The sequence below is a fragment of the Trichoplusia ni genome, chromosome 3 (genome assembly GCF_003590095.1).
Source record: "Trichoplusia ni isolate ovarian cell line Hi5 chromosome 3, tn1, whole genome shotgun sequence".
Taxonomy (NCBI): Eukaryota; Metazoa; Arthropoda; class Insecta; order Lepidoptera; family Noctuidae; genus Trichoplusia; species Trichoplusia ni.
The window spans coordinates 9,534,238-9,601,783 of record NC_039480.1 but is presented as its reverse complement, the minus strand read 5'-3'; the positions used below and the strand labels follow the sequence as shown (position 1 = coordinate 9,601,783).

Below are 67,546 nucleotides of genomic sequence, written 5' to 3'. Positions count from 1 at the left end.
TTCTATTAGTACACAATGTCTTTCAATGCGAACCATGAACAAAGTACGAACTGAATGAGAACGACCGCCCGGCCGGTCCGGTCCCTGAAGGTGACCGACCGAAAACGGGAATGCGAGAGCGAGACGATATAATAGTACCGACCCGATAGTAGGAGTGAACAGCGAATGCCGCGAATGCTAACTTTTGAATAATGGCCGCGCAACAGAGCCAGCTTATCGGCTGATCGTTTGACTTGTTTCGGTGCGTTCCGTTGTCGGAAAATTACGATATTTAACTAATGGAATTTAAATTTTAATGTCGAATTATTTATGATAACATAAATTAATCTATTTATAATTATTAATAAGTAATTTAGTAAAATATTTATGTCACATAATATTTAAATATATTATTATAGCCTAATAGTAACAAATCTAGAATATTACGTTTAGATTTTTTATGTTCAATATAATAAAAATACCTGGTCTGAATTGTTTACCTGCAATTTTTTTTATATAATATTGTTTTAGGCTTGAATTAAATTCACTTCTGGTTGAATTCTTTGGAACGTTTTAATAGATATGAGTAAGTGCAGAGTCTTTAATTAATGCATTTTGAAAAACTTTTCGGGCGTGGAGTGATTTTTTTTATTTAATAATTAATTAGTGATATTATCTTTTTTTTTGATTTGACGCTTATTTGCTTTTTTTTTGGTTTGGTTTTTATTTGGTGTTCAAAAACAATTTTATACATATATACAGTAGAACTCCAATTATCCGAACTCCGACTATCCAAATCACAAAACTTGTCTTAACTTGCCGTTGTGCGTGTACAATACTGTATTATATTTATACCATGGCTTCGAAAAGAAAACGTGTTGTACTATCGTTAGCGGACAAACTGAAAATTATAGAGCAACTCGGTAAAGGTGTAACGGGTAAGAAGCTGTCTGAGATTTATGGTGCTGGACAAGCAACAATTTCTGACATTAAAAACAGTAAGTCAACACTTAAACTTTGTTTCGGTGCTTGAAAATGAAGATGGAAGTTCCTCCAGGAAAACAATGAAGACAGCAACCAACAAAAATTTGGAAGATGCCGTGTTTAAATGGTTTTTGCAGAAACGTTCTATGGGAAATCCGATTTCAGGTCCAATCCTTTGTGAAAAAGCCAAAATCTTAGCAGAAAAGCTTGGTTATTCATCTTTTAAGACTAGTAACGGCTGGCTAAAGAATTTTAAATTCAGGCATGGTGTACGCGAGTTAGATTTGGCTGGTGAGAAGCTTTCAGCAGACTCTGCAACTGCTGAAAATTTTATTGAAAAATTTAAAACTGCATCAGAATCCTATGATCCGGAGTTTGTTTATAATGCCGATGAAACTGGCCTTATTTGGAAAGCCTTACCAAAAACCACTTTGGCTTCTAAAAGGGAATCTAGTGCCCCTGGACATAAGGTCAGTAAAGAACGTGTTACAGTGCTTAACTGTGCCAACTCCACTGGAAATCATAAACTGCCACTTCTTTTGATAGGAAAATCAAGAAATCCAAGAGCATTTAAAAACGTAAAAAACTTCCACTCTTCTACAAAAGTCAACCCAAGGCCTGGATGACTGCAGCTTTGTTTACCGAATGGTATGATGAAGTGTTTATTCCTGAAGTGAAAAATCACCAAAAATCGGTGGGAAAAGAAGGCAGTAAGGTGCTTTTAATTGTTGATAACGCACCCACTCATCCTACAGCAGAACTGTTGGAAAGAGAGAATGGGCAGTTTAAAACGACGTTTTTGCCTCCCAATGTTACAAGTTTGCTGCAACCCATGGACCAGTTATTGAAACAATGAAGCGCCATTACAGAAGGCAACTGCTGAGAAAACTGCTGATCGAAGGTGCTGAAGATGAAGAATTGGTTTTGGCAAATCATAGCAAAATAAATTTAAAGGACTGCTGTTACATGGTAGCGGAAGCTTGGAGTTTGGTAACGGCAGTGACGCTAAGACGTGCGTGGAATAAACTGAAAGGCCTACCGTCTGAGAAGAAGAAAAAAAAAGAATCTGAAGAAAATGAGAAACAAGAATATGGAGAGGATGATGATGATGAAGATGCGTTGTCACTAGAGGAAATGAGAAAAATGATTGTAAAAATTCCTGGTTGTACAGAAGTAAGTGCTGAAGATGTAGGAGAGTGGATGGCTTGTGACACGTCTGACCCTGGTTTTCAAATTCTCAATGACGATGAAATTGTTGAAAGTGTGAGAGAAGATGTTGAAGTGGAAGTGGAAGAAGAACTATCTTCTGATGTTGAAGTAGACGCTGGACCATCAGCTAGTGAAGCATTTGCCGGCCTCGAGACTGCTTTGAAGTGGATGGAGCGTCCCGAGTGTGACCACTTGCAACGCTCACCGTCAAGCGAATGCGTGACCTGGCTGCCCGAAAACGGTTGAAGACCGCAAAACAGCTTACATTGACGGAGATGTTTAAAAAACAATGATTTTTATTTCTAAACTTGTTTTAATTTCATGTTTCTTTCATTTAATTCAATAAAAAATAGTGCAATATCAAAACGTAGCTTTTATTCTCACCAATGGCAATTTTTTTTTTTAAAAATCGATTATCCTAATATTTGATTATCCGAATGGGTCCCGGTCCCCATTAATTCGGATAATTGGAGTTCTACTGTATAAACATTTCTTGTGTGTGTACAGACTATACTTAAACTAAAAACACTTTATTGCTTTTTTATTTATTGGTGAAGGTTCAAAAGCTGCTTCAATTTTTATTGTGTGTGTGAGTGTGTGTAAAAGAAAATAAAAATGGCTTCTAAAAGACCAAAAAGAAGTAATATTTGGTTTCACTATAAGGAAGGAGACAATGAAGCACAATGTAATTACTGCTCACAAAAACTTAGTACTAAAAGCGGTTCTTTAGGAAACTTAAAAAGACACCTTACTAACAAGCACTCTACAGTATCACTCATCGTACAAAGACAGCCAGTAACTAAAATTCCATCAGGTACTCTAACAGCAATGCCAAGTTTGCCAACGGTTTCAACACTTACGACTTATTCCGTTTTCGTTCCACTTCCTTTTTCTGCAGCATCGTCTTCGCAAACGACCATAACAAATTTTATACGAAGACCACCACCCACACGAAAGGTTGAACAAATCGACCAACAAGTGGTTGCAATGGTGACTAAAGGCCACCATTCCTTAAGAATGGTAGAGGAGCCAGAGTTCAGACCATACCAGCAGACCCCATACAGAAGAAAAAGCTTTGTGCTTGTTAAGTTCGAGAAAAAGTCTGTGATGTATTATGTTGGACAGGTTCTGCTGAAATATAGTTCCTCTGAATACAAAGTTTCTTTTTTGAGAAAGAAGCCTAATGCTTGGAGATTTGTTTTTCCCACTACGAAGGACGAACGAACAGTTTACATATCAGGTGTGGTATGTATATTGCCTCCGCCAAAGTCTGCTCTGACAGCAAGAACAGCCGACATATTTAGCTTTAAGTAATAATACCAGTAGAAGTCTGAGTTTTATTTCTTACGTTTTTTTAGTGTCTACTCATTGTAAGTGTAACTTTAACTACAGTATTAATTTAATAAGACTACTTGATATTATATAATTAAAAATTATGAATAGCAAATGCATATTATATATGATACCTAAACAATATATCTTGGTTCTTAATACAAAAATGCTGATTCTGTGTTAAATTGATCTCAATAAATGATTAAATTTAATTTGATTTTTTTTTAATTTTTGGAAAATTGTTCATAATTCTGTCTGCGTGATTTGTGACGGAGCTGTACCATACCATAATTACAGGCAGATATAAGGCTATAAACTTATTCGAATATATTATATGGTTTAGTTTTAATATGGCATCAAGTAAAAAATGTACGAATCCTACCTGCTCTCCCCTAAATAGTTAATTATTATGTTAATTAGTTACCTAAATTATTTGATTAACGAGACTGAGTTAGTCTATGGTCCGTATTACAGAAGGCTACCCAAGTCCAGTTTGATGTTAAATCACCTGATCATAGTTTAAATATTGAATCTGCACTTGAGGGTCATTCTTATTTCAGAACATTATTTAAACTTCACTCAGCTGAATCGAGATTCAAATCGCGTCTCAAGCAGAGAATATGTCTTGTCTATGAATCAGACTGTCTTCTTTTACAAATTTATCTTACCCGAAGTTCTGGTTCAACATACGCAAAATAAGAATTTAGTTTCAAACCGAATTTTAATGCTTTGGAACGAAATTTATTTATAGAAACTCTCAATGTGTTCAAAGATATTATAGAAAATAAAAAAAAACAGATAGCGTAAGTGCAGCGAAGCGCATATTGCGGAAAAATTTAATCTCTCAGCTAAGATAAATGAGTCTGTAAGTATATTCTTATATTTTAATCCATTACTTCCTAACCGTCACTTACCGTTATGATTTAATTTCAGTTTTAAAAGTATCTAAATTACGGATTAAAAAAGTTCTAAGCAGTCAATATTATAAGCTACTATCGGTCATTTTCTTTTTCTCAATGTTAAAGGCATCAGGAGAACAATAAAGGCGTCTTTGGCAAAATTTTCACAAGAGAGCATCAACATAGAATGGCCACTGGCGGTGGTGGTCCCTGCCCTGATGCTGACATCAACCCAAACATAGCCGAGATATCTCCTGCTCTTTTTGTGGAAATACAAGATTCTTTGGACTCGAACCATATTGGTATGTGATCAGTGTTATTACTAGTACTATCTTGATTTACTATTCATTACCATCATTAAAAAAAGCCTAGAATATATACAGTGAGTATAATCTCATCCTCTAAGGCCCACTTGCGCCAGGTTGGGTTACATTAATTAACTTAGAGTTAGCGTCCACGCTAGAGTTAAATCATAATTTCGTCTTGCGCCACTCAGAGTTAGTAGGTAACTCAAAGTTATTTTTTTAAATTATTAACCCAGCAATGTTGGAGGGTTACGTCACTAATTCCGGGTTAGTAACGTCAAAATTATTTCTTTGAGTTTATGTTCGTTTGTTGGAAGTTTTATTAAAACAAGATTACAATTATGATAAATGAAATGTTTTCTGATGATGAACATTTGCAGAACGGTCTGATTATTTTAACATACAAAGAGACAGAGCTTTTCATAGAAGATTTCGACTAGAGAAAGAAAGCGTCTTCTTTTTATTAAATAAAATTAAAAGTAGATTGCAGTACGCAAATGAAAATAAGAAGTAAGTACCTATCTATATTTATTACGTTTTGACTTGTGGATTTCATTGTTAAGTAATACATTGTATTATTTACATTAATTTGATTTTATTTTTACAGCCAAGCTGTCTCGCCTATGAATCAGTTATTGTGCACATTACGGTTTTACGCCACTCGAAGTCAATTACTAACTAGTGGAGATGTAATTGGAGTGCATGAGTCAACTGCATGCAGAATAATACATAAGGTCACTGATGCTATAGCACGGTTATATCCACAATTTATATCCATGCCCATCACTGAAGATGAACAAAGGCAGGCTGCATTAAAATTTTATGACATTGCCCGATTTCCACGAATTATTGGGGCAATAGATTGCACTCATGTGCGAATGAAGTCACCAGGTATGTAAATCCATCTCTATTTTATTCATACAAGTATTCTGCAAGTAAATAAAATAATATGTCTGCCTGAGTGTTCTGTGTAAGCTTCAGAAGCGCTGGATGGATTTTGATTAAGTTTTGTATAAGTATGGGGGGACAGAGTAGTTTAGATCTGCTAGTTGATTACTAAAGTACTGTCAGTAGGTTTCTTTACATGGGTATGTTTGTTTCAGGAGGAGAAACTGCAGAGATATACAGAAATAGAAAGGGATATTTTTCTATTAATATGCAAGCAATATGTTCTGCTGATTTAATGTTCAATGATGTCGTTGCACGATGGCATGGATCTGCCCATGATTCCCACATCTGGGACAATTGTAATCAACGGCGACATTTTCTACAGGGTACTTATCGAAATTACTGTTTACTTGGTGACAGTGGATATGCTCAAACCACATTTATGATGACTCCATTTGCAACAGTGAGTTCTGCAAATCAGTCTTTATATAATGAGTCACAAATACGGACCAGAAATACTATTGAACGTACTTTTGGAATATGGAAAAGAAGGTTCCCTATTATGTCAAGAGGTATTCAAGTACATTTAAGCAGGATACCTGGGATTATAATTGCTACTTGTGTGCTTCATAATATTGCACGACTTCAAAATGACCCAGAACCACCCACTGATCCAGAATACTCGCCCATATTTGATATTGATGATGGACTTGAACTATCAATGAGTGGCAGCTCTGTCAGAAGTACATTGGGACACCAGGCTCGCCAAGTTTTGGTAGAAGAATATTTTGGTAGATTATAAATCTATTGTTTTAAAATATTTTACATAAGTTTAATGTGTACATATTCAGATTTAATAAAAAACTATATATTTTAAAGAAGTATTTATTGAACCCGGTGTATTCTAAATAATATTTTTTTTAATACATACTCAGTTAGAAAAACGCACCTTAATATTTTCTAATTCAAATTTTCTAATTAATTCATTATGTTCATTTTTTTTTTGCATCTTCCTTTTCCATATCACGGAGTAAACGACCATGCTCTGACTTTTCTGTTTCCTCTTTTATTTGAATTTGGAGTAATTCTTTTTGCAAAGCCACCAACTCTAGCTTTTCACTTGCCAAACTTATAAATTTTGTTGAAACAGATTGTTTCTGCGGCATTTCTGAGTGATTCTTTTTTTTATCTGAAATAAAAAGATTCATTATTTCCTGTTATGATCATTGTATTACTTTTCAGTTTGTTAATAATTTATAAATATTTAAACTAAACACATTATCTCAATTATTAAATAAAATAGAAAAGTACATAATAATGACAAAATTTGTTTGCAAGAAAAGATTTATTTATTGAAGAAATAAATTCAATATTGCACTCACTTTCCTATTTACTATTCTCTGTATTCTCATTATGTTTGCAAAAAAAGTGTATAAAACTCACTTTTAATGTTCTAAACTAATAAAGAGTGGGGCTTCTTTTTTAAGTTTGCCCTGTCATTTGTAAAATATTCCATGTTGTGTGACGTTAGTAAGTTGCAATGTGGTATTTTTTTCCCCGTGCTGATTGTCTTCTTGTGTATCTAAAAAAATAATTTTATTTATAGAGGTTTAAGGACTTAAAAACTGACTTGGGTGAAGTTGGAACTTCACCAATTTATAGCACAAATCTAAGTCTATCCTAAAGCAACTTTTAGAAACAATTCATCATTGGTGATAAAAGAAACAATCAAATTGGTAACCACTTTTTTTGAAGTTTGTTACTACAAGCTTAACCGTTACTGCTGTACCGCGCCTTAGGCCTACACGTTGAGGTGGGGAGTGGGAAGCACCGAGCGAAGAGGAAAGAAGTAAGGCATAGGAGCAGGTGTTTGACCCCCTTGCCTCACTGCCAGTACGCCTAAGGCACAGAACAGTGGTAGCGGTCAAGCTATAAGAAAGTAATGTTATTAAAGTTTAATTTTTCAAGATTCAAATAGATAGAGTATGAGATCTATCAATACCTGTTTGCATATTAATGGCTTCAACAGGCTCAGCTGCTGGTTGGGATGCCATTAAACAACTGTCACCATCATATATTGTATACAGGCCATCGATAGCAGGACCAACTAAAACTTTAACTTTTCCCAACAATGGGTCTGGATCATAATTTGGTGCTGGTCCTCCACCTGGTAGAGAAAAATAGATATTTGATTATGTATAAGCATACTTATTGAAGTTTTGAATAGATAATGGTCGATGGGTCATGTTCAACATCACAAGATGTGGTTAAATGGGCTACACACCTGTACCCATAACATTCTTTTTTAAAATTGCATCTTTTCGATCTGCCTCTTTCTTCAGATTGGCCAAAACTTCTTGGCACGTTTCTGTTGATACCCCCATGTTATGAGAAATTTTTTCCCAGCCATCAGAGGAGGTGCCAAACTCTTCAACACTGTGGACCAATTCCAGAACTGAAAAAAAAAAGAATTATAGTGACCATAACGTACATTGGTATGAGTACTTCGAATAATAAAATCATGCCTATTATTACATACCTGGTATATTCATTTTAGCATCAGAAGCAGATTTTTTAATTTTTTTCTTTAAGTTTTTATAATTCTGTTGTAAACTTTCTAAAGTTCGTTGCGAACCGGTGGTCGACGAATTGTATATTTTTACCACTTCCTGCCAGGCTTTATGTTTTTCCATAAGATTGACTCCGTCGGTCTTTTTACATTCTATGATATGTTTAAAGTTATTTATTACGTCGCACAGCAATATACTGTCACTCTTTGTGAAATTAGGCCCTCGTAAACGGTTTTTCTTTTCCATGCTCGCGATTTACGCACAAACACAAATATTACAATTAAATCACTCTCCAAAACACGGACTATTAAAATATGTAATACTATATATGTAACACACGTTTACTACACGGCGTCAAATCCGTGCTCTGAAGGAAGAAAATAAACAGTTTTAATAAAAGAATTCGTTTAGGTTATCTTTCTAACGCGCAAAGTGAAATTGACGTCTTGACGATGATTAATTTCAAACAACAAACGATCAAAATGAAAAGTCGGTGTCAAGTTCAAGTAAGGAGATAATGGTATACAAAATACAGTAGTGCAAAAGAGACAAGTATACATATTTCGGTCATCATTCGCTCATTCATATTTTGCCGGATATTAAAACAGAATGAATACCTTGTATTGTTACCAGCGTAAAATAAAAAACCAGAAGGTTGGAAGGAAGGAAAAACCAAAGGTTAATTTCCCCTGGCGCAATACAATGTTAGAGTTAAAATTTTAACACTTTAACCCAGAGTTACTAAACTCGGAGTTACCCAATTTAACTCAACTTTTGGCGCAAGCGGCCCTAAGAATATTAAAGACGTTTTAATTTAACTTCAGAGGTAGAAACTGTTCAGGAAACTACTAGCATGGAAACGAATGTAACCCCCACTGTTTCTGATCCTCCAGGACAAAATCCAATTATCTCACATAGCGAAATTCAATCTGATGCAATTAGCCCTGAATTGTCATCAAATGGAAAAAAAAACAGCGTGTGCAAATTTTTTAAAGCAGAACATATCAGCAGAGAAAAAAGAGCAGAAGAATAACACAAGCTCCAAGTGAAATTTCTGCAAGAAAAACACAATATAGAAATACAAATTATGACTGAAAAATTAAAAGAAGCGAAAGCTAAAACCGAGTCAGCACAACGTCACAAGTGATATTAGTAATTTGAATGTACATATTTTTTACAGCAGAGAGATCTCCGCAGATGAGCCTATAGCACGTTTTTATTTTTTGTGTTTATTTTATAGTTGTTGACTTTGTGTTGTGATTAATGATAATAGTTTACCATTGTTAAATTATTTGTATTAAGAACATTGTGAGAGCAAAAGAGATCTCCGCAGATGACCCTAAAGTTCTTTTTATTTATTGTGTTTATTTTATTGATTTTGTGTTATATATAAATAAAAAGATGATTATTTTTAAATAGTTGTTTATTGATAGAAAAACTAATATAAAATCAAGAGTAATTATTAATAAGTGTGTTTCTAAAAGCAAACCCATCGGTAGTCCCATCACTGTTGGTGGCATTATATGTATATGACTTCTTCATTGATATCACTATCTTCTTCGTATGAAGTCATCATCTCATTTGTAGACAATGACATATTAAAAAGTGCAGCATATGCTACAATTATATTTGACATTGTGGTCAATTTGTTGCCCAATCCCCTAAACCGCCGTTTCCATTTCTAAAAGGTTCTTTCCACCTAATTTCTGTTTTTACATGCACTCTATTGTATGTTTATTCCGCATGGGTTGTTGGAGTACCGACAGGTGTTAGCAGGAACCTTAAACAAGGATTATATCCACTGTCTCCAAAGAGATAACCAGTATGTTGTTAATGTATGTATTTGTTGCACAACAAACACATCTGAAATATTCTGCTGTCCTCTGTACTGCCAGCCCATCGAGCCATAATGTCCATGAAATTGCCAAATGGTCCGACAACTGCTTGATATAAAAAAAAATGTTATTGGATGACATGTCCATTTCAAAGAAGAATAATAATGTAACCCTTACTTTGCTGACCTGGACATTTATAGAAAAGTAAGATTCCTGTTTCTGTAGGCTTCATGATGTTCCACACTTATAGTATAATAGACTTGTGGCCATCTTTAAAGTCTGTCCACAGTTGCTCCAAATTGTCCAATCTGGGTTCTTTGGGTGTCTTTTTATAGTTTTTCCTCTTATTTCTTATCTCGGGTCTGGGTGTTTGTGGTACCTTCCTTGTATCTAGTCTTGTGTAGTTCGTGAACGATGAACGAATAGGAGCCGTATCTTCGCACTGTACTAGAAGAAACGTTTCCGAACGCTGGCTTGTAACCGGTCTAATAGGTCAAATAGCTCTTTCCGAACTCGTACATCGCCCGAACGAGAAATGAAACAGTCGTTCTGATTGTTTGACAGAAACGATATACGTTTTCATTCGATGTGTCTGTGAATGAATGAGAACGAGAGAGAATAGCCGACGAATGACGATTCTATCCGAACCCGATCGACGGAATTCGCAAGAATGAGATGAGATGCGCGTTATTTCAATGCCTTAATGTCTATTTTAGCTTATCGCCCAAACACAGAGCTGTGTTCGCAAATTGGAAGTTTATACCTATAGTATGTGCGACTGCGGAGTACAAACAAAACAACCGATCTTTCGGCGCGCATTTTTGATCGTGCAAGTTATAAATTATTGTAAAGTGTTTTGTTTGCTGTTTATAAGTATTTGCGATCTTGGACGCTTTTTATTTTGGAATGTTACCTAGCCTAACTAACTTTCGTGCCTGTTAATTGTTTTAAAATAAACATTTTATTAATTGTTCGCCATTTGCTTGCTGATAAATTAAAAAAAAATAACTATTAAGTGTGTGTGTGTGTTACAAGTGACTTTTAGCAGATTAAGTTACAGTAAAAGTACAATTTAATTATGGCTCAAAGACGACCAAAAAGAAGCAACTTATGGTTCCATTTTAAGGAAGGGCTAAACGAAGCCATTTGTAATTATTGTTCGACCAAACTAATCACAAAAAGTGGATCTCTTGGTAATTTAAAAAGACATTTAACCACAAAACGACCGTATCGTTGAATATTGAACGACAATCTGCATCACCAGTATCACCACCAACACCACGCGACGGCACTGAAACCACCAAATCAACATTTAGACTTGCCAACCACATTTAGACAACCGCTTAATGTGCCATCAATTACCAACTTTATTCGACGACCACCATCGTCGCGAAAGACGGAACAAGTTGATAAGCAAGTGGTGGCCATGGTGACCAAGGGTCACCATTCATTAAGAATAGTAGACGAACCAGAGTTTAAAACACTCATTGAATTAGTTTCTCATTGTCCGGGGTACCAACTCCCAACAAGAAAAACCCTTTCAAAGACACTCATCCCCAAAACGTACACAGAAGTTTTTGAATCTTGTTTTCGTAATTTAAAAGAAGCATACGCGGTGTGCCTTTGTACTGACGGATGGACATCAAGTGCTAACCAAAGCTATAGCAGTTACTGCGCACTATATTAATAAAAACACTATTCTATTTTATTAGGCTGTATCGACTATAATGACAGGCATACCAGTGTCAATTTGGTTGCATTTTTAAGACAAATTATCCAAGACTGGCAGATAACGAACAAAATTAGTTGCATAGTGAGTGATAACGCCCCAAACATTTTATCAGCTGTGAGATTAGGGGAGTGGCGATTTGTAGGCTGCTTCGCCCATTTATTAAATTTAATTGTACAGGACGGCATAAAAACCATTGCAGAGGTAGTTTCTAAAGTGAAATGTATAGTGGAATTTTTCAAAAGAAGCTCTCTGGCACAATCAAAATTAGAAGTCGCCCAAAAGCAAATGAATTTAACAATTTTAAAGTTAAAGCAGGAATGTCCTACGCGTTGGAACTCTTGTTATGGCATGTTAGAACGCCTCTTAAAAATTAAAGATGCTGTTATCAGCACTATAGCTCTGATAAGAAGCGACCTCAGCCTCCAGAGATCTGATTGGGAGCTAATTTAAAGTATCGTACCAATTCTTAGGCCATTCTACGATGTCACCCAGGAAGTCAGCTCAGAAAAACATGTGAGCCTGTCAAAAGTATTGATATTTTCCAAGCTTTTATCGAAGCATGTTGTAAATTGCCTAGCCCAAAACAACTATCAACTTCCTCAAATCCCCGTTATGCTAAATAAATTAAAAAACAATCTTCTTGCTCGTTTCCATGACTTAGAGTCCAACACATTGTATGCTGACACAGCAATTCTAGATCCACGGTTTAAACAAAAAGCCTTCCGCACTTCAGAAGCGTACCAGCGAGCCATAGAGAATTTCAGACGTAGAGTTGCAGAAGTGCGAGTCCAGGTAAACGACTCGAATATGGCAGAAGATCGGCCTAAACAGGAACAACCCGCAGTAGCTACTGACGTTACGGTAACAAGCATTTGGGAAGTCTTTGATGTTGAGATGAGTCATGCAACTCGACCGGAAAGCACTGTGGCTGCAGGGATAAGGGAGTTAGACAAATATTTGCATGAAGAACCCTTGAACAGAAAAGAGGATCCTCTAAAATGGTGGCACAGCCGGAAACATATATATCCTCATTTATATGAGTTAGTTCTGAAAAGGCTTTGTATCCAAGCTACATCGGTTTCGTGCGAAAGGGTGTTTTCAAATGCAGGGCAAGTGATTACTGATAGGAGAAAACTGCTAAAGCCATCTAAAGTTACACAGATGCTTTTTCTGCACAGCAACATGCGTAAAAAATAAAAAAATACCGTTAAAAAATTTAAAAAACAATAAAAAATAAAACAAAAAAGGTATCCGTACCAAAAAAAAAACAAAATAAAAATTAACAAAGAAAAAAAAACGATCATTGTACATATTTGATTTTTAAATACGCCATTCTAACCTACTGCCAAATTAGGTTTTCTATTTATTACACAGTTGCCAAAAAATTAAGTAGATACCTACTGTGCAGATAAAAACAAATCTTTTGGATGTCTTACTACTTATTTCAATAATGGTAAAACGTTATTTTCTAAGTGATTGATCAGAATGACAGTCCTAAGCCTGTTCAAGTATGAAGGAAAATCAAATATGTTAAATGAATACAATAGTGTGGGAATAGGTCGCAAAGGAGAATGCATCTCTTCGCTTAAATGTTATGATAAAATATGTTTGTGCCGCTACAATAGTGACTATTATATTATAATTTGGTCACCGTTACAGATTGACATTTGAATGGTACAAAATAATTCAGTTTAAATTCTCCTATTATGTCAGCAATTATAGATGTTGCATTTATTTTTTTTTATTTATACGTAGCGGTATAAGTATAATAATGTCTTTGGTAATACCTTGAGTGCGTATTTACTCTATGAGTGATCCGCGCTTTGCTCTATGGAAATGCTTACCGAGAGCGAAGACCGAATAGAGCTATTAGAATTAATAGAATGAACTAGTTCACTGTCCGAAATGAACTAGTACGGAGCGATCTTAAAAATGACCGAGCAGGCACAAGACTACTTGTATCTGAATTCCATAACACAAGTGCTTTAGCAACTTACTTTGGATTCAGAACAATGTATGTGATGTCCACATTTATTTATTATTTATTTATTTATCTCTGCCTTCTTCAGGTTTACAGTACTTCCTTTTGATATGCCAGAAGCGCTTCCATGTTGTGAAAATGTGTATAAGACGTTGAAACTCAAAAATCCAAAAAAACAATAAAAAGATCTGAATGATTATTTTGCTAATGATTTATTGGTTACTGGCACGATGTTAGCAAATAAAATCCACTATGTAATGCTATGATTCTCGCGGTGCCGACAATGCACGCGGTCTTTGGAATCGACTTGATAAAATCCGGCTCGGTTTGGACCATATGGTTACGATGAGGTCTAAATAGGCTTGTTTGGTGAAATAAAACTTTTAAAATACGTCTTTACTTAACGAACATTTATTTGAAACTGACACTTTACCTTCAATGCCTAGATGGGTGAACTGTATGAATGTAATTTAAATGTACTGAACTATATGTCTGTGTACGTGAAAGATTGCAACTGATTTGAAATATGAACTATGAACTTAATCTATTTAGTTTTGTCGTTAACTGAGAGGACACAGTATTATTATGTTTTTAAAAGTTTATTTGATTTATGTGTACTTTTGACTGAGAATGTATAGTAGTTTTGCTTATATGGATATAAGAGTCCAATAATTGTGTTATAATAAAAATTAACAAAAATATATTAAAAATATGACCATTTTTTAGCACTACTCCGAGGACTACTTATCAGTCGATTTTAGGGTGAACTCCGTTTTAACGGACCCGGACAGCCTGAAATACCTATTTTCAGTACATTTGTACAGTCTAAAACACCATAAATGATAAAAAGCTCCATCTAGTAAATTTTATTCCAAGGCAATATGGATCCTAACGAGAACCCCATGCATGGAACTTCTCATTCCTGAGAAGATCGCAATTGCAACACGCTCCACATAGAAGAGACACTCATGGTGATGGATTCATTCAATGAAAAACCAAAACATTTTTAGAACACCAGAACAAATTTATATATACATTCACCTGAATATCCAATTACAGATTCCGATTTTTTGGAATATTGACGGAAAACGTTATAGATGAATTAGAGACCGGTAATGATGGTGACCCTGATTTCGAATTTGTCAGAAACCCACAAAACTCCCAACGAATCCCATTCGTGAAGTCCCACGGACTGAAAGAAGGTGGTGATGAGCCCATTTACTATTTCGACGCATTATGCACATCCCAGCTGTTGGAATTGCTTACAGACTGTTCCAATGAATATGGAACAAATGAGAAATCGTCGGCAGCGGGTACAATCAGCAGAAAAATATCTTAGAAGCCTGTAACAAGTCAAGAAATGAAACTTTTTTTTTGTCTCATATTTCATATGGAATTTTTGAAACTAAATCGCCTCTATGATTACTGAAAATACGATGAGTATTTTAATCAAACGATATTAAAAAGGCAATGTCAAGGAATCGATTGATATTAATTTTAAGAATGCTATGAGTGTATGTGGTACCTACAAGTGACGTGTAGCGTTAGTTTTGATATAGTAAAAAATATTATCGACTTCTTTAATGAAAAAATTATGTCTCTATATTACCCAACACAAAAAATAACAATTGACGAATCAATGGTGTTATAGAGAGGGCGATTAGCGTTTAGACCGTAGATATATGAAGAGGAAGCGTCATAAATACAGTTTAAAGTCCTACGCACTGGCTGACTAGCTCGGGGTCATTATAAAATTACATTTATATGGCGACATGCATCTGATTATCGTGTAGGTGGCAAAAATCACGTTAAAAATGTACTTGACTATCTGTGTTGGAGTTGATGAAAGGGCCCGCCCGGCGAAATAATCTTAAACAGAAAAAAATATTAAACAGTTTGAGTCTATATTTTTTGTCATACTTTGGAACATTTTTGCAGTTTTAATTCCACACCTTATTACTTTTGCCCATCTGGTTCATTAACTCCAATATTTATTAATTACATGTTCCAGGATTCAGACTCCTCTGCAACCAGTGAGGGTGGTAGTGCTAATACTACAATCGATCTGGAAACCCTGCAATATTTAAAGGATGAGAGCACAAGTCTGGAGATGCTAAATGCTTATCCTACAATAAAAAAAGTATTTTTTAAATACAACACATCCTTACCAAGTTCAGCACCAGTAGAAAGACTTTTTTCGTATGGTGGGATGATTATGAGACCTCACAGAAGAAAAATGAATGATGATGTATTCGAACAACTGGTATTGTTAAAAAGCGTAATCAATAAAAAATGATATTTATTTTTATCACTTTTTAACAATACCAGTCCAGTTCCAGTTGTTATTAATTTTAATAAGAAAAGTGTAATCGTATGTAATGTGTTATTAGACGTTTGTTTTTCGGCTCGGCATTGCGTGTCTCTCTCTATTGCTCATGTATGTATAAATAAATATGTACCTATAATAAATAAAAATAACTGTCATTTGGTCAGGGGGTATTTTATTTTGAAAAAGTATTTTGAAAATACCTATTTTGCATTTAGCATTTGAAATACAAAACGCAAAACTATTTGGTATTTTGCATTTTGTATTTAAGTGTTTTTTTAATACCATTTTGTACATCTCTGGATTTTTAAAACTCCTTGTAAATAATAACTGTAACTTTCTGTACTTAATAATTATAAATAAATCAATAAAATGAATAATTAAGCTAATTTCAAACAAAATTTATTTTGTAATAATGATTCAAGCACATGTTTTCTTGAATGCCTATAAAACTATAAAAATTTGTTTACTAAATACATGCATGTGAATTACTTTAGTACACCTAGAATATCATAAATTAAAAAATACTGCATTTAGAATTACAAAACCAGAAAAATACTGAAATAAACTTTAAACTCAATTATCTCGAAATGAGCTTTCTGTGGGCTGCAGATCATATTTGCAGAAAGCGGTCCAATTAAAGAAATTATATTTTAAGAAAAAATGACAGAAAGCTGACTTGGAGAGGAAAACATTGATGATAGGAATTTTAAATATTAAAAAAGAGCATGATTTTCGCATCAGATTTCGAAACGAACACAACCTGTCGAATGTCAAATGTATCTCATTGATAGAATGTAAATATTTTGATTTGCCATTTTCATTTGGAATAATTATAAAATATTTTATAATGTACATAATTATAAAACCCTACAGATGACTTTAATTTGTTTGGAATACAACAATTTATTTGAAATTACATGGTTACTCGGCTGTCCCATTTCAAAGTCTAATCGTTTTTTGGCCGTTACGAAATCAAATGTCTTTGTACTTGGTTTATGCGGCGTAATAGAAGCTGGTTGTGAAAACCTGTGGAAAGATAAATATCAATGTTGTGTACGTGCAAGGCCAGTTGGATACTATCAAGGTACAGAATGTTCTCTATGTTCCAGAGTTGAACACCAAACTTCTCTCTGTTAGTCAAATAATAAATAGTGGTTGTCAAGTGCAATTTGAATTTGTCATTGTTCATTGTTGCCGATAACACGGCAACATAACTAGAAACTGTGTTCTCGTTGGGCTTCTGTTCCTTTTCTTATTTCGGCAATTTTTAGGGTTCCGTACGTCTGAATACAAAAACGGGCCCCTTATAGGATCACTCGTGTGTCTGTCCGTCCGTCGCTTACAGTCAATTATCTCCAAATCTATTAGACCGATTAACCTTTTGAACGCCAGAGCAAAAACGCATGAACTTGCCCTCAACGCCAGGCCACAAATTCACCGCAAATACCTACGAAAAAAATAGGGATTCCAAAACTTCATCGATAATCAATTTTATTTTCATTTTCGTCTTTAATTTCGAAATATAATGTCCTTATAACATTGAAATTTAATTCAACATTACATTTCTTCCTATTAAAGTAATAGTTATACACTATTTACAGACTTGTATAATACCGTGTTGGGCGTGTTCTTGGTGTGTAAAGAGATAATTGAAAGTTGTAACTTCAATAAAATAAATGTCTTTAATTCAGGTTCCACAATACTTCGTTATGTCTAACTACGTACTAGGTATACGTCGAGGCAGGGCGGTGTATTGTAGACGACTGGCGACGCTCGCGAGCCACGCGCTCGGGTCCACCTATTTCATCATCAAATGCAACTCAGCAAATCGCGGTTGCCAAGCCGCTACAACCGTAATAACAGATATGAGACTACAATATATTTAAATATAATAACTAATGTGTACGCCGTGTACATATGGAACAACTTCCAATAAAACAGTGAGTAATGAGGTAATCACATTTAATTTTCTCTTGCACGCAATTACGAACACAACGGCATGGTTGACCAGTGCCAATTGACCAGTAAGTTTGTAATGTTGCCACTCCTATCCGACTTACACACAAAATTGGAAAACACTTAATAATCAAATACATGACAATACTCTCCCTCTACAAATTCAAACGTTGAGGTGCTTTTCTCTGCCTCTCTGAACGTCTTACAGTTTGATTTTCATTAGTTACAGATACAATAGGTTGATTAACAGGTGAATTACGGTGAGTACTACTACAAATAACATTCTGGTAAGTATTTGAAATATTTGGACTAACTTCAGGTATTTTATTAGAATTATCAGGCAAACTATTATCATTTGTCTCATTTACCACTTCTGAAATTGGTTCATTTACAACAACATATTCATCTTTTGACATTATCTGTTTATCCTGACACTCATTATTTGGATACTTATCATACTGCAATAAACTATTATCTAGTACACAATCACTAGTTTCATTTAAATCCTCCTGTTGGTCTTGAGGCAAAGAACCAATAATTTGATCCAAATGTCTTTTCCAAATTAAATTTTCATTTAATACTCTACATAGGTATGTTCTTTGTCCCAATACCTCATCAATTATACATTTAACAAATTTCTTTTTATTAGGATTTCTATAGTCTCTACAATAACCCTTTCACCGATGACGGCAATATACGTGCCACCATCTAATAGGCATATTAAATCGAGAAGTTTATTCCATTTTAATACTGAAATCGTTACTAATACGTAGCTGAATTGTACATCACTATATTTAAAAAAAAAAACAGTGGTGCCAACCTTACGAAAAAAAAATTGACACTTTGTAAAAAAAAGTTCCCGCTTTTCGTGACTTCAAAATTAATTTAGGAATATCTCATCAATCCTACAGATAAAAATGTAAGTGACCTTTTTTACGTAAAGATTTAGTAGTATGGAAGACGATAGTATCATTATTAAAAAAAAAATCGTCATATTTTATTTGGAAATCCATTTTTCTATGGTGGCTATATATATGCCACTATCAACTTGTAACTACCTACATGGTGGCAATATAATGTACACTGCCAGTTAGAGGTAAAGTATTTTTGTCTTTCGTATTCTTTTAGATAATCTACAATGAGCCGGAATAAACCCATATCAGATGATCTTATTGCCCAGGAGTTGGAAGAAATGTTCGGAATTCCAGATGGTATGATTTCTGAAGATGATTTGGAAGAATCGGATTCAGAACAAGGTGCAGAAGAAGATTTGGTAAGGGTACTAACAGGTGATGATGTTCTACTTAGTTCAACGGCAATATCGTCTCCATCCTCATCAACTTGTCAAAGTCCTTCACTCCCCAGACTCCAAAGCGCTTCAAGATCTACACCAGCAGTCCCACATCAAAGTCCTTCAGCTTCAAGACTTCAAAGTGCTTCAAGATCTGCACCACTACCTCCACAACAACAAAGCCCTTCAGTCGCAAGACTCCAGAGTGACGCAGCACCAATAGCATCACCATATCCGCCAGATAGGATTGATGGAGTGAGTGAATTATCGGATTTTTCGTCTTCAGATTCAGATTCGGACATAGATGAGACTGATTGGAAAAAACAAGAATGGACCCAGAATCCAGATCTCAGCTATTTCGATACTCCGCACATTCAGTCTTCAAAACAACTTCCAAACAGAACGAAACCTCTGACCTACTTTGGTTTATTTTTTAGTGATGATGTACTACAGATGATTGTAGACCAAACTAATTTATACGCTTCGCAAGTAGGTAACAGGAATTGGACACCAACCACTGTTGAAGAAATCAAGGCTTTTCTTGGCGTTCTCATTCAAATGGGTATTCATGTTTTGCCGAGTATTGAGGACTATTGGTCAAGTGACCCTGTACTACAAGTGCCAGAAATAGCTGAAACAATGACTCTAAAGAGATTTCAGCACATCATGAAGCATTTGCACCTCAACGATAATTCGCAGATGCCGGCCAGAGATAGTGATGATTATGATAAACTCTACAAGATAAGGCCTCTGCTTGAAAAATTGAATGAGAAGTGCCAAGAAAGTGCTATAACAACAAATTCTCAATCAATAGACGAGTGCATGATCAAATTCAAAGGCCGTAGTAGCCTAAAACAATACATGCCTATGAAGCCGGTGAAGCGTGGCTATAAGGTTTGGGTTAGGGCAGACAGCTCTACAGGTTACGTTTACATGTTTCGTATTTATACTGGAAAGACTGATACGACGGAGACAGGATTGGGAAGCAATGTGATCAAGTCATTGTGTGAGCCTTTGATCAGAGCAAATTATCGTGGTCATTTAGCATTTGATAACTTTTTTTCGAGTACTGATTTGTTACAGTATTTGTTCGATCATGAAATATATTCAACAGCAACGGTAAGAAGTGACAGGCAAGATTTACCTCTTTTAGTAAAGAAGCCGAAACTTACTGGAGACAAGGAGGCAGACAGCAAAACTGCAGAGGCTTCTAAAAGACAAAATGCACGGGTGAAAAAGATGAAGAGGGGTAAATGGAAGTGGAGAGTGAAAAGGAATGTTGCGTTTGCTGTATGGAGAGACACGAAACAAGTAACTGTTTTGAGTACTGCTTTTCACCCAAAACAAAGAAGGACTTGCTCGCGCACCCAAAAAGATGGGACAAAGAAAGCTTATAATTGTCCTCAAATGATACCTGAGTACACGAAGCGGATGGGTGGTGTGGACAGGTTTGATCAGAAAAGGACTCCTTATGCTGTGGGAAGGAAAAGTAAAAAATGGTGGAAGAGAATATTCTACTTTCTTATTGATCTCGCGATCACAAATGCTTATATACTATATAAGAGTAATTCACGAGTACATAACGTAATGACCCAAAAGTATTTCCGGATTGCACTATCAAAAGAACTGATCAATAACCTGTCATTTCGAAAGAGAAGCTTTCATTCAATGCCCAAATACAACATCAAGAAAAGTAAGCAGAGTAATGAGAGACAGAAAACAGTGCACAGTGTTCCAGATGGACTGAGGACTGAACAGTTGGGAGAACATTGGCCAGTGGAAATAGAAACATACAAACGTTGTAGATTATGCAGCACTAAGACAAATAACAAGAGATCAAAAATAATATGTGAAAGATGCGAAGTTCCTTTATGTATAAGTCCCTGTTTTCGACAATTTCATTTTGATTGAGTTGACTGATTGTAATTTTGCAGACTGATAATTTTTAGATTGATTTTGTAACTAAGATGTTATTATTACTAAGACTAATTTTTGATGTTCAAGCTAGTAATGTCCACTGATTATGCAGACTGATAATATTTAGATTGATTTTGTACCTACGATTTTATTATTACTAAGACAATTTTTTCTATTTATTGTTACTAAGACTAATTTTTGATGCCCAAGCTGGTAATGTCCAAGCCAGCAGTGGCAACCATATTGCCACCATGTTTTTTTTATAGTAAATGTTATTTTTTTTTAATTTTTTTTTGTACTTAATTAAAGCTTAATTTTGGTAAACCATACCCCAAATTTTATTTTCCTGCTACACTTGGATCCTTCTGCTGGTAAAAGGGATAAACATACTCTCCCTCTTTAAATCTTTCCTCTCTCTTCCCTATATTACTTTGCTTAACATCCTTTTTAGTAGATAATACATCTAATCTAGATCTCAGTTTTCTTTTAAACATAGCTTCTGCTGGTGAAACATTAGTAACACAATGAATTGAGTTTCTGTAATGAAATAAATATCTATACATTAAAGTTTCAAATGATACATTTCTATTTTTAACATCATTTAAACATTTCTGCATAGAGCTTTTAAAGCTTTTTACAGCATTTTCTGCAAAACCATTAGTTGCTGGATGAAAAGGTGGTGATGTTTCATGTTTAATGCCATTTTTATTAATGAAATCCGAAAATTCTTTTGAACAAAATGTAGCAGCATTATCAGTAATAACTACTTTAGGTAATCCAAATCTACTGAAACATTCTCTGAATTTTTCTACTGTTGTTTTAGCATCCAAACTTTTTACAATAAATGCCTCTGGCCACTTAGTGTAACAATCTATTATTATTAAAACCATTTTACCATTAATTGGTCCCAAAAAATCTGCATGAACTCTTTCATAAGGAAAATTAGCTTTTGGCCATGGAATCTGTTTAGATTTCTGAGGTTCTGGTCTAGCTGACATACATACTTGACATGATTTTACAAAATTTTCAATACTACTATCTATATTAGGAAACCAAAAGTAAGATCTGGCATTGTTTTTCATTCTCACAATTCCTTCATGCGAAACATGTAGTTCTTGTAATACACTATTATGCAACTTTTTAGGAATTACTACACGATAACCCCACATGATTACTCCATTTTCTATATAGAGTTCACTTTGTCTATTTATGAATGGTTTAAAAATTTCGTTATTAACATGTGTAGGAAATCCATACCTTATCATGTTGTAAACATTACTCAAAATTGGATCTTTTCTAGTTTCAGAGCGAACTAAGTTTAAGTCTATAACATTCTGATCTTGTATAAAATTTATGTAATCACATTCCTTCTTATCATTTAAAATAGGTGATGGTAAAGGTAATCTGGACATGCAATCGGCTTTCACATTATCTATGCCTTTAACATATTTAAATGTGTACACTTTGTACATATCCTTTGATAATCCATTTTTAGAAATATAATGACCTAAATATTTAATTTTAGGTTGCATAAACTCACATTTACTTTTATTTAAACGAATACCTACTTCCTTGAATCTTCTTAAAACCTCTTTTAAATTTTCTAAATGTTCTTCATCGTTGGAGCCTGTGACTATTACATCATCGATAAAATTGACCACACCTTTAGCACCTAACAAAACTTTTTCAAGTTTATTTTGAAAAATAGAACTGGCAGGTTTTGTACCATATGGCAATCTATTAACTCGATAAATACCTTTAGGTGTTGACCATGCTAAAAGTTCACTAGTCTCCTTGCTTAAACATAAATGATTGTATGCATTTCTCAAATCTAATTTTGAGAATGATGTACCACCTTGTAACGCAGTAAAAATGTCCTCAATCCTTGGTAAAGGATGGTTAACATCTTTAATATGCTTATTAACTGTAACTTTGTAATTTGCACATAACCTTATTTTATTATTTTCCTTTAAAACAGGGACTAATGGTGTTCCCCACTGGGATGTTTCTGCCTTAGAAATAACACCTTCTTTTTCTAGTCTGGTGAGTTCGGCCTCAACTTGGTCTTTAAAGTCTCTCTTTTTCTTGGCTTTGGTTTATGAAAAATAGGTTTTACATCTTTGTCAATTAATTCTAATGTTACCTCTTCCCCTTTAATAATGCCTAACTCATTTTTGAATAGTGTATCATATTCCTTTAATATGGACTGCAATTTTTCCTCAGTACTTTGTACACAGTTAACTGACAAAAGTTTAGAAATATCTAATTTGAATTTCTGTATTAAATCTCTACCAAATAAAATTTTACAACCATTTTTCACTACCATTATTTTGCACTTAACTTCGCTGTCATTTAATTTAATTTTACAATTAATTTCCCCTACCGGTTTTAATATTTGACCATTATATGTTTTCAGCTCAATGTTGGAATGTTGCAACTTAATATGAGAAAATTTTGACAAGTAAATTCTTTCAGGTAGACATGAAATTGCAGCGCCTGTGTCCAATTCCATTTGGACTTGTTTATTTTCAATGTAACCTTGAATTGAAATAGGTGAAACATAATTAACATATGCTACATTTTGCTGAATAGTAAAAATATCAATACTGTTGTTGCTAACCTCTTCCTCTTTAGTATCAACACTATGGGTTTGAGCCTTGCTCTTACAAACAACCGCTAAATGACCTGTCTTCTCACAATTTTTACACTTATAGGACTTATACTTGCACTTAGAAAAATTATGATTAGGTTTACCGCAATGAATACATTTCAACCGCTCTCCGGTTTCCTTTTCCGGCTTCTTCGCTTGCTTGTGCGTGCTCTGCTTGCTATTACTGGGCTTGGCTTGCCTACCTCGAGCTACTTGATGCACTGCTCGGACCTCCTTCAATGCCATCTCTTTGTTGAGGGCTATTTCCACCAACGTTGCCACCGACTGGGACACTTCCTGCTCGCACATTCGCTCTTGAATTGCTCCTGGTCGCATTCCAGTGACGAATTTGTCCTTTACGCGTTCCTCCAACGTGGTTGTGAAATTACATCCCGCAGCTACTTCTCTTACTCTAGAATACCACTCTGCCACTTTCTCTCCTTCTTGTTGAAACATTCTGTCAAATTCAATTCTCTTTCTGAAAAATGATACTCTTTTCTCAAATCTAAGTTTTAATTTTTCTTGTAGCTCTTTATATGACAATTCTTTTGGCACCTTTGGATGACACATGTTTTTAATGATTCTGTAGACATCTTCTTGCAAACTGATGAGTAATATTGAACATTTCTTCTTTTCATCTATTGTGTCATTTGATTCAAAGTATTCTTCAATTCTTTCCAAAAAACATGAAATGTCGCCATCTTGTTTATAAGGCTCGATCACGAAATTGTTGGCCATATTTCAACCGAAAATGGAATACTTCCTTAGTTTTTCCAATTTGTCGAATTTTCACTCGTCGCCATTTAATGTGTACGCCGTGTACATATGGAACAACTTCCAATAAAACAGTGAGTAATGAGGTAATCACATTTAATTTTCTCTTGCACGCAATTACGAACACAACGGCATGGTTGACCAGTGCCAATTGACCAGTAAGTTTGTAATGTTGCCACTCCTATCCGACTTACACACAAAATTGGAAAACACTTAATAATCAAATACATGACAATAACTGTAGGTACAACACTATTCTTGATCTGCTGTCTTCATATTGTGACCATGGCGTGGACGGCCCGCCATTTTAATAACTACTTCGCTTCCGAAATAAGGATGTGGCAACGTAATATCTCGTTTATCGATGTTCTAGTACAATATTATTTTATAATAAATGAAACACGTTTTTTAAATCAGATTTATAATTCCGAATGTAACAGGTACTTAGAAATATATGATTGAAATAGGTTAAGGTAAATAAAAACTATGAAAAAATAGAAAATTTTAATAAAATGTTATACAGTATGTACTATGTATACATGTTTTTAAATATTAAGTTCTATAAACCTGGCATAAAAAGTAACAAATTAAAACAATTAACGATTATATATAATTATCACGATTACCAATCAGTCTTATACTAATAAATCTTTTGAATAATAGAACAAAATTATACAAAATCTACAATACAACCTGCATTCTGATCATCTAATTCGCTGGGTGCAAAGTGGGTGGTGGGGACAGTGAAATCGATCTCAGCGCGCACCGTGGCTAAAAAAGGAACTTTTGGCAGACTTTATTCCACGAAGTTATAGGTAAATATGGAGCCCACACTTAGAATAAAAGTTTCGAGTCAAATACTCTCGCTCCTATTCTCTGAGGCAAACTGAGGTCTGATCTCTTTTTCTAGTGTACTACAGAAATTGAAACAAACTGACCTCAGACAGTAGAAGAGAAATAAAAATTCAAGTAGGTATTTCAAGTGTGTACTGTGTACTCCATCTTTACCTACACCTTCATGCTTTATTCACTGTTTACTCCTCGTAAAGACAATGACAGTCAACTATTTGACGTACCAAGGTCCGCCGAGTCCGCCGACCGCTAGTTGGCGCTGTCATCGCGCACCCAGCGAATAGTAAGCCATGTGTTATCAGGCATAAAAAGTAACAAATTAAAACAATTAACCATTATATATAATTATCACAGTTACCAATCAGTCTTATACTAATAAATCTTTAGAATAATGGAACAACATTATACAAAATCTGCATTGTATTATCTTATCATCTAATAGTAGGTAAGCCATGTGTAAATAAAATCTAATCAAAAACTTCAAGTTACAATAGAAAAATCAGTATCACAGAGACATTAAAATCAATATAATTAATGGTTAAACGAACTTACCTTAAGTGATGTTCGACCATAATTATACGAGACGTTACATCCGAAGAGATTTAAAGTCCCACCCGGACCCATAATCTGAAGCCCAAAAAGATAATCATCATCAAACGAGAAGGTATCTGTTGTAGTGCGGCTCTAAAAAGACGTTTGACAGAGGAGCAGTCGTATTATCGATTCTAAGTAAAATTTCCTTATCATATAGATCTTTAGCAAAGCATTTAACGCCAATAAAAGCTGCTTTCAACTCCAAAAGATTTATTTGTTCTTTAGATTCCGTTTGACTCCAAAAGCCATGAGCACGAACTCCGTTACAAAAAATACCCCAACCCGTAAGAGATGAATCTGAGAAGATTTCAAGTGCAAACCTACCACTACGTATTGGATTTCTTGATGTTAATATGTTATTTTTCCACTAGGTAAACTCCGATCCTAGGCCGGGCGAAAGATGCATGATACAATCATAATTGTCTTCCGAATTACGCAGAGCTAGCATTTTCTCACGTTCGAAACTTTTAGTATATAACCAACGATAACAAATTGCTGGACAAGCCGAGCAAAGTAAACCTAAGTATTTAGCAAAGTCTCTAATTATCATAACCTTTTTCTTCGAGATTCGCTTTGTTTGGTCATATATTATTTGACGTTTTTTATCTGGCAGCCTCAGACACATATCCTGTGAATTTATCTCGAAACCCAAAAACTTTTGAATTTGTCTTGGCTCTAAGTTACTTTTTTCTTTATTTATGATGAACCCTAATTCTTCTAGAAGATCCACCGCTATTTTTGTACTTTTTAAACAAGTATCAAACGATTCGTTTATACACAACAAATCATCTAAATATGTATATGACAAGGAGCAACCCTTTGTTTCTAAGATGAGATACAACTGGTTTCATTAATTTAGTAAAAATGTAAGGTGCTATGGATAAGCCAAAAGGCAGACACTGAAATTCATAAATAGAACCTTGAAATCTAAATCTCAAATATCTCTTACTAGTATCATGAATAGGTACTAGAAAATACGCTTCCTTTAAGTCTGTAACTGTCATAAAACTATCTTTACTGATCAACTTAGTAGCAGTACGAATGTCTTCCATTTTAAAGTGCTCTGAATTGATAAATTTATTAAGACACTTTAAATTTAAAATGAATCTAAACGAACCGTCTTTTTTGGGAATCAAGAATATATTTGATATGAACTGGCCCGACGCATGTTTGCATCTTTTAATAGCTCCTGAAGACAGTAGCTTCGAAATAGACAATTTCATATGCTTAAGTTCAGTCTTACTGAACCTAGGATTACTAGGTTCATAATTTTGAAAAGGTTGAGTGACAAAAGGGATCTTTACACCCTTAATATAGTCTAACACGACTGCATCCTTGGTTATGGCCTTCCAGCAGGCAATGAAATATTGCAATCTACCAGCACTAGTTACCTCTATTGGTTCCTGCGTGTCCTGTGATCCGACCTCCGGGTAGGTTGCCCTCGGTTCACAGCTGTCTGTCGCCGACCTTGCTGTGTTGAGTATTCTTGGCGGGGCGTGAACCTCGGTTTCGGCCCCCCCGGTTTTGGAGCCCTGCTTGCTTGGTACCGGGGTAGGCCTCTCCAGTTTAACTGCTGTCTAGATGAAGACGGATTGCTTATATTGTTGCGCCTTATTTGAAGGCCTGATTTCTCGGCTGTTTTTGAGGCCTTTATTTTTTCTCCGAAGTTAGCTCCAAACAGAAATGCGTCTCGTCTTACATCAGTTAGAGTAGACGTAAATTTTTTATCTAACGCAGATGTTATCAACTTTCTTCTATGTTGCGTGTTCTCATAGTGTAAATCTAAAAAGATCTGGCTCACCTCTGAAAGCCTTTTTAAGATTTCTACCTTTGAATGTTCTTCTTTTATCAAAGACGAGGCTAAATTGGAGAGACCCGCGATTCCCAGCCCCAATTGGTTCTGGGATTTCTCAAGGAGTTTATCCCGATGCCTACTAGTGTCACTTATCATGGCCGATAATTCTAAGTTAAGCTTTGGTGCTTTCGACAACACAAAATGTTGTGGTGTTAAAATTTTCTTTAATGCTGTCTCCTTTTCCTCCTTTATTAACCCTTCGACCAGGATTCTTTCCCAACGTTTAGAGATCTCCTCATTAATGGGAGGGCCGAGGACCTCTTCCTTGCCTGTAGGATCACCAAGCGCTTCTAATATTTCAGGCGGTAATGCTTCTGAAGCCGATATTAAGTCCTTTTTAGAACTAGAGCCTGGATCCTGTACCGGTGGATCGGATGTTCCTGCAGTAATTGTAGGATCAACGTCACACTGTTGATGCGGACCATCAGGAACCACAAACTCAGATCTAATATGAGCGTCATAATCATCGTCTGAATGCGAAGACCTTCGCAGAGACTCAGGTGTTGGTGATCTTACGTAATAACGATTATATTCTGTAAGGAAAGGAAAGAAAACAATTGTCGGAGTTGTCACCATCTTGTCTATTAGTTCTTGTGCGTACTCACGTTACGCCACTAAACTTATATTGACAAGCTGCAGAAAGCAGAATGCAATTTTTAAGTCATTGTACGTATTCCCGATACGCCACTAGACTAGATCGTTATCAACCGCGCTCGTGTCACGGAGTATAACTCTTGTAAGAAACTTAAACTTAAATCTCCAGCCGCTGAGACCTATATTTTATATCTACATCTCTAATGCAAGGAAAATAAAGACCATCCGTCCAAAACTAGATCTTATTACAAACTTATTAAGCACGTTAATTGTAAATTACGACAATATTAAAATATTAATTTTATTGAAGGTGGATGCCAAACAACAAAAAAAAAAATATTGTTAGACAATACGTAATTAACAAAAACTTTTAGGTCAAATCTTTCGAAATACATTAAAATAGTTGAAAAGAAACCAATATTAGTTTTCGATTTTCAAATTAAGCACGTTCTAGATATATTAAGTACACTAACCTTCCTCGTCCTGGCTTGTTGACGAGTCGCGCAATCTTTGCTCCAAGCGTCTTATTTTTCGTCGAATTTTAGAACGATCTCTTCTTCTTTTTCCCATAATAACTATACTTTACACTTTTCTACTACTTACAAACTGTAAATTAACTAAAAACTGATATTTTACTAACACACAGTGTTGCGACGCCCGCACATAAAAAAGGAATGACGTTTGACAGAAGGAGCGAGGCTGTCAAGGAATCGTTTAGCGACTATTTTAATTTAATAATTAGATTTTTATTTCCACAGCTCTAAAAATTATGTGCGACGCCTAGTGCATTGAGAAGTGAAACTACAGGTTGTATTAAATCTTGAGGATGTAACGTCGTAAGTATGAATCTAAATATATTACACAGAGTGGTACTTTTGGAAACACGGCGCAGCACATAAATATACGTTACAAACGTTACATTTAAAACGTGTATTTTTTCTTTGTTTTAAAAGTGCGCATTGCTTGCATCTTTGATATTTTCCCATACGACTCGGCATATGATCCTTTGCATTACTGGGTAATATTCGAAGAGGATTACTACTGCTAGTTGTAGCTAACGTGGAGCCTTCTATAATACTACCACTGTGGTACCTCTCTATCAATTGCCGAATCACGCTCAATTGAAAATCGGCAAATTTCAATTTTGGCATATCTTTTAAATGCCGGTAACAATAAAATGCATTTAATAGGTGCATATCTAATAAATGGAAAAATATTTTTTTATACCATTTGACTGTTTTGCGGATACACTGCATTGATGATAATAGCATATCTGCGGTATCAACACTGCCCATGTTTTTTGAGTAGTCCACTACAGTTTTTGGCTTAATTACAGGCAATCCCGTATTTCGATGTATTCGCGATGATAATTCCATAGAATTATCATGGATGATGGATAACATAAAAATATATTTTTTGTCTTTCCATTTAATGGCCATCAGTGGACCATAATATTGCACTTCCGTTTCATTCAATTCTAGAATCGTGTTTAATTTTGGCATATACTTTCTATTTTTTTTTACCGTACCGCAAGCGTAAATATTATGTTCGTGTAAATATTTAAATAACAATGGGCTCGTGTACCAATTATCCACATATAAATGGCGAATGGATCCTAAAAATGGTTTGACCAACGTGGCAACAACAGCCCCGCCAACACCTAGATTAAAGGGTCAACTATCTCTGTGGTTGCTCCACAGTAAACAATAAAATCAACAATAACACCGGTATTTACATCACATAAAACAAATAATTTGACACCGAATCTGTTTCTTTTATTCGGTAAGTATTGTTTTATGGACAAGCGACCCTTAAATGGAACAATGCTTTCGTCAATACAAATAGTTTTATATGGCGTAATAATATTTCTAAACTTTTGTCGTGTATGAGATACACATTTCTGGATTTTCGATAAAATTGTATTTTCTTCTCTTTGCTCAGAAAAATGGAGCATGCCAAGTATCATAGAAAACCTGTTGCGTGTCATTACTTTCGAAAATATCGGAGAATTCAATAAAATATCTGTGGACCAATGTTCTTCTATAGATAAATGTTTATTTCTGGTCATTAACATTATGACTGCAAAAACATGTACATCTCTGGGACTGTTACGTCGTACCAAGCATGTAAACGAGAATGCATACGCAAGTCTACATTCAGCACAAAGTATCGATGAAATTTATTGGTCATATTGACAATCATCGACACAAAATCTATGTCCATAAAATATTGAAATATGTCGCATTCAGAAGCAATTTCCGACGGCTCTAAATGGATTCCAGATTGAAAATCATTGAAGTGTACTTGTGTACTTCGGGTGTACGTCGTTCCGAGGTCCATTGGAAGGACGGTTCCGGCTCATGACCTCGATGGTGGCCATCTCGAGACGTCGAAGGTGTATCATTTGATGGTTCTTGATGGGCAACAGTTGCTGGCTGTAAAATAAAAACAATAATTCACTGTGGGAAGTTAATTAGCCAGTGCGTGAGAAACAAGTATTTTTCTTTGTTCTAAATTCTGCCCGAAAACAATAGATCTTTACGGCCGACAGATCCGAAGATATTATTGTACTCCAACTCGAGTTATCGGCTTATATTGTGTCTAATTCATCATGAAATTTGAAATTACTACTTGCGCTGTTGCAGATGGGTTATTGTTCCATTAGTTAATATTTTTAAGGTAAAACTTTTAAGAATCTCGTTATTGTTAGAATGTTTTACTTTGATCAACTAAACAAAATCTTTAGGTTTATGGCAGAAGCTCAAGCTTTATTGTACTACTGCAAAATATTTTTAGAGCATAATATTTGAAGACTGGTCAATAGCACAATTAGTTTAAACTTCGATAATAAAAAACAGACATAAACATTAGCGATCTTAGAATTTCGTATATTTGGTAATTTGTAAGCCAAGATATCATTTTACAAAAAGAAACTTAATTTGCATTAAATTAAATTCTCATTAATTACGCTACGCTTTACCTATTTTTAAAGAAAATAGAATATAATTAAAATAAGCTAAAACTTAAAAAAACGTCTATGGTTTTTATGTTTCTTCCCAAGCATTAGTGGTATTTGCAATTTTTTTAGGTTGGTAATACTGACATGTTGACTAGAAAAGTACGTTTTATTAGACATTCGTACATCGGTTTCGAACATTCGAAATTCTATCATTCATCACCATTCTTCATTCTATCTGAAATATTTTATTTACATAATTAATATGTCTTCTGGTGACGAGAGCAGACCTTCATCACCAAGTTTATTACAAAATATACACCGTGCCAAGAGAATTAAGTTCTCAGTTGAACCTGTGAAAGTGACCTGTGTGTGTGAAGGAGTGAAAACAGAAATGATATCAAAGCAAACACAGGTAACGACTGAGGATATTGCAACCTCAAATATGAACCAGCGCAGTATATGGGACAAAGACGAATTAAAATGTGAAGTTTCACATTTACCTAATGTGGGTTTCGAAGAAGAGCCAAAGGACCCACGCAATAAGGCATTCGCAAGATTGGTCGCACATGAATTAGATAGTGTACCAGCGGAGAAGCGTTCGGTAACTTACACCAATATAATTAATATTATACGTAAAGTACGACACCAAAAAGACTTAGATGACATTAGTTTACCGAGCTACCAGGATTCCGATTAAGAAATAATAAATGATTGAAAAGGTTATAAGTTAGATTATTGTCTAATTAATAAATATCCCAAAATAAATCATAAAATCTGTAAATTCGTTCATTTATTTATTTCAAATACTTTTCAGACGTGGCTTAATTCTTTCTTAACCCTGTGCTCTACATAAATTATATCTTAAAAACATTTTCGGAGGGATCATATAGCTTGACGAATACTATAGGAACTATATACCGAATTACCGAAACAAAACTGAAAAGTCGAGTTCTCTGCACACATATATGGGTAATTTGCACGAAATTCCGAAATTCGGCTATTTTAAAATGACAAAAAATATTAAAATATTTGATATTTATTTTAGGTGAATTTGATAGTACTAATGTTACTAGAATTTATTTATGTAGTAGTCCCAAAAATTATCGCGTTGTATGAAAGTTATGAGGACATTAAAAAAAATAAAAGTGAGGGAATGACAATTAAGGTGAGGGAATGATTATTATAGAGTACAAGTCATGAAGCTTTTTATTGAATGAAATTTTTTTCTTAAACAATAAGTAAGATTAATGAGTAATTCTAGCAAGTCACAAAATCATTGCAGCATTTTGGCATAACTTTAATTTAAACTTATTTTTATTTATTATGGCACTTAATTAAGGGTTTTAATTAAATAACAATGACAACAAAATCCTTGCTAACTTAAACATTCCTCTAACAGCATTTTTAACAACAGAAAAACTTCTTATTTTAAACTTTAAATAAAATAAATGTTTAGTATCACAAACAAAATTTATAACTTAACTGGCTTTTTAACATCATTTGACGAATGTCCATCATCATAAGATTTTTTACGTGTTTTTGATTCAGAGGACTTTGGTTTTTCAATGCAACGTTTTGAAGATTTGTAATATCCCATGTGAAAATGTTTACATTTTTCTGAACATTCATAACATGAAAGACTTCTAAATTCCAAGACATCATTACTGAACACAAATTGACGCATTTTCTGGGTTCCACGAAATGCAGCAATGATGGTTGAATGTTTGACTAAGTCTTCTATCTTCGCGATATTAGCAGTGGTAACTTCAAAAAGCTTTATTGAAGAACATCTCGCCAACAAAATTTCTTTAAGAGATTTCAAATTTACGATGTCCTTGCCTTCAGCAACCGCTTTATCCGCTGTTCTTTTTAATGTGCCACCTACACCATCAGGAGCAACTTTACCATGGCCTGGTTCTGAATGAAATGTCGCACCCGGAAACAAATCATTTATATGATGATATACTAGGTGAAACATGAACTTGTTCTTGTACTGGTTGACAGGACTATCACTTAAGCACCTATTACACTACCCAATTTTTAGGGACCCTAACCCTAACTAAGGGTAGTGTAATAAGAGTTAGAAAGTAAGGATCCCTAACTAGGGCGACCGGACGAGCTCGGCAGCCTTGCTCCCTGACCGCCCTTACGATCGAGTAGTGTAATAATACTTAGGGCAGTTAGGGAACTCAGTCGTCGCGCAGCTAGCGTGGAGTGCGCATGTGCGCGGGTGATTCGACTCGTGCGACTCCGGCCGCCATTTTGATTAAACGCCATGTGTTCGAATAAAGAAAAAGAAGTTTTATTAAACATTATAGAGATGTATAAAGATATGCCGTATCTTTGGAGAAAAGACCACAGTGATTATATGAACAAAGACGTTAGAGCCGAGGGATTCAAAGTTTTGCTGGAAATCTATAAACATTTCGATGAAAAAGCAACAATTAAAACTATAAAAAAAAAAATAGAAAATATGCGCACAAATTATGCCAAAGAATTGAAAAAGGTATGTGTTTTTTATGGGACTATTAATACCACGTGTATGGCTTTTATTATTAAATTAATAATTCCCTAATTTGGATTTTAGTATTTATAGGTAGTACCTATGTGTTTTGTCTATCAATCAATATTTATTTTAGGTGTTGACATCAAAACATACAGGCGCTGGAGCAGATGAAGTTCATGTACCATCTCTGTGGTATTTTAATGCATTTAGTTTTTTGGGAAACAGAACGGAATCATGTCGTACTGTCACCGACTCCTTAGAAGATGAGGCAAGTAAAACAACTAAACTACTTTAGAATTTAATTTATTCGGCATCATTAACTTGGCACTACATTTATCATTCTATCTTGAAAATCGACTCTGCCTTCCGAAATGAAGTAGCTCGTGAATTTGTTTCGTATGATAGTCGCCTCATTGTTCCTTTGGTTATTGTATCTGTGTTGTAATGAAGTAAAACCATCTGATGTTGACCTCCAATCCCCTTGTTCAAATGTACCAGTTGCAGTGTTTTCTCGGTCAACATTGTTCTGGGATATATAATTTGTTCCCTGTTTCCTTAAATAATTGTGCAAAGCACAACACGCCATTACTATAGCGTCGGTGGTATCTAGGTCTGTATTAAGAGGTCTTCGCAATACCCGAAATCTTGATGATAAAATTCCAAACGCGTTTTCTACAACTCGCCTGGCTCTAGATAATCGATAATTAAAGATGCGTTGTTCATAAGTTATGTTGTGAAAGGGAAACGGCTTCATTAAATTTTTATTTAATGCAAAAGCGTGATAGACCTAGGAATACATATGGTACAACTACATCTTCAGTGCCTGGTAGTGCTGAAGGTAATGGCAGTTTTAAATCATTATTATTCATCTTTTGATAAAATCGAGTGCCGTTTAAAATCGATGCATCTGCGACGGACCCGTTAGTGCCTGTATTCATGTACAGAAACTCATAGTCTGCGTTCACAACAGCAAAAAGCACAATGCTGAAGAACCCTTTATAGTTATAAAACAGGGAGCCACTTTTAGGGGGTTTTTCGATTGCAATATGTTTACCATCACATGCTCCGACACAGTTACTGAAATTCCACTTCTGCGCAAACTGTTCTGCTGTTTCTTTCCATTCGGTTTCAGTAGTAGGCATCTGGAAAATAATAATAATAAAGGAGATAATAATAAATACATATTTTTATTTACAGAATGTATTATCAGATGACGATAATGCCAGCGTAGCAACGTCAAGCAACAGTAAAAAAAGAAAAAGAAAGGAATCGCTAATAGAAAAACAAGGACAATTTATTAACACAGCAGAAAAACTCTTCGAAAACTTGTCGCAAAAAGACGAACAGTGGGAAGTGTTTGGAAGATCTATAGCATATCAAATGAAAGATTTAAATGAAAATCAGTTGGTGATTTGTCAAAAACTTATATCAGATACCATATTTTGTGCTAAACTCTGTAAGCTAAATGAAAATTCATACATTGTTGTAACGGAACGTTACATGAATAATCATGTTTTGTTTCTACAAATTATAAATTGAACTACCTACATATTGTTCATATTATAGTTGGCAGCGGTGGGTATATTTATTAAATTCTAACTAATACATAAAACAAAACATAGAAAAAAAAATATATAATAATAATAATATTAAAATAAATAAAATCAATTATAACTGTGCAAAACTTAATTAATAAAAATAAAATAACAACATGAAAATGAATGCATTGTTCTTTGTTTACGCGTGTTTTGGAACGCGCCGAATGAACCGAACGAACCAAGAATGAGTTCGATTGAGGGAGATGGGACATACTGGCCAGTCGCTCCTAGGCTGATGCGAGCGTGTTACCTCTGACCACTTTCCGTCCTGTCAAGCGTCCTAGCAGACACGGCCGTTAAATTCAAATTTAAAAAAAAATAAAGTTGAGAGTGTTCAAGTTGAATACTTGCACTTAATATTGTTGTGAAGATCCCGAATTAGGGTGTTTTTCTTCCGGCTTTAAGGAGCCAGCAGCATCCTCGCGTTCGGGCCTGCCTACCAACCGAGGTCATCCGAGGAGCCCGCTTCCGGCAACACCAGTCGCACGTGCGCGCCATCTCCATCACCGGTGAAGTCACCGTACAGCTCAGCACTGAACCTCGGCCTACTTCCATCTCCGGCCAGCGGCGGAATCCCGCCACAACTACAGGGGGGTACCTATCCCTGCAGAGGTGACTACAGACAAAGTTGTAATCCACGACCCATAAATCTTCGTGTGCCTCCGGCTGTGTTTTTTTTTTATATAATATAAATTTTGAAGGTACACACCCGTTTTATTTTTTATTAATCACCTACCTAGGTGGGAATAAACGGGTGGAGGTTACACTGGCGCCCAATTACGTGGTTTTGTCTGTTCTCGCTTCTGTAGTTAGTAGTTAGTTATTGTACGGTGAGTGGGTAATTTTATTTTTTTTATTTTGTAAAACGCTTTGTGTGTTTGTTTGCATCAACTGGAGTGAAGTCTTATAATCTCATCATTTCCGTTATTTTAGTATATTGTGTTAACGTTAAAAAAAAACAAAAAAAAAAAAAAAACTCATATACAGGGTGTTTTTTTTATACAGGCTGTTCAATTTTTTTTATAATATTGCTATCAGCCGTGGTAAAATTTGAATCGTGCTGTTTTTTTTCCAATTCTTTGCATAACCTTCACACCAGTTGCAAAAATTGTTTTGTCTGCTTTTGTTCGCAATTTTTTGTTTCTTTCTTTCTGTTACTTCTTACTTACACAGCGTTCTGTTAAAGTAGATTATAACGGAACGGAGTATTTTTTTTTCTTTCCATAAAATTTTGTGTGCTATTTACAACTTTCTCCCATTTTGATTTTTTTTTTTACCCGTATTTAAAATGGCATACCCTATTAAGTTTCTATCATTACAAAAGTCGGAATTAGAATACGAGGTAGCCGTACGAGGTGAAACCCCAGCTAATACTGTGGCGGATCTTAGACGGCAGATCTGTAAGCTCAGCCAAGTTTTTTTGTCTGAGGATATTTTGTGTTCCCACCTTGACCCTCTTGATGACCTAAATAGTTGTCTGGAAATTTTAAATAAAATTAAGTCTAGCCTTGAGGTGGATACCAAGGACAAGAATATTTTGGGGAGAATCGAAAATCTTTTCCATCATCTTTATCATAGACTGAACAGGATAAGTAGGGATGATAAATTCTTGGACGTGCATACGGAATGTACAAGTATGTTTAAAGAATATTATGGAGCTTTAACATCTTTAAAAGCGAAAAGTATAGACCCCCTCATTACTACCATCCCGCATTCTGATCCGCAAGTTACAACTGAGAGATTAAACATTTCAGTGACTTGCGAAGGAAATGTTAAAAATTGCGAATTAGCGAAACTAAAATATGACGGCAAGTCTTGCGTACGTGCTTTTATTCAGCGAGTCAGCGAATTTAGTGTAGCTCGTAATATTTCGAATTCAAAATTACTATCATTCGCTACGGAAATCTTTGTGGACGATGCACTTCATTGGTTTAGAAGCGTAAAGCAACAGGTTTCTTCTTGGGATGAACTTATTGTCCTTCTGCAACAGGACTTCGACAGAGCGGATTACGATTACCTTCTGCTGTCTGAGATTCGATCTAGGACTCAGGGAGCAAAGGAAAACATTACCATCTACCTATCGATTATTTCAGGAATGTTTTCACGCTTGTCGAGATCTTTTGCAGAGGAGGATAAGTTAGAAATAATATTGCACAACATTAGACCGTGTTACGCGAGCACTCTGGCCTCGGCATCTCAGATCACATCGATTGACCAGTTAAGAAGTCTTTGTAGGAACTACGAAAACGTGCAATCACGCATGGCACAGTTTCGCGAACCTGCCGCTCCTACTTCTGACACGTTAGCACCTGAGTTCGCATACAAACAAAGAACCGATATAGCTAACAAACAAAACTATAATATTAACAATAAGTTTGGGAACAACAAAACAAATGCAGAAAATAATAATAAACAAAATTTAAATAACAGTGTAAATGAAAAATATTTACATGCCCTAAATACTAGTGATTCCATCCCCGGGGCAAAATTGCCGTATTGTCCTAGATGCCGTAATAATTCGCATAGCCTGAGGGATTGTCAGAATAAAGAAATTATGTGTTTTAAGTGTGGTCACAAAGGTATCAAGAAACCAGATTGCCCCAATTGTAACAAAGCTCAAAAACCAAAAAACTAAGTATGCAGAATTGTCTCGACTCAGCCTCGTTAGCAGGTCGCTTTAATAAAGAGGATTGGGAAAATTGGTTGAAAACAATTAAATTGTTCTTCAACAGTTACAAAATGTCTTCAATTCTGCATACTAAGCCTTTGGGCGATTTGCGACCATATCTGAATATTAAAATTAACGATATTACAGCGTCCGGCCTCCTGGATTCCGGGTCAGCTATTACAATATTAGGAAATAATTCTCATAACACCCTAGTCAGTCGTGGCCTTAAGCTATGTACTGATGATACACCTTCGATAGTAGCTGCAGGTGGTCAGATACTTAAGAGTACTGGCTATATAAATGTGCCAGTGCATTTAGAGGACCAATTTCATATAATTAAGTCATACGTAGTTCCAGAAGTTCAATCATCGCTTATTTTAGGTATTGACTTCTGGCGCGCCTTTCAATTGTGTCCGAAATATTTGGGTTCCGTAGATTTGTCAAATAATTCATTAGTAGATTTAAATAGTAATAATCACCAAACTTTCATACAGTCTTATGATAGCTTAGATGAGTCTCAACGCTCTATTGCTGATAACGTTGTTGAGCAATTTAGGGACGTTTCATTTGAGGTTAAAGGCTTAGGCCGTACACACCTTTTATCCCATCGCATCGATACTGGCGATTCTCCTCCGGTCCGACAAAGATATTATAGGCTCTCACCTGAGAAGCAGAAGATCCTTGTCGAACAGGTGGACGAGATGTTGAAACTAGATGTGGTGGAGTACTGCGAAAGCGCGTGGCAGTCTCCGGTACTCCTCGTTACTAAAAAGAATGGACAGCCTCGTTTTTGTCTAGATAGCAGAAAGTTAAATTCAATAACAAAACGAGATGCTTATAACCTGCCATACATTGCCGAGATTTTGGATAATCTGCGCGACGCCCGTTTTCTTTCTAGTCTGGATTTATCCAAAGCCTTCTGGCAAATTCCGATTGCAGAGGAGGATAGAGATAAGACGGCTTTCTACGTTCCAGGTCGAGGAACTCTTCGATTTAAAACCACGGCTTTTGGTTTGACAAATGCTCCCGCTACGCAACAGCGTCTTGTAGATATGCTACTAGGTAACATAGATCATCGCATATTTGCTTATCTAGATGATATTATTATTGTTAGTAATAGTTTTGAGGAGCATGTGTCCCTCCTACTTCGCGTTTTAGACAAATTACGTAAAGCGGGCCTTACTGTAAACTTGAGTAAGTGTGAGTTCTTTCGAAGTCAACTTAAGTATTTAGGTTACGTAGTTGATGCGAATGGGCTGCGAACCGATCCAGAAAAGGTTGAAGCTATCCTTAACTACCCTACCCCTAGTAATCGCAAGGAGCTGAAGCGATTTCTGGGCACGGCAACTTGGTATCGTAGGTTCGTTCCCAGTTTTAGTACAATTGCAGGGCCGCTCAACAAGCTGACTTCAAACAAAAAGAACACTCCACCTTTCAAGTGGACTGATGAGGCGGAAATCGCTTTTAAAAAACTAAAAGAATGCTTAGTTTCTGCACCTGTTCTTTCTTGCCCCGATTACAATCTTCCTTTTGAGGTGCATACGGATGCAAGTAACTATGGGATGGGCGGTATGCTCACGCAATCTGTAAACGGAAAGGAGCACCCTATAGCTTACATGAGCAAATCATTAACGGCGGCAGAAAAGAACTATAGCATAACGGAGCGGGAGACGCTGGCTGTTCTTGTGGCATTGGAGCATTGGCGATGCTATTTGGAAAATGGGAAGAAGTTCACCGTGTACACAGATCATAGTGCGTTAAAGTGGTTTCTTTCTCTTAATAATCCTACGGGAAGGCTCGCACGTTGGGGTGTGCGTTTATCTTCATTTAATTTTGATATAAAGCACCGTCGGGGTGTCGACAACGTCATTCCCGATGCGTTGTCAAGAGCAGTACCTGTTGCTGCTATGGTCACTTCTAATTCATCCGCGACTTCCAGTGATGCTTGGTATACTAACATTTATAATAACTGTGTCACGAAACCTGAGAATTTTCCCAATTATCAAATTAAGGATGGCACTCTCTTCCGCCTTAGTAAGAATAAATGCTTGCTTACTAATGAATTTTCTTGGAAGGAAGTTGTTCCCTCCGAGTACAGGGAAAAGGTGATTGCGGATAATCACGACGAACCAACCGCAGGTCATTTGGGCATTTTTAAAACCTACAGGCGCGTTGCTCTTAGTTATTACTGGCCGGGTATGCATCGAGATATAGCGAAATACGTTGGTTCTTGCAACACTTGTTTACAGTACAAAACTCAAAACCATGCTACTCTAGGTGAAATGGGACGTCCTAAGCAATGCTCGCGCCCGTACCAAATGATTTCTGTCGACTTAATGGGACCACTTCCTGTCACACGAAAACAAAATAGCTACATACTAGTAGTGACCTGCTGTTTTTCCAAATTTTGTCATATTTTTCCAATTAAAAAAGCTACTTCTCAGATTATTGTTAAACTTATGGAAGAACACATATTCCTTGTTCACGGTGTTCCTCAAAGTATTTTCCTGGATAATGGTACCCAATTTATTAGCGGACACACTCAAGACTTGTTTAAGAAGTATAAAATACCGAACGTATTCTTTTCACCCAAATATACCCCCCAAGTTAACACCGTGGAGCGGTACAATAAAACGATAATCACCTGCATTTCCACTTTCGTGGACGGTGATCATCGAACATGGGACTTATTTATTCCAAAAGTACAATTTGCAATAAATAATTCGGTTAACGAAGCCACCGGATTTACACCTTCATTTCTAGTTTTTGGACGAGAAATAGTTTTATGTGGTGCGCATTATACAGATACAGACTTGGGTGACGAGGTTTTGTTTCTTCCTCGCGATGTATACGCGGAGAACCTTGGATGCCTAAGTTCAATCTTTGATCAAGTCCAAAAATCCTTGCATCACGCACATGTCAAAAATACATCATATTATAATTTAAGACGTAAAGCTTTCGAATTTAATATTGGTGATGTAGTATACAAACGTGCTTACGTCCTGAGCGATAAGGATAAGCACTTTAGCAAGAAATTAGCTCCCAAATACATTAAGTGCCGGGTCATTCAAAAGCTATCACCACTAGTGTATGTTTTGGAGGATATGTCTGGTAAAAATTTAGGGTCTTGGCATATTAAGGACTTAAAAATTCCTACCTACAAATGAATGTGATCTTTGTTACGTTTCCCCTTACACTATTAAACGATATTAAGACCTGTTACCAAAGTCAATGACGAATATATTAGTCGTTTGATTTTTTTTGTATGTTAGGACACGTCGCACAATTTTAATATTGTGTGTTGTTTATTATGACTGGTTTTGAGAGATGAGGGAATGATTGAAGTGAATGTATGAATAAAAGGATATCGTAACGAGTTTATCATGCGGATTTTATTCTTAAAATAAAATCCTTATGAGGGACCGGGGGTAATGTAACGGAACGTTACATGAATAATCATGTTTTGTTTCTACAAATTATAAATTGAACTACCTACATATTGTTCATATTATAGTTGGCAGCGGTGGGTATATTTATTAAATTCTAACTAATACATAAAACAAAACATAGAAAAAAAATATATAATAATAATAATATTAAAATAAATAAAATCAATTATAACTGTGCAAAACTTAATTAATAAAAATAAAATAACAACATGAAAATGAATGCATTGTTCTTTGTTTACGCGTGTTTTGGAACGCGCCGAATGAACCGAACGAACCAAGAATGAGTTCGATTGAGGGAGATGGGACATACTGGCCAGTCGCTCCTAGGCTGATGCGAGCGTGTTACCTCTGACCACTTTCCGTCCTGTCAAGCGTCCTAGCAGACACGGCCGTTAAATTCAAATTTAAAAAAAAATAAAGTTGAGAGTGTTCAAGTTGAATACTTGCACTTAATATTGTTGTGAAGATCCCGAATTAGGGTTTTTTTCTTCCGGCTTTAAGGAGCCAGCAGCATCCTCGCGTTCGGGCCTGCCTACCAACCGAGGTCATCCGAGGAGCCCGCTTCCGGCAACACCAGTCGCACGTGCGCGCCATCTCCATCACCGGTGAAGTCACCGTACAGCTCAGCACTGAACCTCGGCCTACTTCCATCTCCGGCCAGCGGCGGAATCCCGCCACAACTACAGGGGGGTACCTATCCCTGCAGAGGTGACTACAGACAAAGTTGTAATCCACGACCCATAAATCTTCGTGTGCCTCCGGCTGTGTTTTTTTTTTATATAATATAAATTTTGAAGGTACACACCCGTTTTATTTTTTATTAATCACCTACCTAGGTGGGAATAAACGGGTGGAGGTTACATTGTAAACCCATCAAACGAACCCACATTTCAGCCACATAATTTTTATTCACCTTCGCCATCATCCTCACATTCATCATCGTCTACGTTTTTTAACTCAAACTATCCAGTTCGCCAACAACTGCAAACTTCAATACAATCGAAACTTTATCGGCAACCGGTACCATCGCCGTCTCACCAAAAGTCACCGTACTATAATCATCCTTCACCATCTACACCAAATGATCAGTCGCACTTCACACATCATCATCAATCGCCAATTTATCCACCGGTACCATCGCCGTCTCACCAAAAATCAACGTACTATAATCATCCTTCACCATCTACACCAAATGATCAGTCGCACTTCGCACATCAACAAGTACAATTTGAGGTTGACAATGCTGATGAATTTTCACAAATTGTTACCGAAGATTTATCACAAACGTATTTATCACTGCCCAATGTGACAGAAGGTTCTGCAGGAGAATTAAAAGATTTTTTGATAATCAATCCTAAAACATAAATTAATATTTTTAAGAATTAAAATGTGACAATCCACAAGAAAAGGTACCTTATGGACGATAGGCTGTTAGGACATTTTTTATTAACGTTAGTAAGGAAATGTCGGGGAAACGTCATAAGCGCCGTCCCATAAGGTACCTTTTCCTATGGACTGTCACAAATGTTTACCTAACTACTAAAACAAATATTCAAAATAAATGATTGTTTTTCTTACCTCTATGTAGTTTTTTAAGCATTTGTAAATAGCCCGACATGTTTCGGGGATAATTCTGGATAAAAGCGGCTGGGAAATTAAGCACGTATATTTCAAATCTTGGTAAGTGTTTCCTGAAGCTAGAAATCTTAATGTGACTACCAGTCTTTGCCTAGCACTTACACTCTGTCTTAAAATTGTGTCTTCTTTTTTTATATAGGGAGTTACTAAATTTAATAAGTATTCAAACTCCTCCTCTCCCATTCTTAAATAATTTTTAAAGTCCACTGGTTCCAGAGCACTGAGAATCCTCATATTGGAGTGCTTTTCTCTTAATTTCAAGTATTGCTTGACCCAGATCCTTTTCCTCTTCTTTTTTTCTTCTATAATATTCAAAGATGCAACTGCCAAAGCCACCGCAATCATTGTTTTTTTAATGGTTTAGATAAAACTGGTGCCATGATACCCCGCGTCTCTAACGAATGTCCTCGACAATACGTCTCTATCCGCGCGCGTTCAAATGCATACTGTACACAGAGAATGAGGGAGCCGGTATTCAGTGCAGTGTAATAAATCGACGCCCTTGCAAGTGGCCAGGCCTTCCTAACTACCAGGCTCTGAATACCGTGTAGTGTAATAACCGTTTTAGCATGTGTATTCTGTGAATGTTTGGATTGTAACTTATAAGCCACTCAAAAACTGGTAATAAGTGTGCCCATACTGCCATTCAGTGGCGTGCACAGAGATTTTAGTCAGGGTAGGCAAAAAGAAACGGCCAAGTGCGATTCTGATTCACGACTCTCACAGTTGGTACAAAATGTAAAAAAAGGTTACCCATCAAATTCACGACCGTAACAAATGATGCTTAACCTCGATTTCTCGGTGATCTATGAAACTGTTTACTCTCTAAATAACTATCAACGTTCATGCCTACAGCCGAAAGACAGACGGACAGAAGGCCAGCCGGATTTAAAATGTTGTGCGGTAAACTTTGTAGTTATATACCTAGTGTACCTAGCCAATGTATTTGAATATTAAACTTTTACAGCTATCTTTTCGTCACATCATTTATCATTGAATCGCAGGTAGTCAATAACGTTTACATTTCTTTAAACTTTTTTCTATTGACAACATACCTATCGTAATATTGTAACCACGTACGTAAACACGAAAATAACCTTTCCGTTGAACAAAGTAGGTACCAAGCGGGAAACCAATAAATCGTGTTAAAAGGTACTAAATAGATATATTTCTGTATTTTTTTGTAAATAAGTTTAGATAAGTGAAATAATCTAAGTATAGTTTACAATAAATGGATAGGGAAACAGAACAAGCGATTTCTCTGTATCTACGAGCAACTCGTTAGATTTAAATCATTATGTTTTCTACGTATTGTTTTGAACGATTGACTCACCTTTCTTAATTTATGAGATGTCTTGCGTAGAATTATATTGTTTTATATTAAATTTACGATTAACTGTACCTTTCGTTTGTATCAAATTCAAAAAAGGCGTACTGCGGCCTTTCGCGATCACTTGTTTTTTGTCACCGAAAGATAGTTTTAAAAACGCACCAGTTTTTATTTTCTGTACACACACACCACTAGAACAACTTTCACAGTTAAAAACTTCCATTATTTATAATAATTATACAATTATCAACGATAAAATCTCAAAGAGATGCGTTTACGAAACGAATCAAACAAACAATAATAATGGCGTCCAGGGTTACCCAATTTGAAAAAATACCCATATATTTTACTTAATATTACCCATTTACCCCAAAAAAGTTGAAAAAGAAAAACCCGAATAATCGCAAGGTTTACTTGTTCATTTGATAAAAGCTAAGTATTTAGAATATCAATGAATAAAAAATCTGACGTCGTTGAAAAATGACAAAGAATATTTTTTAAATGAATAACAATGAAACACATTGGAGAAAAACTATAGTCGTAATTTTTAAATGCTAAAGATATAATGTAAAAATTCCTTAGATTATATACCTATAGATGTAACCATTAAAATGACTTTCCTTGATAGAGCGAGATCGTTAATTGTCAGACTTATGCAAAGAAACAGGACACAATATATATTTTTTGTCTTTGTCAACATGGCCGGTCTTGTTGTTTGGCAAGATCTGAGTTTGACAGATTGTGACAAACAAACTTGGCGTCTTGCGGATTTTTCTGTGATTGTGCGAATTTACAGTGTTTAGTGCGTATAAAAATTGGATGATAAAGAATATTTAGTGTAAGTGCGATGGTGGGTTGCAGTGTTTTGGGCTGTAAAAGCCGGAGTGAGCGAAAAATTGAAGGAATAACATTTCACACGTAAGTAGGCGAAATTATCATTTCTTTCGTTAATACAACGCCCTACAAGGCCAGATGATCATTGATTATGATATTTTGTAATGAATTCAGTGACGTGAGCCAAGAATATTGAGTTGTGATACGTGTTTTCAATATCACAAAATAAAATAACCTAAAACTATGAACGGTTCAGGGTTGCCATAATAGCTACTTGAATTTACCCAAATAAATCATATTTCATTTTTGTCAGTACATACGATTGTTGGGTTGGCTCAGGTACTCATCGTAGTTATGTTATAAATTCGAGGGTTTGTATTGTTGAATGTTTGTTTGTTACTCAATCACGCAATAACGTCTGGATGGATTTCAATGATATTTTGCACACGAGTAGTTTATTACCTAGATTAACACATAGGATACTTTTCACGCGGATGAAGTCGCGGGTAAAAGCTAGTAGTTTAATATTTTTATTGAGAGGAAATTAATTCTTCTGTATGTAAATTTATATTTACTTAGATTTATTTAAGTACTTTATTGTAGTTTATTTAACTTATTACTCAATAAAGGTAAACTTTCGTAGCATGTGAATAAAATGTTCTTTAAATTTCAGGTTTCCATCCAATCTTTATAAAAAGAAATGGCTGGATGCCACTGGACGAGAAAATTGGCAGCCAACAAAGTATTCAAAAATTTGTTCGATTCATTTTGATGATGATTCATTACTATATAAAAATAAACGAGTACAAGTAAAACCTCACTCAGTACCAACGAAATATATACATGTTAGTATTTAGTATTTATTATTCTATAAGTATTTAGTATTCATTCTAATAATGCAATATTGAGTCTTTCTTTTAATCATTATTTGCTTGTTTACGTATTTATTTTTAAATGTTACAGAGTCCAGCCTCAACGTATCCGTGTCCACAACAGGATAATACTCCATTACCATCTACGAGCCAGGAGAGCAAAGAGAATTTTAATTCATCTTTATCACCTCCTAATAAACGAAGAAAGTTGGTTATTTTACGAGAAGTGCAAAATATTCAACCAGAGAAGTTAACTGTGGTAAGCATACCTGCGCAAAATGAAACAATATTTACCTGACGTACTGATTCTCTGTAAAACTTACAAATATTTGATAGAAGAACTATAAAATCTACTTAATTTCATTTTAGGCCGGTCCCAGCTATGAAGTTGATGTAGAACCTGTTGTCCAGCCAGCGACTCTTAAGAAGGAAAAACGACTAGAAAATCTGCTGCAGAAAGAGAAGACAAAATCTAATAATTGTCGCAAAAAATTGCGTGCTGTACGTGAATCTAAACGACGATTAGTTAAAAAGACAGCACATTTAAAAGATATTATAACAGAATTAAAATGCAAACTACAAATGCAATCTGAAGAATTAGATTTACTGTCAAATGTTGAATCTGAAAATGCAGATTTTCTTAAAAGATACCTCGATAAAACGAACTGTCCGCGAAAATATTCGCCATCGTTACGAAAATTTGCATTGTGTTTGCATTTTTTAAGCCCTAAGGCCTATGCATTTGTGAGAAAGCAATTTAACACATGCTTGCCCCATCCTAAAACATTATATAGGTGGTATAAATGTGTGGATTGTGAACCTGGATTCACAAGTGAAGCTTTTGAAGCTATCAAATTATTAGTTAGTAAGTCTAATGAAAAAATATTATGCTGCCTTAGTCTTGACGAAATGTCAATCCGACAACACCTACAGTGGGATGGCAAACGCACCGTCGGATACGTGAATGTAGGACATAATCTAGACACCGATAGTATGCCGCTAGCTAAGGATGCTTTGGTCTTTATGGTTACGGCGTTAAACTCCAGTTGGAAAATACCAGTTGGGTACTTTCTGACAAATGGTGTCAACGGGGACCAACGTAGTGAATTATTAAAAAATTGTGTACATTTGTTAATAGAATGTGGGGTACAAATAGTATCGGTGACATTTGACGGATGTCCTGCAAATTTCGCCATGACAAAAAATCTAGGCGCTCAATTTAATGACATTAACAATATCAATCCAACAATAACTATTGAAGGTCAAATCATAGTAATAATACCAGATGCATGTCACATGTTAAAACTTGTTAGAAATACACTAGCCGACAAAAAAGAGATTTTGAATGCTAATGGCGAAATAATATCCTGGAATTATATTGAAAAATTGCATAATTTACAAAAACTGGAAGAACTGCATTTAGGGAATAAGCTCAGAGCTGCTCATATTAATTACAAGAAACAAATAATGAAAGTTAGACTCGCTGCGCAAACTTTCAGCAAATCTGTCGCCGAGGCTCTTATATTATGCAAGGGTTATCTAGCCATAGAAGACTTTGTACATTCAGGAGCTACTATTGAATTTATCACAAACTTTAATGATTTGTTTGATATTCTAAATAGCCGAAGTTTATATTCATATGGTTTTAAAAAACCTATCAGTAAAGAAAATATGATGAATGCAAAATTAGAAGAGTTAGAAACTTATCTCAAAACGCTTAGGTTCATTGAAGGTGATTTAGTCATTAATTCGGGAAGAAAAACAGGGTTTCTGGGGTTTTTAATTTCTATTAAGGCGCTAAGAATTATTTTTTACAAGTACATACATATTGGAAATGCTACTCTTCGATATTTATGTACTTATAAAATGAGCCAAGACCATTTGGAGGTTTTCTTTAGTGCCATTCGCTCTAAAGGTGGGTTTAACAATAACCCTACTGCTCTGCAGTTCGTATCGGCGTATAAGCGACTGCTGATCCATGGTGAATTAAAAAATATTACCACAGGTAATTGCATACCATTAGATAATATTAATATTTTGACGTGCAATTCAAATTCCATTTGTCGTAAAATAAACAGTAGAAGAGAAAGAATATTGGCTATGAATGACGAAAGTCTCGATGAAGATTCAATTGTTGATTTGCCCGAGGGTCATGACTATATAGGAAACTTAGAATTATCAGAATTTTCAAAGGAAGCCATAACTTATATTTCTGGATATGTAGTGCGCAATTTGAAGAAAATAATAAAATGTGATGAATGTTTAGGAGCAATATTTGCAATTGAAAAGTTTCCGAGTTTTATTGCTGTAAAGGATGTTGGCGGATTACATTATCCATCACAAGATGTTATCAAAATTTGTGTGTTTGCCGAAAAAATTCTAAGACAAACCACATCAATACACGGGAATTCCTATTTTTCACAAAAAGGCACTTTACCAAAAATGACTTGCAGTGTTTTGAAAAAATTTATTGGTACAGAAGTCTTTGCAGAAATAAAGAATCATATTAATGAACAAAGTCCTTTTGAAAATCATTTTGTATTATTAATTAAAGCTATCGCTTTTAGATATTTTGAAGTCAGGATTCATTATATAATGACGTCATTATCTCATCGAGATGAAAGAATCAGAAATATGCACACTAAGTTAATATTGTTTAAGGGTCAATAATTATGAATGTAGGTATTTCCTTATGGTTTGTAATAAATATTTTTATGATAAAGACTGGTTTTATTTCATCATTGAACGTGTCGTGTGTGTTTTATGTCGTGTCGGTCGATGGATGTCCATACGATTCTCCTTACCGCCCTTGTAAAAACAAAATATTAGACCAAGGAGGTTTTATTAAAGTATTTCGTACGACTACGACATAAGAGTTACATTATTGAAGCTAGCATATAAAATGTGCTAATTCAGAATTTTTAGTTTGCGAAGTACTTACAGGTACTTATAATGTCTGTTCGCGATCAAGTAGAATTCATAATATTTTTTACCTAATATGTGGGAATTGCCAACTTATTAGGCAACACCATAAAAATCTATTTCTGTTTCAAGTGCGGTCACGCCATGGTTACATCTATAGGTATATAATCTAAGTAAAAATTCCATACTCCTTCTTAATTACCCACCTTAGAGGGTAAATCTTTTCAGTTGGGTGGTAACACTGATTTACGACAAAATTTCGCGGTTGTAATAAAAAGTCACTGCCTACAGTTGTGTTAGTGTGCGTAGTGTTGACGTAGTGTGTACAAATGATTACATCAACACACACAACAGTGTTTTTGTATGACTACGAGACTTTCACACGCACACATAAACACTCCACTGAATCAGTTAGACATTTAGTTTAAGTGTCTATACGCTTGGTGGCGCTAGCGCAGCGTTGTTAAGAATGCAAAAATGTTCGTAGTAGTGTACTAGTATAAATGACAGATGGCGTTGTTTTAAGTTTTAAACACTTCACTTATTTAATTGTTCTATAATTAGATTAATATATGTTATGTAAAAATAATTATTAATATTTTAAATAAAATATTATTGTGAATGTCTGTCTTAGATTCTCAGGGTAGGCAGTGTCTTTTTGTCTTTATGGACTGCACGCCACTGCTGCCATTGCATCGTGTCTATTATTTTCAGAAAAAGAACAAAACGTGTAGGGTTTTACAGTGTCATTTTCACGTAAATATAATACTCCTGTATGTAGTGTAACTTGTTGTCTTGCACCTCCAAAATGTACTGCCTGAATCTCTTCATTTTATTTGCAACAATAGTTTTCACTGAAATCTATGTGAATAAGGACTTCAAAAATATTTTTAAGTTCTGATATGGTCTGATACTGGTGTGTTATTGTAGCTATGTGTTTAAAGAATGAAGGCAAAGTATTTTCTAATTGAACTACCAATGATCTTAGTGAAACCTTGATCTCTTTTAAAATAGGTTTTCTTACTGTCTTCATCTTTCCATTTTTTTCGTAGGATATAGTTTCATACATCCACTGTTCATAAGTCACTATTCTGTTTGGCTGTGGAAGATAATACTCTACCATTTTGTTTGCACAACCTTCACATTCTCGTAACAGACATTTAGTTGAATAGACATTGCATGTTTTCATGGTCAAAAATTTAGTTAGATTACAGCAAGGCAATACTTTATTTTCATGTAACTTCATGATTATCCGTTGAACATTTGCGTGGATTACACATTTGCATGTGTTACGGTCTTTTATATTTGCCCAAGTCACCCAAAAAGGCCGAAATCTGCAGAAAGTTGTCAAGCTTATTTTATAATCAACTGTAGTCAGGAATTTATTGTGCAAATTTTTCATGGTATCGCACAGTAAACGTTTTTGTTTCACCTGTCCCTTTGACCTAACGAAATCTTTCTTTCCTGGGCACATACGAGAACTTTCATCCTTTTCCAAAAAATCTTGAACATCCTTTTTGACCTTCATCAATTTAGCACTGACTTTCCTAGAAACGCTCTTTTTGTAAGAATCATGTTTGAAAAACTGTTTCGATAAGCTGAGTAGTTTGTGCTTCTTCAAAAGATCTGGTTTTTTACTATTTCATAGTACTTTTTCTTTTCACAATGTTTCTTTAAATTACTGTACCTATCTTTTAGCTGTTTAGTAATAACTTCTGATAGGAGAAGCTTCTTCTTCACAATTTCAGGAACTCGGACGTTCTTTAAGAGAGCTGATACTTTAGCTTCCGGTGAAGTCTGATTATTTTTATTTTGTCTTTGACATCTCTTACGGAATCTCTCTTTTCTTCTTATTTCTTGTTTCAGTCTTTCCTGTAATCTGGATATTCTTGCATAAAGTATTCCTCTACGCCTTCTGAGTTGCTGCCTTCTCCGATTAACTGCCAGATTTCTTAATTGATCATTATTTTGTCCAGGTTCTGGGCTAGGAGGTGGTGTCTCATCTAACAGTCTTGCTAAATTCTTGCGCACTTTTACTTTTTTGTTTCTATATATTTGGCTATTTTTCCTCCAGTTTTTCCTTTTTTGTCTTCTTTCTCGGAAACTCATTGCGGATATAGGTTTTACTTGACCTTTTTCTTTTTTTTTCTATATTTAACTCTTTCTTTTTCGCGAAGTATTTGAAGTGTTTCAGGATCAGCTTTCATGTTTTCCCTGCGCTTTCGGTCATATTCTCGCTTTTTTAATTTAGCTTCTTCTTTGCTTATCTTCTTTTTTCTGGACATTTTTTAATCTACAACAATATTGCAGCAATAAATTCAAGTGTTAATAAAAGAAAACAAAAAAAAAGCCAGTTAGCCCACCAAAAATCATTCCCTCATATATCATCATTCCCTCACCATAAATTTTTAGGAGGGAATGATGGTGAGGGAATGACGAAATAAATAATAACCGTAAAGAACTCGTAACATAACCTTACTTTTAAAACGATTTTTCTGCTTATGGTAATAACTCCCAAAAGCCATCTTATCTGTGCAACTTATAATCAGTTATAGTACTTACCTTTTGTTTTTTTAGAATGTGATGAAATGACGATCAAAAAGTTTATTTTAACAATAAAATTAATAAAAACTTTTTTGAGCGGGCACCCGAACACAATCACAGAAAATTCGCCATTTTGATAAATTGACATTAGTGCCAACTTTCAAAAGCTGATGGTAGCGTTCGTATTTTATTTAAAATTCGTTCATAATTCAACTGCCAGTAATAGTGTGAGGGAATGATTTATTTTTGTGAGACACAAATGAATATTCAAATTTTTAACGCGTTTTTCACTTTGTAACGCTAATTTCGGTTTTTCCCATAAATTTATAATATTCCTAAACAATGCAACCTACTCGAATATGATCAGAATGATTTTTGTGTTTGTTTTGTAAATAAAAATAAATAAAATAGGTACTTGGGACACAGTGAGGGAATGATATTAGGAACATTATAGTTCTGAATTTTTATTTATTTATTTATACGGCTCTTAAATCTTATGTGAAACTTTTAGGTATAGTTATGGTGATTGTATAGAAACATTAGTAACATCTATTTCTTTGTTGGATTTTTCTATAAACTCCAAGGACAAGAATTTCGGAATTTCGTGAAAATTACCCATATACATAATAATTAATTGAAATAATAGTATACATATATTAGAAACCTATGAGTGCAGGCTTAGGTATACGGCGCAATTAATATTTCATAAATATATGTAACTAGCTGACCCGGCAAACGTTGTTTTGCCATGTACATAATATATTATGTTATATCTAGAAAAAAAAAATGCTATCTAAACAACAAAACTTTACTCATATTGCTATTATACTGTCAGTTGGAAAAAAAAAAATAGCGCAAGAGAGGGTACAATATTCTTAGTCCGTCTTTAGCCAATAAAAACAAACTGGGTGGTTTTAAAAACATGACTTAGGTTTGAAAGCACGGTGTTTCTAAATTTAAGCCATGTACAGACAATGTTTGTCAAACCTGCCATTCAAGATGCTAGCTTCAATCTCGTGTTTCATTAATTTTTTTATGACTTATCGTGCGCCACTACAAAGCCGTGGTGCAGAATAATCGGAGATCCAAACTTCAGTTCAAATGATGTGGTGGTATGGCTATGGCCGGCAAGTTAGATTTAAAAACTCAATGGGATAATTCACAGGCTCGTTATATCGCAAACTGCATCGATAGATTTGTATGACACCAAGTCCCCAGGCAATATATTTTGTATCCTTAATTTAACCCATTGATGTCAGATATTTAGCTGAAAAGATCGCTCTTTCAGCTTATGTACTACTTATGTTTAGCATATTGTGTATGTAGGCGGGAGAAATGTGTGTTATTGTGCAGAAGCCTATCTGTAATTTGATGAATCCAGTATTTTCATGTACAGCAACTTTCCTATTGCCAATATCTCACAGTTCTTTAGAGGAAGTTTCAGCGGATGGATCCTGATGTATTTCAACGCGCATGTTCATCGTCAGTTGTACACACTGTATATACCCAAAAAGCATCGTCTAATGAAGTGGGGTCGTGTCAGCAAGTCTTGTGATAAAAGTTAGAATATCATAAACATCTAAACCTAAAACGCCGTGCTATGTTATACGCGTTTTGGTATCCGTGCATGGTAGATTGTTGCAATCCTTCATACACCGACCGTGGGTTTCCGCCGGCTAGAAGTATGACCCGGTAGGTCACTTGCTAGTGTTGTGTCCGGTCATGATAATTCGATAAATAATATAATATTTCGTGAAACTTGTGGCTATTTGAAGCAATAATGAGGTGCAAGGTGGTAAGCTTGGGCTTGCACTTAAAATGTCGGCATAAAATAGCCTTTTGAAATCTGTTGCTCCGAAAGACGTCATTTGAAAGGCATTATTGTAAGAACAGATGTTGTTCAAGAAGTATTTTGACTGTGACCGCTTCGCAGTGTTCTTAATATTTCCGAAGGATTTTTTAATATTTCAATATGCACTTTCCCATCTGAGCATAACATACCGTTCGTTTCTTTTTGCCATTTAACAGCTTCACAATAAGTACAATTTTGAGCCATATCTGATGGCGGAATATGTAGCACAGTCAATCATAGGAGTATAAGTAAATGCACCCCGTTCCTTATCAACCTTAGGAGGGCCACCATGGCTTACGGCGATATTTTGAGACACATCTGATACATCAGATGATTTCAACAGTATTCAGAGAATGTCGAATTCGATCAGAATTCTAACTAACGTTGCCGTTTTCCCTCTCTCCAGGAATTCTTCCTTTCTCACTTTCTAATTGATTATGAATTGATACCTAATATTCTCTCTCTATTTTCATGACGTGTTGGCATGAATTTCTCCAGTCATTAGTAGATATACTCTGAAACGCTTGTTCAGCTACTGCCTATTGAAATAAAAATAAATGACATTAAATACTATAAATCATTTTTTAACATTTTTTTAATTGCTGTAAAAAATACCTTGATGTCAACAGATCCGACATTGTGCGATGCAATTTTTTGTTTTGCAATGCCCCACACTAGTTCAATTGGGTTAAGGTCACAATGGTAAGGTGGGAGCCTTACAACTGTGTGACCATGTCTATTTAAAAGATCATCTATTTCATAGATGGGCTCCGGTTTGTGTTGTTTGACAAGCATCAACAGATTTGGCTTTCTTGTTGTATCAGAAAATGGTATATTGTTCTCTGACAACCACAGCTTTATTTCACTGACTTTTGATGCAGAAGTGGGAGCTTTATTGCGAACTACTGAATGGTAGGGGGCGTTATCCATTACTATAATAGAAGGTTTAGGAACATTTGGTATTAATTTTTCTGTAACCCATTTTGTGAAATTATTTTTATTCATTTCGGAGTGGTAGTCTTCATTTTTATTTTTCCCACTAAATATTAAAAGAGCATTTGGTACGAATCCATTTTCACTCCCTGCATGTATAATTATATACCTAAAAAGAAAACAATATATATTAATCAAAATCATGGTATGAAGAATACTAGTTGTAAAGCTTTAAGATTAAACATCTAGTCACCTCTTGCCTTTGGACACATTTTCTTTTATTCCATGTATGTCAATGGATTGCCAGCATTTCTTTAATTTGTAGGATGTATGGACATAGCTCTCGTCTAGATAAATAATATCCTTTCTCAAGTCATCTGGTAAATTTCTATTTTCGATAATCTTTTCCAGATAAACCTCACGCTTTGCTGCAATATTTGGCTTTTCCATCAGAGCTTGTCTGTCGGATTGGCATTTTCTGTACTTAAAGCCCAGTTTTATTAAAACTTTTCGTAAGTGTTCACGGCTTCCGCTAAATTGGAGGTCTTCTCTAACCACAGGTAACAGGTTTCGTAGAGTTGGCGCCTAAAAAGACAAAAAGTCTCAGGGAACTTGCTATGAACTAAAAAAAACGAAATTGCTTTAAAAAAACTTACGATCTTTTTCACAGTGTAAAAGAATTGAATTTTTTGTCTGATCGCACACAAATCAAAGTCGTCCAAGTCTTTTCTAGGCCGTCCCGCTCTATGCTTTCCTGGTGTGGAAAAAACACCTTTATTTCGTTGTCCTTCCAATGCGATTCGTCTTATAGTACTGACAGATTTACCTAAAAAAAAAGTCGAAGTTTATATAAGGGTTTATACCGTCTATATTTTGTATGATATCATCATAAAAGTATCAATCTTGTTCCAGCGCGCTACTCTACAGACGCATTGTCAATAACATAACCTCAAATTCGAAGACATTTATTATAATGTAAACAATTATTATTTGCAAGGTTTATTCTACATTTCGCAAGCTAAAAAACACAAATGATATCTGATAACTTAAATTAAAACATATTTACCAGTCATTTCGGCAGTTCTTTTATAAACATCGTTGAGATCGGATAAATACTGTCCGGCTTCGGATTCTGCTAAACATCTCTTATAAACTTTATAAATAATCTCTCTGGCGGAGCTACGGATGACAGACCTATTCATTTTGCACACTATTTGTCACTTAATCACCAAAATAACGCAATTACGCATAAAACAACATGAAAACGATCACGAGGATTTATGTTATGACACAACAAGTACTAACTTGACATGATTGACATTTGATAAAAAGAGTGTTGCCAGTGATCAAATATTTTAGTACCGTTTCAAGACTTTTTTGCCAAGCTGTACTTCTCAATACTCTAAATTTTGCCGACATGATTCCAAAAGCATTTTCTACTACTCGGCGTGCTCTTGATAGTCTATAGTTGAAAATCCTTTCTTTTGACCCTTTTGGATGAATTCCTGCAAATGGTGTCATCAAATGTGTGCTTAATGCAAAAGCTTGATCTCCTAATATTACATATGGTATTTTAGTTATGTAGGGTATTTGTAAAATTTCTGGCGCTGGTACATTATGTAAGGTTAAGTAATTAAGTAAGGTGTAGATATTGTTATCAAATATTAGCCAGTATGCGCCTACAAATTAATATTGAGAACTATGCTTCAGTTTATATAAATAAACCTAAACGATTATTTGATTGTACCGAATGCCGGTTAATGTATCGATTTGTCTATGACAACACTGTGAACGAATGACATTTAGTTTTGACGTGAAAATGATGCATTCTACTTTGTGAATTTGCACCGGTCAGTTGTCAGAAAATAAATCTATTTAAATTACAACCATCATCGTTTAATTTGCGATAAAAAGCTGAGATCCTTCATCTCAGAAGTGGGATAAGCCAAGTACGCCCACGATTTTAAAGAAATTTCAATAAAAATAATAACCTTATAACCACGTGTTGTTGTTGTGCACGGAAGTTGGAGCATATCAATCGAATAGTAAATGGATGAAATGAGCGGCAATCGTAAGCGCAATAAGCGTAAACGTCGACGCAACCAAAGCAGAAATTCAAGATCAAGCAGTACTCATGAGCAGAGGCCGCGATCGGATGAAGATTCCTTGAAATCGCACGAGCGGCCTACGAATCGCCGTCACCGAAATCGGAGTCGCAGTCGGGACCAGTATCGCAGTCGGAGCAGCAGCTATGAGCACAGGCGACGTCGTCGCAGCCGAGACCGGTATAGGAAACGCAGCAGGCGAGGTCGCAGCAAACGCTCGAAATCCAGCATCGAACGAGAAACACCGCCACCGTCTGGACACGTGAGTTACCCCAATGTTCTTAATAGTGACACACAAGCGATATTTGCCACGTTGGTGGAAGCTTTAACTAATAGTCGACCTCAGGGTAATAAATTTCCCATGTTAGGTAATGTGATTCCAGACTTTGACCCTATGGTTAAGAGTCAGACTATACTTATGTGGATCAATAAAGTGGATGAGTGTGCAAAGCTTTACGGTTGGGGTGATGACCAGATAATACACTACGCCTTGCCAAAATTGACAGGGGTTGCAAAAACCTGGTATCAGGCTCTCCCATCTATGTCTTACTCATGGTCTGAGTGGAAGGTCAAACTGGAGGAATCATTCCCGAGCAGTGAAGACTATGCTGAATTACTCACCGAGATGTTGTCAAAACGTGTTAAATTTAATGATTCTTTAGAACATTATTACTATGAAAAAATTAATTTACTAAATCGATGCGAAGTTCACGGTAAACGTGCGGTTGATTGTATATTATACGGGATTGAGGATCGATCGTTAAGATTAGGTGCGAAAGCAGCAAAGTGTCAGGAACCGGAGCAAGTCCTTAAATATTTTCAATCAATTAAGCAGCAGCCTCGCGAACCTGACAGGTCAAAGGTTAATTATGACAAACGCAATAACACTACCTCGTCTTTACCCGTCAATAGTTTTAGGCAGACGGTAAATAATGGCGAAACTAAGACCACAAGATCACAGAATAAAATGTCGATTGTATGCTTTAACTGCAATGAACCCGGGCACTTCAGTTCGCAATGTACTAAAAAGATATTAAAGTGTACTGTTTGTAACAGATTAGGTCATCTGTCTATTAACTGTCCCAGACTCCCATCCGACTCAACCAATAAGAACGATATACCTAAGGATAAAGATGTCATGCGTATCGAAACACATATTTTGAATGATAGTAAATACCTAATGTATTTGAAACTTAATGGGGAACTTGTTCAAGGTTACGTAGATTTGGGTAGCCAATGTACGCTGATTCGTCATAGTGAGGCCACTAGGAGAGGAATTACGTGGACTGATAGCAACTTGCCAACTATGAGGGGAATAGGCAATAATATAGTGATACCATTGGGCGTCTCGAACGTCAATATTGAAATTCAAGATATTGTAGAAGAAGTCGACGCGTACATTGTTGATGATAGCGTAATCAAATATTCTGTTTTAATTGGACACAGTTTCACTGAGAAACCGGGTATAGTTATAACAAAAACTACAGATTCATTGATATTTGCTCGTGATCATCCCTTAAAATTACAATTAAGTTTGACAACCGATATTACGATACCCCCTAAAGAATTATTTCCGTTACCATGCTTCTCTGGAAACAAATATTCGGGCGCGGTCCGTGTTAATGGTTCCCTACGTGGTATGCCGCAAAAGGAATATTATTTGATGCCAGGTGAATATGAAATAGAAAACGGAGAAGGTAGAATACTGGTACAGAACTTTAGTGATAGTATAGTTAGTCTAAAGAGAGATACGCTTGTTACGCGAGCTCTCTGTGTCAGCGACTATTTAAGCGTAAATTCAATAGACTTAGAAAATTCTGACACTAGTTTGACTTTTAATTATGGTAAACAACTTAACGAAGACGAAGTTAACAGACTTAAAGAGTTGCTCAAAAGATATGAGATGTGCTTTTCGGATAACTTAAAAGACTTAGGATTTACTAGTTTAGTTCAAATGGAAATTGATTTACATGATTTGCGACCAGTAGTTTATCGCCCGTATAGACTGTCCCTTCCGGAGCGTAGACAAGTCCAGTCCATGGTCAACGAAATGATTGATGCGGACATAGTATGCGAGTCAAACTCACCTTATGCTAGCCCAGTCTTACTAGTTAAGAAAAAGACTGGTGAAAGCAGACTATGTGTCGATTATCGCGCCTTAAATAATAAAACCAAAAAGGAACACTACCCATTACCCATAATTGACGACCAACTCGACAGATTATCTGGAAATTCCTTGTTCGTGACCCTGGACCTCGCATCAGGCTACTACCAGATTCCTGTAGAGGCTAAGTCTCAAGACAAGACTGCGTTTGTGACTCCAGATGGGCAGTATCAATTTAAACGCATGCCATTTGGATTAGCAAACGCCCCTTCTGTCTTTCAACGAACCATGAATAAAATACTGTCAAAGGTCAGCTACACGATTATTTACATGGATGACGTACTCATTCCTTCAGAATCGTTTGATCAGGGTATGAGCCGTTTAGAGGAGGTACTTCAACTTTTAAAAGACGCTGGACTTACCCTAAAGTTCAAAAAATGTAACTTCTTTTACACTGAGCTAGAATTTCTAGGCTTTCATGTAAGTGGCGAGGGGATACGCCCAGGGACACGTAAAACGTTAGCTATAAAACATTTTCCCACTCCGCGAAACGTTCATGATGTCAGACGGTTTGTCGGCCTTGCTAGCTTCTTTCGGAGGTTCGTAAAAGACTTTGCCCTTATCGCTCGCCCGTTGACGGACCTCTTAAAGTCTAAATTCCAATGGAAATGGACCACTGAGGAGGCAGAGTCGTTCAGGATTTTGAAGGCAAAATTAATTGAACGTCCTATATTGACTTTATATGACCCTAGTTTAGAAACCGAACTGCATACGGACGCCTCAAAGCTAGGCGTTGCAGGGATTCTCTTGCAGCGGGGTACAGACGGCTTACTTAGAGCAGTGGCGTATTACAGTCGTAAGACAACAGCAGATGAGCAAAAGTTCCATTCCTTCGAATTGGAAACCTTGGCAGTTGTCGCATCTCTAAATCGTTTTCGAATCTATTTACTGGGGCTAAAATTTAAAATAGTCACCGACTGTAATGCTCTTCGTACCACTTTAACAAAGAGGGACCTTATACCGCGAATTTCTCGCTGGTGGATTCAGTTTCAAGAATACGATTGCGAAATTGAGTACAGACCCGGTTCGCGTATGGCTCACGTAGATGCCCTCAGCCGTGGACCTGTTAGTGAGCCTACTGATATGGACACTGAAAACGTTTTTGATGTTTTACACGTAGATTTACGAGACTGGATCGCTACTGTACAAGGTGATGATAGTGAGATAAAACGTATAAGAGATATTTTAGAAGATGACAAAACCAAATTTGTAGCTGACGTGCGTAAGAATTATCAGTTGAAAGGTAACTACGTGTACAAAGTTTTAGACGAAGGATTGAGATGGGTAGTTCCGAGGGGTTGTAGGTGGCAGGTGCTGCGCATGAATCACGACGATGTGGGGCATTTTGGTTTCGAAAAAACTTTAAATCGTTTAAGAAGCACATTTTGGTTTCCAAAAATGCGTAGATTCACTAAGAAATACGTTTCCGCTTGCCTGGAGTGTGCGCATCACAAAGCACCTGGTGGTCCCAAGGAAGGAATGCTTCACCCCATACCGAAGTTGGAGAAGCCATTCCATACACTACACGCAGATCATCTGGGCCCGTTTATTCGCTCAAAGAGAGGCAACATGTATTTGCTTGTTATTATAGATGCATTTACTAAATTTATTAATATACGTGCGGTAAGGGATACTAAAGCAACAACGGCAATCAAGGCATTTAAGGAACATTTTAGTTATTTCGGCGTTCCTTCGCGCGTCATAACGGACCGCGGTTCTTGTTTCACGAGTGCAAAATTTAAAAATTTTATTAATAAATTAAATATAAAGCACATCTTGAATGCAGTGGCTACTCCAAGGGCGAATGGACAGGTCGAGAGGTTTAATCGGACCATCATCGATGCCTTGAGTGCAAAATGTCATGGTAGAAACGACAATTTATGGGACGATTGCATAGGAGACATTCAATTAGGCATTAATACTACTATTAATAAGACGACGGGAAAAAGTCCGTCGGAGCTATTGTTCGGTTGTAAACTGATGAATGCATCTGAAAATGTATTGACGGATGTAATCGCCGAAGCCACGGAACGAGTAGACGGTGATGCATTAATAGAATTAAGATCGAATGCAAAGGAAAAGATAGAAAAACAGCAGGAATACGCCAAAAATCAGTTTGATAGACGTCGGAAACGTCCAACAAAGTATAGTGTAGGTGATTTGGTTAGGATAGAAAGAACCGTGATAGACAAAGATCATGTAGGAAAATCACATAAACTCCTCCCCAAATTCCAAGGCCCCTATCGAATTATTAAAATATTACCTAATGACAGATTTCTTGTCGAAGACACTCCCTTGACAAGAAAAGGTAAAAAGAGATACGAGAATGTCGTTGCATTAGATAAAATTTATCCATGGATGAACTTTAACGGGTATAGCAGTGAAAGCACTTACAATGATCAGAGTGAAGATACAGAAATAGACACAGATAGAGAATGATGCAACTTGAATAGACTATAAAATGTGAAATTGATAATATTATTTAATACGGTCGAATATGATATACATTATATATCGTATTTAATGCATTGGTCGACGAAAATTGGTCGAGTGTGTGTCATTATTAGGGATGTCGGTGGCATTCCTTAAAAATCGTATATGAGCAATTAGTGCAGATAATGAATGGCATGAGAAATGATGTCGCACAGTTGATTGCAAGATAGTGAGTAAGATCCTTTGACTCGAGCACAATTTGTCATGAACGGTCAGTGCAGATATTGAATGGTACCAAGATAACGGTGCCGCACAGATGACTGTAGATCTTGACAGATTGTGCAAGAATGAGATTGTAGAGCTGTTCATGTGAATTGAATTTGTGATTACAGATTTACATAGAATTACAGGTAATGAGAAATTTGAGTTGCGATGAGAAATTGTGATAGACATAGACGCTGATTAGATAAATAAAAATCCTACTGATGAATTATTGAAGAATTAACTAGTTTTAAGTATAAAGTAATTATTAGCAAGCACAGACTGTGTTAATACCAAATATCTCAAATAATTAAAGAATTTATAAAAGGAGTTAGCCCATAATATTTTGCTACCATTGTGAATCTATTTTTGTTTTATATTTCATTTATTGTTGTTTATTTAATGATCAATTTTATTTATTGTTAGTAGATATACACCTGTTCCTTTTTTTTACTTTTTTATTATGAATTGTTTATTAATGTTTATTAAATTTTATTTGTTTACACCGGAGAAGTGAGAGGACTCACTTAAGCAGGATGGCCGAGTTGTAAGGTTAAGTAATTAAGTAAGGTGTAGATATTGTTATCAAATATTAGCCAGTATGCGCCTACAAATTAATATTGAGAACTATGCTTCAGTTTATATAAATAAACCTAAACGATTATTTGATTGTACCGAATGCCGGTTAATGTATCGATTTGTCTATGACAACACTGTGAACGAATGACATTTAGTTTTGACGTGAAAATGATGCATTCTACTTTGTGAATTTGCACCGGTCAGTTGTCAGAAAATAAATCTATTTAAATTACAACCATCATCGTTTAATTTGCGATATAAAGCTGAGATCCTTCAATTAAGTTGATTATTTTCTACCTTTCGATACAATTCGGAATGTTTATAAACTCCTCCATCTGAAATTCGACCTTGGCTTCCTATGTTAACATACATAAAATTGTAGTTTGCGTCTACTAATGCTAATAGCACGATACTAAAGAACTTTTTATAATTAAAATATTCAGTGCCGCTACGAAAAGGAGCTTGAATAGTTATGTGTTTTCCATCTAACGCCCCAATAGTGTGCGGAAAATTCCATTTTTCCTCGAAGTCTTTAGATACTGCTTTCCAATCTTGCTCTGACACTGGTAGCTGAAAAAAAAATTAATAACGTTTTATTTATTTTGTTTCAGGATTGTGGCTCACCCTCAGAGCCGGGTAATACAGAACAAGCTATTCCGGTACAAGGCATTTCAGAACAAGGCACTTCAGAACCAGGAACTTCGGAACCAGGAACTTCGGAACAAGGCACTCGAGACCAAGATACAAATACCAAGAAGCCAAGAAAAGAAATGCCCGCTAACAAGAGGACATATCAAGAGTCAGAGTATGATGCTGAAAATCAAATGATAGAAGAAGCATTAGAAGTAATGCGAAAACAAAATGACAGTAGTAATGATCCTTACGTTGCTTTTGGCATGCACATAGCAGCCGAACTAAGAAAATATGATGCCACTATGTTTACGAGAGTCAAACATTCAATAAATACTATACTATACGAAGCTGATATGGAGCTCCTCAATCAATCATCAACACAAGAATATAACGCTGAAAACAGACGAGGATATTTCACTTCACAGTTTACCGATCTTGACTCATCATCTTCTAGTAACATGGGTACTGGCCTTACACAATTGATTCGCGATTTAGACACGGATGTAGATTAATATTGTGAATTAGTTGAGAACAACTGTGATTGACGTATGATGATTGTGTTGTATTTAATTACTACTTAATTATGAAAATAAATAAATTAAAAATATAAATTAAAAATCTGTAGTTTAAAATATTTCACCAAATAATAAAAATAATATAAGTAATAAAGTTCATAATAATTTACCTGTACCATGTCCTTAAGAGCTCTCACTATGGCATCGCACACTTCTGGAATTATTGTTGATATTGTTTGCTTTGATACGTGAAACGTGTATTGTAGGCTGGAATAGGAGTCTCCTGTAGCCAAATAACGTAACGTTATTGCAAGTCTCTCCTTCGACGTTATTGCCGTTCGCCAGTGAGTATCCATTTTTTTAATAAATGGTTCTACCAATGTATGTATGTGTTCGAATTCTTCCAAAGATAATCTTAAAAACTGTGGCGTTCGGTAGTTGATTTCGTAATAGATCCCTTCCAGATTCTTTGTCCTTTGTTGAAAGAGTGGTCGCATCCAACACTGCCTTTTTTTAATACACTTTCTTTTATTCCTTCTTCTACGTAATTTACGAATAATAAGCACAGCAACAACACACGCGGCCGCTTTCATTGTAGTTTGAATACGAAATAAAGAGCGCGGCGTGTCTCGGACATGCCGCGCATCACTGCCACGCAGAAGGTTTAAACTAAAGTAACCGTCACGAGAAGCTATAAATTATGTAAACAAACATCTTTTACTAAGTAAACATTTTATACTGCGAGATAATAATAAATTGACCATATTCAATCGACATGAAATATAGACGGGTTATATGAAAGTAACAACCTATTTAATTTAGTCGGATCATATTTTAACGACGCAAAGCGCTATCGTTTGTGTTTCTTGGTACCGGAACGCGTCCGTCGCAGGGATTGTGAACTATCGGGACGCCATTTTGAAATAAACGCATCATTCGAGTTTCGAATGCGTACGAGTTTGTTTCATTGCTTTGCATATATCGCGGATCTGGTTGTTATTGTTAATTTTGTTATTGTTTCGTTATCACTTTTTTATTGTTGTTACTTTAATTGTTGCGTTAATTTTATTTGTTATTACGTATAATGGAGCCAGTAGCCAGTACATCTAAGGAAATAAATTCGCCACGAAAAAAACGTCAAAAGGTGCGTAATACAATTTATCTAAAATATATAATAAGTAAAAAGAAAGAGTTGTTTGTTCAAACGCGCTAATCTTTGGAAACTTAAGGTTAATATTAGAAGTAGGTTTTAAATTGTGAAGTAATTGGTTAGGTTAATTGGTATACCTGGAGATATAGCTTGAGCTTCGTGTGACAAGTGACTACCGGTGATTTTTACAGGTGACGAGCTTTACGGTTAATGAGAAAAATATGGTGATCAACGTATATAAGTACGTGAAAGAAAATTGGCCATCGAATGAATATCCCTACAAAACCGAAATAAATAAAAAAACAGCATCGATTTTGGGAATTGGCATAGCATCTGTGTATAATATATTAAAAGAATATAAATCAGAAGAGGGAATAAAATCACCTATCAAGTCTAAAGACAGGCCTAAATTTTATCAGAAAGTAGACGATTTTGATAAATCCGTAATTAGGAAAAAAATTCACAGTTTCTTTTTAAATGGCCAATTACCAACAATTCCCAAGATTCTTCAGGCAGTCAATGACGATGAAGATATGCCAAATTTTAGCGAAACAACTCTCAGGCGGCTAATAAAGCATTTAAACTTTAAATATATAAAACGACAGCGAAATAACGCACTTATTGATAGAGATGACATAACAATATGGCGGCGAAAATATTTGAAATCTATTAAAGACTATAGACAACAAAATCGCCAGATATTTTACATGGATGAGACATGGGTGAATGCAGGTTAGTGTGTTTTTTTTTATTGCAGTGAAACGGCAGACTACCATACGGTTCGCCTGATTGTAAGCAAATACCGTCGCCTTTACCGTGAAGTGATGTGTATGATACTGCAAATCTATTTGCAAAATAAATATAACCCACGCGCCGCCGACCTTGAGACATTAGTTCTTAAGGGCTATCACAAGTGTGTATTAATAATAATGTACTTCAACTCTTTTACTGCGCAAGACGCTAATTAACAAATGTTTAATTGTTTTTACAGGACATACCGTAAATAAAACTTGGGTAGACAAACAAGTTAAAAGTAAGAAGCAGGCTTTCCTAGAAGGACTTAGCATTGGTGCACGTAACCCAACGTCAAAAGGTAAACGATTAATAATTACCCATATCGGCAATGAGAACGGTTTTGTAGAGGGCGGTGAAAATATATTTGAATGCAAGAAGACGGGAGATTACCATGAATCAATGGATGCAACACATTTTGAACAATGGTTCGAAAACGTTCTCCCAAAACTTGGAGAAAATGCAGTAGTGGTAATGGACAATGCACCATACCACTCAAGGCGTCTTGAAAGAATTCCTACTACTGCCTGGAAAAAAAATGATATACAAAATTGGCTTGTAAGTAAGAATATTTCTTACGACGACAATGAAATTAAGACTGAATTACTGCTAAAAGTAAAAAATGTTAAAGACAATTTTAAAACTTATGTAGTGGACGAGCTTGCAAAAAAATATAAGGTGGAAGTATTGAGACTCCCGCCATATCATTGTGAGCTTAATCCAATTGAGCTAATTTGGGCCAACGTAAAAGGATATGTTGCTCGCAAAAATACAAATTTTAAATTTGACGAGGTAAAACAATTATTACAAGAGGGACTGCAGCAGATTACTTCGGAAAATTGGAAGCGTTGTGTGGAGCATGTTATCAAGGAAGAAGATAATTTTTATTCCAAAATCGATGAGATGATTGATAAAACTGTAGACAGCTTCGTGATACATGTCACTGATTCTGACACAGAAATGGAAACATCTGAATCTGACGAATAATTATTCTTAAATAATATTTATGTTAATTAATATTTGTTACTTAATAATTTATTAAATCTTAAACAAATTCATTTTTTTTGTTGGTCCAAATGTTGTGAACTCCTGAACACTTGTTTACAAAATTTATAGCTTCTCATGACGGTTACTTTAGGCGCGCGGCAAATTTGTGTCCCGCGAATGCCGCGCGTAGCTGCCGCGCACCTTGCACGCCGTGTTTGGACACACCTTAAAAGATTGTATTGAGACCAAAGATAGAGACGTAGAAGATCATAACAAGCCTCTTTTCGACTTACTAAATAAATTCCGGACTATAGTTACCCATTTCAAGCACAGCACCAAATCAAGTTACACTCTAAAAGATATGCAGAAACAAATGAATCTAGAAATGTTAAAGCGAAACAAGACGTTCGCACAAGGCGGAACAGTACATTTTATATGCTGGAACGGCTTTTAAAATTAAAAATTCCTCTATCCGCCACTATACCACTTCTGGACTCGCCTCCAAACAATTTAAATTCTAATGAATGGCTTTTGGTGCAAGACGCTGTTTTGTTGCTATTTGAAAAAAATACTTCTATTTTATCAGGAGAAGCGTATCCGACTTTATCATCAGTAATACCTTTGGTGTTAGGATTACGCACCATATAATATTTAAATAATATTAGTTTGTGCATTACATTATTCTATTTTTTTTTTCAGCTTAATCATGAATAAACAAATAACAGACAAGGATATAGCCGGATTATTATTCCAAGAGTTGGATGAGGAAGACTTAGTTGCAATTGATTCAAGTGGAGAAGAGTTTGACGTTGCTCTAGAGGATGAAGAAGCTGTTTCGGAGGAGGAAGAAAATGATGCAGGCTCCACCTCTTCGGATTCTGAAATGGAGGTGCCTCTGTCCATCCTTGCTACTGTGCCTACAGAAGAAACTTACAGAGGTAAAGATGGAACAATATGGTTTAAAAATCCACGTAGACCTAATGTACGAACACGTAGTGAAAATATATTGACGGGCACTCCAGGAGTAAATGGTCAAGCAAAAAATGCAAAGACTCCATTAGAATGTTTTGAACTCTTTATAAATGATTCAATGTTGTCTTATATTTTGTGTCATATCAATACAAGGATAAAAAAAACTAGAGAGAATTCAAATGCTTCTAATGAATATTCATATTGTGATGTTTCTATGATAGAACTACGTGCCACAATTGGTCTTATTTTTTTGGCAGGGCTTTATAAATCGGCTAGACAAAACTTAAAAGATCTGTGGTCCAATGATGGCTCAGGCATTGCTCT

General features: G+C 35.6%; 7 protein-coding genes across 8 annotated transcripts; 4 read left to right on the top strand and 3 right to left on the bottom strand.

Annotated features, from left to right (window-relative positions):
- Positions 1-690: 690 nt before the first annotated feature.
- On the top strand, positions 691-3,538 carry LOC113491836 (jerky protein homolog-like). The gene is given in 5 exon segments (XM_026869008.1): positions 691-994; positions 996-1,581; positions 1,584-1,810; positions 1,813-2,368; positions 2,371-3,538. Coding segments are annotated over 5 exon segments (1,623 nt in total). The 5' UTR covers positions 691-835; the 3' UTR covers positions 2,466-3,538.
- A 1,546-nt stretch (positions 3,539-5,084) lies between these two features.
- On the top strand, positions 5,085-6,465 carry LOC113491834 (putative nuclease HARBI1). Its single transcript, XM_026869006.1, has 3 exons — positions 5,085-5,218; positions 5,316-5,599; positions 5,812-6,465. The coding sequence occupies exons 2-3, from the start codon at positions 5,332-5,334 to the stop codon at positions 6,396-6,398; spliced, it is 855 nt and encodes a 284-aa protein (XP_026724807.1). The 5' UTR covers positions 5,085-5,218; positions 5,316-5,331; the 3' UTR covers positions 6,399-6,465.
- A 70-nt stretch (positions 6,466-6,535) lies between these two features.
- Positions 6,536-12,909, bottom strand: LOC113491828. Of its 2 annotated transcripts, XR_003400460.1 has the most exons (5): positions 8,136-12,909; positions 7,881-8,051; positions 7,599-7,763; positions 7,040-7,178; positions 6,536-6,785 (listed from the first exon to the last, which is right to left on the bottom strand). XR_003400460.1 is itself a non-coding variant. In XM_026869000.1 (4 exons), the coding sequence occupies exons 1-4, from the start codon at positions 8,410-8,412 to the stop codon at positions 7,093-7,095; spliced, it is 699 nt and encodes a 232-aa protein (XP_026724801.1). In that variant the 5' UTR covers positions 8,413-12,909; the 3' UTR covers positions 6,979-7,092. The 2 variants fall into 2 exon arrangements, 1 of the variants encoding a protein (XP_026724801.1); XM_026869000.1 differs by lacking the exon at positions 6,536-6,785 and having other exon boundaries at positions 6,979-7,178.
- Positions 12,910-19,137: 6,228 nt separating this feature from the next.
- LOC113508708 (piggyBac transposable element-derived protein 4-like) lies at positions 19,138-21,201 on the top strand. The gene has a single exon (XM_026891793.1). It carries the CDS (start codon positions 19,138-19,140, stop codon positions 21,199-21,201), a length of 2,064 nt encoding a protein of 687 aa, XP_026747594.1.
- A 436-nt stretch (positions 21,202-21,637) lies between these two features.
- LOC113491822 lies at positions 21,638-24,609 on the bottom strand. Its single transcript, XM_026868995.1, has 2 exons — positions 24,271-24,609; positions 21,638-24,084 (listed from the first exon to the last, which is right to left on the bottom strand). Exons 1-2 carry the CDS (start codon positions 24,593-24,595, stop codon positions 23,243-23,245), a joined length of 1,167 nt encoding a protein of 388 aa, XP_026724796.1. The 5' UTR covers positions 24,596-24,609; the 3' UTR covers positions 21,638-23,242.
- Positions 24,610-31,747: 7,138 nt separating this feature from the next.
- On the top strand, positions 31,748-44,051 carry LOC113508707. The gene is made up of 3 exons (XM_026891792.1): positions 31,748-32,086; positions 35,000-35,470; positions 42,568-44,051. Exons 1-3 carry the CDS (start codon positions 31,748-31,750, stop codon positions 43,069-43,071), a joined length of 1,314 nt encoding a protein of 437 aa, XP_026747593.1. The 3' UTR covers positions 43,072-44,051.
- A 6,607-nt stretch (positions 44,052-50,658) lies between these two features.
- Positions 50,659-60,585, bottom strand: LOC113491821. Its single transcript, XM_026868994.1, has 5 exons — positions 55,698-60,585; positions 55,288-55,457; positions 54,885-55,216; positions 54,314-54,800; positions 50,659-54,237 (listed from the first exon to the last, which is right to left on the bottom strand). The coding sequence occupies exons 1-5, from the start codon at positions 55,831-55,833 to the stop codon at positions 54,148-54,150; spliced, it is 1,215 nt and encodes a 404-aa protein (XP_026724795.1). The 5' UTR covers positions 55,834-60,585; the 3' UTR covers positions 50,659-54,147.
- Positions 60,586-67,546: the final 6,961 nt, after the last annotated feature.

Bases quoted from the DNA above. Each gene is read 5' to 3' on its own strand.
- LOC113491834 (XM_026869006.1), top strand. From the start codon at position 5,332: ATGAATCAGTTATTGTGCACATTACGGTTTTACGCCACTCGAAGTCAA. The intron at 5,600-5,811 runs GTATGTAAATCC...TGTTTGTTTCAG, and splicing joins TGTGCGAATGAAGTCACCAG to GAGGAGAAACTGCAGAGATA.
- LOC113491828 (XM_026869000.1), bottom strand. From the start codon at position 8,412: ATGGAAAAGAAAAACCGTTTACGAGGGCCTAATTTCACAAAGAGTGAC. The intron at 8,052-8,135 runs GTATGTAATAAT...TTTTTTTTTCAG, and splicing joins TGCTAAAATGAATATACCAG to TTCTGGAATTGGTCCACAGT. The intron at 7,179-7,598 runs GTATTGATAGAT...TTATTTTTTTAG, and splicing joins AGCCATTAATATGCAAACAG to ATACACAAGAAGACAATCAG.
- LOC113508708 (XM_026891793.1), top strand. From the start codon at position 19,138: ATGAGCCGGAATAAACCCATATCAGATGATCTTATTGCCCAGGAGTTG.
- LOC113491822 (XM_026868995.1), bottom strand. From the start codon at position 24,595: ATGGCCAACAATTTCGTGATCGAGCCTTATAAACAAGATGGCGACATT. The intron at 24,085-24,270 runs GAGTAAGAGAAG...TGAAGGAGGTCC, and splicing joins AGTGGCAGAGTGGTATTCTA to GAGCAGTGCATCAAGTAGCT.
- LOC113508707 (XM_026891792.1), top strand. From the start codon at position 31,748: ATGTCTTCTGGTGACGAGAGCAGACCTTCATCACCAAGTTTATTACAA. The intron at 32,087-34,999 runs GTAACTTACACC...TTATAGTTATAA, and splicing joins TACCAGCGGAGAAGCGTTCG to AACAGGGAGCCACTTTTAGG. The intron at 35,471-42,567 runs ATTGTTGTAACG...GGTGGAGGTTAC, and splicing joins AGCTAAATGAAAATTCATAC to ATTGTAAACCCATCAAACGA.
- LOC113491821 (XM_026868994.1), bottom strand. From the start codon at position 55,833: ATGAATAGGTCTGTCATCCGTAGCTCCGCCAGAGAGATTATTTATAAA. The intron at 54,801-54,884 runs GTGACTAGATGT...TTTTCTTTTTAG, and splicing joins AATGTGTCCAAAGGCAAGAG to GTATATAATTATACATGCAG. The intron at 54,238-54,313 runs GTATTTTTTACA...TTATTTCAATAG, and splicing joins TCGGATCTGTTGACATCAAG to GCAGTAGCTGAACAAGCGTT.